The 72089-nt window shown below is 39.1% G+C and overlaps 2 protein-coding genes and 3 long non-coding RNA genes across 18 annotated transcripts; 4 read left to right on the top strand and 1 right to left on the bottom strand.

Moving 5' to 3' along the window:
* Positions 1–26581: 26581 nt before the first annotated feature.
* On the bottom strand, positions 26582–29818 carry LOC135650375 (uncharacterized). 6 transcript variants are annotated; one of them, XR_010501516.1, is made up of 5 exons: positions 29671–29818; positions 28150–28334; positions 27645–27900; positions 26910–27021; positions 26582–26806 (listed from the first exon to the last, which is right to left on the bottom strand). It is a non-coding gene; the product is annotated as an uncharacterized LOC135650375 (long non-coding RNA). The 6 variants fall into 6 exon arrangements; XR_010501513.1 differs by lacking the exons at positions 28150–28334; positions 29671–29818 and having other exon boundaries at positions 26910–27085; positions 27645–28084; XR_010501515.1 differs by lacking the exons at positions 28150–28334; positions 29671–29818 and having other exon boundaries at positions 26924–27085; positions 27645–28084.
* Positions 29819–30582: 764 nt separating this feature from the next.
* On the top strand, positions 30583–46408 carry LOC135650366 (E3 ubiquitin-protein ligase RGLG4-like). Of its 3 annotated transcripts, XM_065169601.1 has the most exons (12): positions 30583–30647; positions 30741–31071; positions 44394–44478; positions 44546–44686; positions 44758–44871; positions 44956–45053; positions 45138–45217; positions 45300–45405; positions 45510–45637; positions 45705–45828; positions 45911–45967; positions 46075–46408. In XM_065169601.1, the coding sequence occupies exons 2-12, from the start codon at positions 30745–30747 to the stop codon at positions 46156–46158; spliced, it is 1344 nt and encodes a 447-aa protein (XP_065025673.1). In that variant the 5' UTR covers positions 30583–30647; positions 30741–30744; the 3' UTR covers positions 46159–46408. The 3 variants fall into 3 exon arrangements, with proteins under 3 accessions (XP_065025673.1, XP_065025681.1, XP_065025687.1); XM_065169609.1 differs by lacking the exon at positions 30583–30647 and having other exon boundaries at positions 30676–31071; XM_065169615.1 differs by lacking the exons at positions 30583–30647; positions 30741–31071 and adding an exon at positions 43704–44323.
* Positions 46409–47581: 1173 nt separating this feature from the next.
* LOC135650363 (uncharacterized) lies at positions 47582–53159 on the top strand. Its single transcript, XR_010501510.1, has 3 exons — positions 47582–47732; positions 52432–52626; positions 52843–53159. It is a non-coding gene; the product is annotated as an uncharacterized LOC135650363 (long non-coding RNA).
* A 4962-nt stretch (positions 53160–58121) lies between these two features.
* Positions 58122–68160, top strand: LOC103974676 (metal transporter Nramp3). 7 transcript variants are annotated; one of them, XM_009389548.3, is made up of 15 exons: positions 58122–58386; positions 58543–58628; positions 58835–58959; positions 60113–60191; positions 60289–60329; positions 60452–60530; positions 60611–60715; positions 61779–61888; positions 62377–62558; positions 62636–62705; positions 62920–63093; positions 64019–64123; positions 66335–66466; positions 67174–67269; positions 67529–68160. In XM_009389548.3, the coding sequence occupies exons 3-15, from the start codon at positions 58837–58839 to the stop codon at positions 67862–67864; spliced, it is 1632 nt and encodes a 543-aa protein (XP_009387823.2). In that variant the 5' UTR covers positions 58122–58386; positions 58543–58628; positions 58835–58836; the 3' UTR covers positions 67865–68160. The 7 variants fall into 7 exon arrangements, with proteins under 7 accessions (XP_009387823.2, XP_018677440.2, XP_009387822.2 ...); XM_018821895.2 differs by having other exon boundaries at positions 58543–58716; XM_009389547.3 differs by having other exon boundaries at positions 58543–58726.
* Positions 68161–68830: 670 nt separating this feature from the next.
* On the top strand, positions 68831–71004 carry LOC135650289 (uncharacterized). Its single transcript, XR_010501495.1, has 2 exons — positions 68831–68918; positions 70723–71004. It is a non-coding gene; the product is annotated as an uncharacterized LOC135650289 (long non-coding RNA).
* The last annotated feature ends 1085 nt before the right edge of the window (positions 71005–72089 follow it).

The following is a 72089-nucleotide window of genomic DNA, read 5'->3' as shown; positions in this document are numbered from 1 at the left end:
GTTCTTCGAGTGAAAAATAGTTTAAGTTTTTTTATTCTTAAATTGCCATTACTTTTGAATCCCAAGTTTTAGAAAGTGAGCATAAAACTTTGTTTACAAGTTCAAAATCCGAAAAGCTTTTACCAAGTGCTTTTAAACCATTGACGACATTGGTAAAACAGGTGTACTTGTTAACAACGGTTTCGCTTAGTTCCATTCGAAATAACTCAAAATCATGCATCAAAATATTAACTTTAGAATCCTTAACCCTACTTGTGCCTTCGTGTGTGATTTCAAGAGTGTGCCATATATCGAAAGTCGTTTTGCAAGTAGAAACCCGATTAAATTCGTTTTTATCTAAGGCGCAAAATAAACCGTTCAAAGCTCTAGCATTTAAGGAAAAAGTTTTCTTCTCCAAATCATTCCATTCGTTTATTAGAGTAAAAGACTTTTGAAAATCAAATTCGATTAAATTTCATAAATTGAGATTCAACGAAAGCAAGAAAACTGTCAATCGAGTTTTCTAATAAGTGTAGTCCGTCCCATTAAACAAGGGAGGACGAATGAGAGAGTAACCCTCTTGAAAGCCAAAAAGAGCCATTTCTATTGGGTGTTAAACCAAATGAGGAATATGAGGCTCTGATACCAATTGTTAGGATTAAGAACGAAACTAAGAGGGGGGGGGGTGAATTAGTGCAGCAATAAAATAACGTCGGTTTAAAAAACCTTCTTACAATAAAAATTGTTTCCGACAAAAAACCATTTCGTAAAGGTAATAACTTTGAAAGCATACATAAGAGAGCAGTGGATGTAAAGAGCAAGTAAGGAGGTTTGCAATTAAAGTAAATTGCTCAAAGAAATGCAAACTAGATTTTAGAGTGGTTCGATCATCGTGACCTACATCCACTTCGTCGATTCCTCTTCCGTCGAGACCACCGGCATCCACTATCGATCTTCCTTTAATAGGCGAAGATCAACCTCCTTCTTACACCCCTCGTCTCCTTTTACTAGGTTTAGGAGACAACCATTACAAGCACACACTCCTCCTAAACATAATTCTAAACTTAGACTATAGGAGGGGATTTCTCTAGTGATTGCAATAGCATTTTCTCACTTTTAAATACTATATGCTTATATCTGTTAACCAGGGATAAGAGGGGTATTTATAAGCTTCAAGTTAATTCAAACTTGGAGCCTAAAAATATCTCATCCGGGGTTTCTTGGGTCTGAACAGTACCACCGCCTGTGTTGGCTGGTACCAACGCCATTGTCAATCTGACGCTAACACTGCACTAGGCAGTACCACCACCTAGTCTGGTGGTACCATCGCTTGACACTAGGTGGTACCACCACCCAGACTGGCAGTACCACCGCCTACAACCTCTCGGAGGCTGTGTTTGGGCGGTACCACCGCCTGACACAGTCTCGAAGACTATGCCATGACGGTGTCACCTCTTGGGGCACTGTTGGGGCCTTTTCATTGGGCCAAACATAGTTCTTACATGGGCCCAACTGGCCCCTAATTGGGTTGGTCCAAATCCAATCCCAATTACATGCTAACTATAATTCCTAAGATATATTCTAAGCTAAACAATTCTGTAAGTCTTGGTTTCTTCCGGCAAGCTTTCAACGATCTTCCGGTGAACTTCCGACGATCTCTCGGCAATGTTCCAATGGACTCCCAGCAAGCTCCTGGACTTCACGATGATCTTCTTGGTGAGTTCCGATGAGCTTCTCTGGCAAGCTCTGAGACTTCTCGGCTGGTTCCGACTGAACTTTCGATGAATGTCCGGACTTCCGACGAACTCTCGAACTCCCAACGAAATCGCATCCTTGACTCCGAGACTTCATTTTACTTCATGCCTTGTTATCATAGTTAATCCTGCACATGTAAAACATACTTCGATCTTGACAATTAATACTAAGCATTGAATCATGTTGTCCGGCATGTCATTGGTCCCTCGACGCTTCGTCTGATTCTTCGGCACATCGTCCTCTCTTGCTGCCTATTGCCAAATCGGTCAGTTAACTCCGCAACTCTGATATCCTTGGCACAATATCTGCTCTTCTTAGCCCGATGCCCGAATCAATGGCATGAAGCCTTCTGTCGATACGTCGACCGATCCTTCGGCTCGACGTCCAATCTTCTGACATGTTCCTCCGGCCTAACATGATTCTTCCTGCTTTAATTGTCTCATCCTGATCGAAGCATCCTGCGTCACTAAAAATGTAGATCAAATCTTAAATAATTATCAATTGGTTTCATCATCAAAATATGAGATTCAACATAGGTTTCGTGCCCTTTCATGCGAAAAAGGGTAGGGTTTTTATAGGCCCCAAAGGCTTCAAAATTGGAGCCAAAAAGTGACTAATCTCGGATTTCCGGGGTTCTAGAGGTACCACCACAATTACTGGGCGATACCACCTCCTGACTCCTGACACTGGGTGGTACCATCACCTAGTCTGGGTAGTATGATCGCTTGACAGAGCTCGAAGACCGAGCTCTAGCGGTACCACCACCTGATAAGGGTGGTACCACCGCTTGCAGCATTAATTGCCGGTGGTACCACCACCTAACAAGGGTAGTACCATCGCCTAGAATTCTTGGGAGACCGAGTCTTCTTGGCAGTGCCACCGTCGACCAGGAATTCAAGGGCTGAATGGGCTACTCAATTCGGCCCAATTCAACCTTGTCAAGGGCCCAATTGGCCCTCTAATTAAGTTAGTGGGATTACCTCACAATCCTAACTTAATTTACTCTTTAACTATGATACTTAAGATATGATCATAGTACTTCTTATTCCGGTGCGTCAACTGCTCTTCCGGTGAGCTTCCGACGTACTTTCGGTGAATATCCAACGAACTCTCGGCAATGCTCCGGCGGACTCCCGGCAAGCTCCTGGACTTTACGATGATCTTCTTGGCAAATTTTGACGAGCTTCTTTAGCAAGCTCCTGGACTTCTTAGTTGGTTCCAGCAGAACATCCGACGAACGTCTGGACTTCCGACGAACTCTCAAACTCCCAATGAAATCTCGATCTTGACTCCGGCAACATCTGCTTTATGTCTTACTACTATTGTAGTTAATCTTGCATACTTTTCTCAACATATAAATTAGATTAAATAATTTACAATTGACTTCATCATCAAAATCTAAGATCCAACAATCTCCCCCTTTTTTATGATGACAATCAATTGATGACGGAGTTAAACTTAACTCCCCCTATCTATATGTTATACTTGAGAAAAGACATTCTTGAAGTCAAGACCTTTGAATTCAAGAATCAAACCGATAAGTTAAATTCATTAAACTTATCAATATGCACATCATGATTCCTATCATGATCTAACATTCTCAAAATATGATGCCAAGGCATGACATCCATTTTCAAGTATGATATTTCAAATATGAAAGATGACAAAGATAGCAATTCATCATTCTCTAGCAAGATATCTAATATAAAATTACAAGTTAAGATCTAGATATCTTATCATAATGAAAGGAATTTATCAAGCAAACATTTCAAGTATATATGATGAAATACATTGTATACATTTGTCAACAATTTACCACATTTTGATATTATTTCTCCCCCTTTGTCATCAACAAAAAGGAGAAGAATTCAACAATGCAAGTGTGGTAAAAATTCATGCCACATTTCAATTAATAAAAATTCATACCAATTATATTTCAAGCATTGATGGTATCATTCAAAAGTTCTTAATATTTAAAAGTTAAAGAGATAGCTTCCATCAACTTCTCCCCTTTTTTTCATCAAAACTATGCATGAAGAAGGAAAGAAGGAGGAATTCCATTAAGAACCATCTTTGTGAAATGATTTGAATCAAGTTAAAAAATGATAAAAAGAGTTTCATTTAATCATGCTTCAATTTTCATAACGATCAAGATATTCATGTGAAATCAAATCCTCACTCTTGCAAATGTTCATCTCATAAAAAAAATCATAAAAATTCTTCCTTCATTAAGAAAGAATTCATGTGAAAAAATTATCATATAAAGGATAAAAGAAATTCCGTGAATAAGCCTTCACAATGAGAGATGCATCACATCAAATCCATTTTTTAATAAAAATTCACAAGAGATAAATCCGAGAGATGCATTTGTCAATGAAATCCATGAAGTGATTGAGTGTATCAAAAATCATAAGTGATGGAGCAAGGGTATGAAGTGAACTTGATATGGCATAAACTCATGAAAGCTCCATTTAAGAAATACAAAAGATAGTCCGGAAAAGATATACATCAAATTCATGCATTTGGACAAATTAACATTCGTAATTCTCTTCTAATAAAATTATATTGTTCTTCACTTAAAGGTTTTGTAAAGATATTGGCTAATTGATATTTTGTATCAATAAACTATAGGATTACATCATGATTAGTGACATGATCTCATATAAAGTGATGCCTAATATCAATATGTTTAATTCTAAAGTGTTGAATGAGATTTTTTGTTAAACATATTACACTTGTGTTATCATATTTTATGAGAATATTTTTAAAATGAATCTTATAATCATCTAAAGTGTTTTTCATCCACACAACTTGTGCACAATATGCACTAGCTGCTATATACTTAGCTTCGGTTGTAGATAGTGTAACCAAGTTTTGTTTCTTAGAAGACAAAGAAACAAGTGTGTCCTAAAAATTGACATGTTTCGAATGTGCTTTTTCTATCTAATCTACATCCAGCAAAATTCGTATTAGCATATGCAATTAGTTCAAAGTTCTCTGATTTTGGATACCATAATCCTAGATTAGTAGTGCCTTTAAGATATCTAAGAATTCTCTTAACTACTTTAAGATAAGATATCTTAGGATTAGAATGAAACCTAGCACAAAGACCTACACTAAACATGATATCCGGTCTAGTTGCGGTGAGGTATAGTAAACTTCCTATCATACCCCTATAAGTTTTTTGATCAAAGCTTTCTCCACTTTCATCAATGTCTAACTTAGTGGAGGTACTCATAGGAGTATTGATAGCCTTTGAGCTATCTATATTAAACTTTTTTAGAAAATCTAAAGCATATTTTGTTTGACTAAGAAAAATGTCATTACTTAGTTAATTGATTTGTAAGCCTAAAAAGAAAGTTAATTCCCCCATCAAACTCATTTCAAATTCAAGACGCATACTTTTAGCAAATGATTCACAAAGAGATTCATTCATGGAACCGAAAATAATATCATCAACATAAATTTGAACAATAAGAAAATTATTTTTAAAATTTTCGATAAATAATATAGTATCAACCTTGCCTTTAGAGAAATTATTTTCAATAAGAAATAAACTAAGTCTCTCATACTAAGCCCTTGGGGCTTGTTTTAAACCATAGAGAGTTTTAGTCAATTTAAACACATGATCAGGGAGACTATCATTCTCAAATCTAGGAGGTTGTTCAACATAAACTTCTTCGAAAATAAAGCCATTAAGAAAAGTACTTTTAACATCCATTTGAAATAACTTATAATTATTACTTCTAGCATAGGCAAGGAGCATCCTTATGGCTTCTAATCGAGCCACAGGAGTGAAGGTATCTTTATAATCAATACCTTCTTCTTGGTTGAAACCTTTGGCCACTAATCTAGCCTTGTTTCGAACCACGATACTAAATTCACCTTGCTTGTTTCTAAAGACCCATTTAGTACTAATAACTAAATGATCATTTGGTCTAGGAATAAGCTTACACACCTCATTTCTCTCAAATTGATTTAACTCTTCTTGCATCGCAATGACCCATGAATCATCTTTCATGGCCTCGTCAATGCATTTAGGTTCAATTTGAGAGAGAAAAGCAACTTTGGCACAAAAATTTTTAAGAGAAGAATGAGTCTGAACCCCTTTCGATGTTTCTCCTATAATTAGCTCCTTAGGATGAGCATCTACGTACTTACATTCCTTCGGTAAAGAAGGTTTGGAAGAAGATGCATCCAAATTATTATTTTGAGAAGGAGTTTCATTTAAATTCAAAGCGTCAAAATCAACATCATCATCAAGTTCATTTTTCTTAACTTCGAAAATTTTATTAAAAATAACATGAATGGATTCTTTTTTAATCAAAGTACTTTTGTTAAAGATACGAAATGCTTTAGAAACAAAAGAATAGCCAAGAAAAATTCCTTCATCGGATTTTGCATCAAATTTACCTAAGGCATCTTTTTCATTCAAAATAAAATATTTACATCCGAAAACTTTAAAGTATGAAACGTTGGGTTTTTTATTGTTTCACAACTCATAAGGAGTCTTGGAAAGTAGTGATCTTACTAGAACCCTATTCATATTATAGCATGTCGTATTTACGGCTTCAGCTCAAAAATATTTTGGTAGGCTATGTTCATTTAACATGGTTCTTGTTATTTCTTGTAAGTTTCTATTCTTTCTTTCTACTACTCTATTTTATTGAGAATTTCTTAGAGTAGAGAAGTTGTGGTTATATCCATTAGATTCATAAAATTCTTGGAAATCACGGTTTTGAAATTCACCACCGTGATCACTTCGAATTGACGAAATCATAAAACCCTTTTTATTTTGAACAAGTTTACAAAACTTAGAGAAATACCTAAAGCATTCACTTTTGTATGCCAAAAAATAAGTCAATGTGTATCTACTATAATCATCCACGATAACAAATACGTATTTACTATCTCCTAGGCTTGATGTAGCAATTGGTCCGAACAAGTCCATATGGATTAATTGCAAAGGTCTAGAGGTGCTTATTTAGTTCTTAGGTTTGAAGCTACCTTTTATTTGTTTTCCTAGTTGACATGCATCACACACATTATCTTTGATGAACTTGATATGAGGAATTCCTCTTACAAGTTCTTTAGATGAAATTTGAGAGATTAGTTTCATGCTAGCATAACCTAATCTCCTATGCCAAAGCCAAGCATCGTCATTCAAAATCGAAAAACACACTTCATTACAAAGATCATTAATCTCAATAGTGTATACATTATTTTGTTTTAGGGCAATCATAGATGTGTTTTTGTATAGTTTTTCAATAACACAAATATTAGATTCAAATCTAACGATATATTCTTTATCACATATTTGACTCAAAAGGTTATGCTTTAAACCATCAACTAACAATACATCTTTAATAAGAAGGTTGGATTTGTTACCTATGGTTCCTTTGTCAATGATTTTACCCTTATTGTTGTCTCTGAAGGTGATATATCCTTCGTCTAAGCTAGTGAGCTTAGAGAAATGAGATGGATCTCCGGTCATATGCCTTGAGCATCCACTATTAAGATACCATCTCTTGCTCCGGTCATATGCCTTGATCAATATGATAAGCTATGTAGAAAAATGTATCATATGCTTGTGATGATACATTTTTCTACAAAAAGAGATAATTTTTAGGTACCTATTTGACCTTGGGTGCCTCAAAAATCGATCTACATAGCTTATCATATCGCATTGAGTCACTTGAGGTTCTTTTAGGAACCCAAATCAATCTACGTGGACTACATTTTTTAAGTGGACATTTATAGGCAATATGTCCGAGTTTGTAACGAAAGTTGTATTTGATGTGAGGTGAAATATGCAAGGTCGGGCCTTTAACAAAGATGGTTAGATTTTAGTGAGAGCTACTCAAATCCGATTTCACCTCTCCTATGAATGTGACCCTTATTGGCAAGGATCATACTCAAGGACTTGCTACCAACCTCAAACTTTTTCAAGGTTTCCTTGAGTAGCAAGTTGTCCTTTCTAAGTATTTCTAGTTCATCACATTTCGTACATAAAGCTAAACTATCATTGTGCTCAACTTTTAAACTATCGAAATCATTAATAAGAGAAGCATGCTCCTTTTTTAACAATTTATATTTTTTACTAATTAATTTGCATTCATCAAATAAGTCATGAAAAGGATTTAATAGTTCATCAAAGGATAAATTTGCATCAAATGAACTTGTTACCTCATCTTTAATGGCCATTAGTGCATAGTGAGCAACGTGCTCGGTGATGGTAGGCTCCTCTTCTTCGGATGCACTTGAGTCATCCCATGTAGTTTTGAGAGCCTTCTTCTTTGGTTGCCTCCTCTTTGTTTGGGGACATTCACTCTTGAAGTATCCCGGCTTCTTGCATTCATAGCATATCACTTGTTCATTCTTGGGTTCAAATTTATTTTTAGTATTGTTTTTAAATTTATTTTCTTTATGAATTTTTTGAATTTTCTTATTAATAGTGCCAAGTCTTCATCAAAGTCCTCATCACTTGAGTTTTCTTTCAAGTAGTCGTCTTGTGTTTTCATGCCATATCCTTCATGTTCTTTAGAAGAGTGTCCTTAAGTTCTTCATGAGCTTTATGTGTCATTTCATAGGTCATTAGTGACCCAATTAGTTCTTCAAGAGGAAAATTATTTAGGTCTTTGATCTCTTAAATGGCCGTGACTTTAGGGTCCCAACTCTTTGGAAGGGATCTTAAAATTTTATTAACAAGTTTAAAATCTGAGAAACTTTTACCAAGTCCTTTTAGATCATTGATGACATCCGTAAATCGGGTGTACATGTATACAATGGTCTTACTCGGTTTCATTCGAAACAACTTATAAGAATGCACTAAAAGATTAATTTTTGACTCCGTCAATCTACTAGTGTCTTCATGAGTCACTTTGAGTATGTGCCAAATATCAAAAGTCATTTCACAAATTGATACTCAATTAAACTCGTTTTTATCTAATGCACAAAACAAGGCATTCATAGCCTTTGTGTTTAAAGTAAAAGTCTTCTTCTCCAACTTATTTCAATCGTTCATTGGAAGAGAAGACTTTTGAAACTTATTTTCTATAATATTTCATAATTCAAAATCTATTGAAATTAGGAAGATCCTCATTCTAGTCTTTGAATATGTGTAATCTGTCCCATTGAACATGGACGGACATGTAATTGAATGGCCCTCTAGGTTGTCAGCAAATACCATCTCTCTTGGGTTTAAAACCAAATGAGAGTGAACCTTGCTCTGATACCAATTGTTAGGATCAAGAGCGGCACTAAGAGGGGGGTGAATTAGTGCAGCGAAAAATTCTTCGATTTTCATATAAAATATTTCATACGTTCGATGAAAACCGAATCGGAAAGATAGCAACTTGAAATGTATGTGAGCATAAGCAAGATGAGGAGGAGAAGCAGTTTGCTATGAAATGATTTGCAATTAAAGTAAATTGCACGAATGAAAAGCAAACCAAAATTTAGAGTAGTTCGGTCAACGTGACCTACATCCACTTTCGGATTCCTCCTCTAATGAGGTCTCTGGCATCCACTAAAGGCCTTCCTTCAATAGGTGAATGCCAACCACCTTTTACAGCTCTTTCTCCTTTTGCTAGGCTCAGGAGACAACCCTTACAAATCTCACTCCTCTTTCTTGGATGGTTACAAGGCTAAGAGATGAAGGATGAGAACTTTTTACTTTTACAACACTTTAAGGCTAAAAAACTCAAGATTATGTCAATAGGTTTCGTGCCCTTTCATGCAGAAAAGGGTGAGATTTTTATAGGCCTCAAAGGCTTCAAAATTAGAGCCAAAAAGTGTCTAATCCCAGATTTTCGAGGTTCTGGCAGTACCACCACCATTACCGGGTGGTACCACCTCCTGACTCTTGACACTGGGCGGTACCACCGCTGGCAGCATTAACTGCCGGTGGTATCACCGCCTGACAGGGTCGGTACCACTGCCCAGAATTCCTAGGAGACCGAGTCTCCTTGGCGGTGCCACCATCGGCCAGGAATTCAGGGGCTAAATGGGCTGCTCAGTTCAACCCAATTCAGCCCTATCAAGGGCCTAGTTGGCCCCCTAATTAAGTTAGTGGGATTACCTCTCAATCCTAACTTAATTTACTCTCTAACTATGATACTTAAGACATGATCACAGTACTTCTTGTTTCGTTGCGTCAACTGCTCTTTCGGTGAGCTTTCGGCGTACTTCCGGCGAACATCCGACGAACTCTCAACAATGCTCCGACGGACTCCCGGCAAGGTCATGGACTTTACGACGATCTTCTTAGCAAGTTTCAATGAGCTTCTTTGGCAAGCTCCTGGACTTCTCAATTGGTTCCGGTAGAACTTCCAACGAACTATCACGGACAAACTTCTAAACAAGATGTTTGATGTAATGCTTATGTATGTCCGTGTCTTTAGGCTTGTAAATAAAGGTTGTGTCATGTGGACACGTGCGAGAGATTTTTGGTCTATAATGGACCATTTTACCCTTTGTTGTGCAACTGTTCAGAGCTTGTAAAGTTTGTTTATAATTTGCATTGTCTATGAAGTATTTTTCGGATATGTTTGCTTGTGGATCCCGATTGAGGCATTATCTCTAACCCGTTCTCTCTTTTGTTGGTCCTAAGGGACAATGGGAGGCTTCGGGGAGGCTGACCTTTGCGGACAGACACGCAAGGGTGCCGCATGACTTAGGCAAAACCAGCTAAGTCTGTGACAAATGGTATCAGAGCGGGACAAGCACTCATAGAAACACTTAGCATGCAAACATGGGGAACCTAGCGGGGCTGCGTTGAGGGCAGTCAGCACACGCGCGACCGTTTGGGGGAAAACGGGCATGGAGATGTAGGGAAAAGGAGTCGCTCAGAGGAGCGGGCATCTGAGATTGGCATTCAGAGGAATGGCCAACCCTTCGCGCAAGAGGCACCACGAGAACAGACAAGCTTGGAAGAATGCGGAGCGCACAAAGGTTGGGATGGCTGAGTTTGAGCTACGGCTCAACGTTGACAACTATACTTGATGGTGCTCAAGGCAAGCGAGGCGCTTGGTAAAGGATGAGACCATCCAAGGTGGAATGAGTTGCTCAACGACCAAAAGAGTTATGCAAAGCTCACAGAGGTGAGGGGAATTGCTAACTCGAAGAATTTGGTACTCATGCATGGGCTTGTATGCGGATGATGGAATGTTCGTGGCCATCCCAAGGCGATCGAAACTCGGCGCCATGGAGCATTGAAACTTTCTCTTCAGCATGGGAAGGATACATCCGTAGGAGGCTGAAGTGTGCAACGAGTTCAGCATGTTGCTAGGCCTTGAGTGGTGCAGCGGGGGCTGTATTGACGTGGAGTCGTAATCTAGCAAGTGTGTTTGCAGGAGGCAGAACAATGCACAGTTTGTTCAGCAGATCGGAGTAGTCCAAGGGGATGGTGATCTCCAAAACGAAGAGAGATGTTGCTCCAATGGGACAGTTATCCAGGAGAGATAAGTCCCGGCTCTCCAGAGGGAGAATCATGTGAGACGGACCTCACATGTTAAAGAGGAGTGCCTCGACAAACAACAACTCCACGAAGCTCAATGGACTGAGCAAGCGGCGAGGAGTTATCGCATGATCTCGCTCGAGAGAAAGCATTAGTGGATGCATTGCGAGATCAAGTGGGGGAGCGACCTAAAGCAACTTAAATGAAGGTACACTTGGAGTCGATGTGGAGATCAGACTCAAGGGAGGGCTGACCTGTGGAATGGTGGGCACGAGGGCCACCATCAACTCAATGCAAAAACGAGGAGCGGAGCAACTTGGGTGTAACTTGGCGAAGTACCCAAGCCGTATGAAGGGAGCCAGCATAGAAGTTGGAACATGGAGCGGAGGCACAGTGCTTTCCTTAGACAAAGGTCAAGGACATGAACTCTTGCAGAGGCAAGAGTAGAATCATGTTGTTCCATGGGTCCTTCATTCTGACGGAGCGGACTCATCTTGCATGATGCCAAAGACGAAGGGAGCTTCTAGGCACATGCACCTTATCTCGGAGGAGCATTTGATGGAGGAACTAAGGTGACTCAATTTGCGGAGGCGAAGTTGAGTTCAGAAGGCCTTAGCACGGGGCAAGAGGACTCAGAGGTGGGTACTCTTGAAGAATATGCCATAGTGTTGCCATTCAAGTTGCCATGAAGGAAGCGATGCGTAGCGGAGATTGTGCTGGTAGGGGCAAAGGCCCAGGATCCAGACAATGGTGCACAAATTACAATGAAGTCGGTGGACTTCGGGAGCTACTAGGCGACGGACTGTCCTAGAGCGGTGCTTCATCTAGGTGTGACCCAAGAGTGGGTGGATGAAGGTCGATTGCCAAAGGAGCGAACAAAATCGAAGGTGGAAGAGACCCGACGATGTATTGGCAGAGGCCACACATAGAGGGTTCACAATTCAAGTTTATTCCACAAGGATCATAATGCAATGGAGATGTCACTAGGAGGCAACATGGTGCAGCGGATCGTGGTGGAACAGTTCGTGGCAATACGATACACACGACATAGTCCCGTGAGGAACTAGATCATACGGAGGTATGATCGGGAGCTACTAGAAGCTCCACTTCGATGAACAACACGACGGCAAGAAGGGCTATGGATTCAAGGAGTGAAGGCCATGGTACCGCAGAGGCGGGTCTTCCGAGCGTGCATCAAATTTTGCATCGGATGAAAACCTTGGTCATCAGCATATGGGGGCTGTGTTCCACCAAGGGAAAAGTTCGAATGCAAGTACCAGTGAGTCCCATGGGAGGGACTTGATCATACAGAGGTATGATCAAAGTAGTTGGAGAGTTGGACTGCTCCAGAGCTCAAATTCGCTTAAGGGAGCCCGGCAAGTCAGAGGACAAGGTCGAGTAAGCGAACGTTGCTACCAAGGAAGCTAAGGAAAACAGAATCGGTGCAAACCCTACAACGTGATGGCAGAGGCCATGCATGGGAGTTGCAGTCTGTCTTTCCATCGACTAGAGGGAGCTGCTTGGAGAACACAGAGGTGTTGAAGCAGGGGGTCGAAAGGGGCGAGGAAGCGACGACAAGTCCAGAGGGACTTAGCTACCCAAAACCAAGTATCAGTTAGAATGTAGGTGGACTCGGAGGAGTGCCATGGAGACATATCTACTGATCGTGAAGAAAAGAGATACAGATGCGAGGCGACGGATAGTAGGGCCATGGGCATGGCAGCGCCATGGTACCGTAGAGGCGGGACTTCCGTGAAAGTCATTGATCCCTTGCTCTCATGGAGGGAGAGCGCTTGGTCGTGAAAGGGGCCGAGGAGGTAGAGCATGCAGAGGCAATCTCCAAGTACCGAGACAAGGCTGAAGGGTAGAGGCTGAGGAACTTCGTAAGACCGGTGTCAATGAGCTTCTCATCAAGATAGCCGAAAGTGAAGGACTTCGGGTCATGCAAGAGTGCATAACCAAGGAACGAAGTAGGCAGTACGCGGTGTTGTACCTTTGCTACTCAGTGGAGTAGGCGGCAGGGTTGATGGAGAAGACGGTACAATCCCAGAGGCGACCAAACCTATGAGAGAATTACTCCAAGTTGGGGTGAAAACTTCCTACATTCCAGAAGTTCGATGGCATTGAGAAGGTGAATCACAGTAACTAACTCAACACAAGGAGTGCAAACACTTCAAGTGCTTCAGAAGTGTGAGCAAAGAGCAGGCGAAGGCCAGTAACCAGCTCGATGCATGGAGTACAACCTCAAGGAGGCGGGTGAAGTCAAGTAACCTTTGCCTTCTCAACTCTTAAGAGAATGGGCGAAACCGAGTACCCCAATTCTCTTATCTATCCAGGAGAGGAGCTCTGCACAAGTTCAAAGACCCTTCGAAGATAATGGAAGACAATAGTTATCAAATCCTCACCAACGGTGATCAGTGCTACTGAGAGTAGATTGTCAAAGGAGCGAACAAAATCAAAGGTGGAAGAGACCTTGCGATGTATTGGTAGAGGCCACACATGGAGGGTTCACAATTCAAGTTTATTCCACAACGATCAAAATGCAATGGAGATGTCACCAGGAGGCGACATGGTGCAGCGGATCGTGGTGGAACAGTTCGTGGCAATACGATACACACGATCTAGTCCCGCGAGGGATTAGATCATATGGAGGTATGATCGGGAGCTACTAGGAGCTCCACTTCGGTGAACAACACAACGGCAAGAAGGGCTATGGATTCAAGGAGTGAAGGCCATGGTACCGCAGAGGCGGGTCTTCCGAGCATGCATCGAATTTTGCATCGGATGAAAACCTTGGTCATCAGCATATGGGGGCTGGGTTCCACCAAGGGAAAAGTTTGAATGCAAGTACCAGTGAGTCCCATGGGAGGGACTTGATCATGTAGAGGTATGATCGAAGCAGCTGGAGAGTTGGACTGCTCCAGAGCTCATATTCGCTTAAGGGAGCCCGACAAGTCAGAGGACAAGATCGAGTAAGCGAACGTTGCTACCAAGGAAGCTAAGGAGAATAGAATCGGTGCAAACCCTACTAGCAGAGGCCATGCATGGGAGTTGCAGTCTGTCTTTCCATTGACCAAACGGACTGCTTGGAGAACACAGAGGTGTTGAAGCAGGGGGTCGAAAGGGGCGAGGAAGCAACGATAAGTCTAGAGGGACTTAGCTACCCAAAATCAAGCATCAGTTAGAATGGAGGTGGACTTAAAGGAGTGCCATGGAGACATATCTACTGATCGTGAAGAAAAGGGATACAGATGTGAGGCGACGGATAGTAGGGCCATGGGCATGGCAGCGCCATGGTACCGCAGAGGCGGGACTTCCGTGAAAGTCATTGATCCCTTGCTCTCATGGAGGGAGAGCGCTTGGTCTTGAAAGGGGCCGAGGAGGTGGAGCATGCAGAGGCAATCTCCAAGTACCGAGACAAGGCTAAAGGGTATAGGCCGAGGAACTTCGTAAGACCGGTGTCAATGAGCTTCTCATCAAGATAGCCAAAAGTGAAGGACTTCGGGTCATGCAAGAGTGCATAACCAAGGAACGAAGCAGGCAGTACGTGGTGTTGTACCTTTGCTAATCAGTGGAGTAGGCGGCAGGGTTGATGGAGAAGACGGTACAATCCCAGAGGCGACCAAACCTATGAGAGAATTACTCCAAGTTGGGGTGAAAACTTCTTGCATTCCAGAAGTTCGATGGCATTTAGAAGGTGAATCACAGTAACTAACTCAATGCAAGGAGTGCAAACACTTCAAGTGCTTCAGAAGTGTGAGCAAAGAGCAGGCGAATGCTAGTAACCAGCTCGATGCATGGAGTACAACCTCGCGGAGGCGGGCAAAGTCAAGTAACCTTTGCCTTCTCAACTCTTAAGAGAATGGGCGAAATCGAGTACCCCAATTCTCTTATCTATCCAGGAGAGGAGCTCTGCACAAGTTCAAAGACCCTTCGAAGATAATGGAAGACAATAGTTGTCAAATCCTCACCAACAGTGATCAGTGCTACTGAGAGTAGATTGTCCGCTTCATTTCCCAACGAAATGCCAATCGAAAGCGGAAGTAATGCGAACCTACTTGGATGTGACAACTAAGTGAAAGAAGAGTCAATGAGCAAATTTTGTATAGGAAGGACCCAAATCTTCATAAGTTTACGAGACGACGCTCGTTAAAGCTCCAACAAGCATCCACCCAGTTCAAGCAGCATGAGGAATTTGAGAGACTAGCGCAGTAAGGATGGTCTTTTCCTTCATTTGGAGGATCCACAGGAATCAACAAGGATCAACACAACTCAGCCAACCCCACACCAGAGTCAGAGTCATTGGTGAGTTGAAGCAGCATGGCGGATCAAAGGTTCGGCTACTCAAAAACAGCAGCGGAGAGCAGTTGGGAGCCAAGAGGTGCATTGTAGCTAGAGCAGAAGATTGAAGACTCAGCAAGGGCGAGGAGTTACAGTGTCGACAAAGGCTTCAACGAGGACGTCGAAGGAATAAGTGGGGGAGAATGTCACGGACAAACTTCTAAACAAGATGTTTGATGTAATGCTTATGTATGTCCATGTCTTTTGGCATATTCATGCCTTGTACATCATATAGAGGGGCGGCCGAAGGCTTAATAGTCCCATTTTAGTTGGGTTGGTGGCCTTTTAGGCTTGTAAATAAAGGTTGTGTCATGTGGACACATGCGAGAGATTTTCGGTCTATAATGAACCATTTTACCCTTTGTTGTGCAATTGTTCAGAGCTTGTAAAGTCTGTTTGTAATTTGCATTGTCTATGAAGTATTTTTCGGATATGTTTGCTTGTGGATCCCAATTGAGGCGTTCTCTCTAACCCATTCTCTCTTTTGTTGGTCCTAAGGGACAATGGGAGGCTTCGGGGAGGCTAACCTTTGCGGACGGACACGCAAGGGTGCCGCACGACTTAGGCAAAACCAGCTAAGTCCGTGACAAAACGTCCAAACTTCCGACAAACTCTCGAACTCCCAATGAGATCTCGATCTTGACTCCAGCAACACCTGCTTTATGTCTTACTACTATCATAGTTAATCCTGCACACTTTTCTCAATATATAAATTAGATCAAACAATTTACAATTGACTTCATCATTAAAATCTGAGATTCAACATAGATCAAACAATATACAATTGACTTCATCATCAAAATCCGAGATTCAACAACCCCGATAAGTTTGAATCAAGGACGGAGTGGTACATGTTCATGGGATACCCCAACGAAACTTGTGGGTATTATTTCTATCATCTCGAGGACCAAAAGGTCTTTGTAGCCAAGATAGCGGTGTTCCTTGAGAAGGAACACATTCTTAGTGGAGACAATGGGAGCATGATAGAGTTGAATGAGGTTGGAGAATCTAACTCAAGCACTACTCCACGGCCCTAGTCTGTTCAGGTACCTAGCACACAAGTTCTGACTTTACGTAGGTCCGATAGAGTATCTCATCCTCCTGAGAGATCTGTGGGATATATTAGAGGAGAGGATATTGAGGATATTGATCCTCGGACCTACGAGGAGGCTATTACGAGCATAGACTCTAGGAACTGGCAAGAAGCCATGAATTCTGAGATGGATTTCATATACTCCAATAAGGTTTAGAACCTAGTAGATGCACCCGAGGCTATTGTACCCATCGGTTGCAAGTGGATCTTGAAGAAGAAGATCGGAGTAGATGGAAAGGTATAGACTTATAAAGCAAGGCTAGTAGCTAACGGGTATCGTCAAAGGTAAGGTGTTGACTATGACGAAACATTCTCACCCGTAGCTATGCTAAAATAAATATGAATACTATTGGCTATTGCAACACACTATGATTATGAGATCTGGCAAATGGACATGAAAACCATGTTCCTCAATGGCAATCTCGAGGAGGAGGTGTATATGATATAGTCTGAGCTATTTGTGTCCAAGGACTACTCAGATAAGGTATATAGGTTGCTTAGGTCCATTTATGGATTAAATAAAGCTTCCCAAGGTTAGAACATAAGATTTAATGAGATAATTAGATCTTATAACTTCGTTAAGAATGAAAATAAGTCTTCTATGTACATGAAGGTAAGTGGGATTGCTATCACCTTTTTGGTGTTATATGTGGATGATATCCTGATCATTGGGAATGATGTAGAAATATTATCTACAATAAAGGCTTGATTTTCTAGACACTTCTGTAAAAAGAACTTAGGGGAAGCATTATATATCTTGGGGATTCAGATCTATAGAGATAGATTTAAGAGGATACTTGGCTTGTCCTAGTCTAGGTACATAGACACTATTATCAAAAGGTTTAGCATAGAAAATTTCAAGAGATATCTTATACCGATAAGACATGGATATCGCTTTCTAAGAGTATATCCCAAAAGACTCCTGAAGAAAGGGCAAACATGGATAGGATACCCTATGCCTCAGCGCTAGAGTCTATCATGTATGTCATGCTATGTATCAGGCCTGATATAGCGAATGCTTTGAGTGTCACGAGTAGATATCAAGCGGATCCAAGCTTGGAACACTAGAAAGTAGTAAAATATATCCTTAAGTACTTGAGAAGGACTAAGGATCTTTTACTAGTATATTGAGGTAATAACCTCAAGGTTGAAGGCTACACGGACTCGAATTTCCAGTCTGATATTGATAATAGCAAGTCAAATTCACGGTATGTGTACACCCTGAATGGAGGAGTAGTATACTGGAAGAGTTTCAAGCGAGATACTACTACTGACTCGATCATAGAGGCGGAGTACATTACTGCAACGGAGGTAGCAAAGGAGGGAGTCTAGATGAAGAAGTTCATCACAGATCTAGGAGTCGTGCCGGGCAACGAGGGGTTGATTTCTTTATATGACGACAACAATGGGGTGATTGCTCAAGCAAAGGAACCCAGGTCTCATCCGAAGTCTAAGCACATTCTGAGGAGGTTCCACCTGATCAAAGAGATCATGACCCAAGGAGATATAGTAGTCGAAAGAGTTCCATTTGAAGATAACATCGTTAATCCACTAACAAAGTTGTTATCTCATATTGTCTTTAAGCGTCAAAGGGGTCTGATAGGGATCAAACACAGAGGTGATTAGATTTAGGTCAAGTGAGAGATTACTAGTCATAGGTACTCTACAAGCCAATCACGTGAGTGATGGCACATGTGACTTGATTATTATTATTTGATATTTTATCACTTTATAGGGCAGGATCCATTATGGTTAATTTGATAAGAGGCCTCTATAAATAGGAGGGAACCAAAGGTTCATAGGCTAGAGCTTCTCTTGGTTGTCATTTCCTATTCTCCTCTCCCCTTCTCCTCAGATAGCAAGCTTGGAGATTTAAGGAGCGTCATCGCAACCCTATTGTGTGGATCACCGCTAGAGAGAAGGACGCTTGACCTCCTTCACCCTCTCCTATAGATCTACAGGGATTCAAGGATATACAATTTTCCTATGTAACACAATCTTTCATATATGCAGTTTTTAATTTTACGAATTTTTCGCATCAATCTTCGCACGATGATGAACATAATTTATGGGAAATTTAGGGATTTTTGTTTTATGTTCTTTCGTTGCACATGTGATGTCGCCCCCAGAATTCCCTACAGCCTCGACAAAAGAGGAATCGGGAGTAGACATAGGTCGCGACGACCGAACCACTATAAAACTCAGTTTGCATTTCTATTTTACATTTTACCTTTATTGCAAACTTCTTTACTTGCTCATTACATTCTTACGAACATTTTCAAGTTAAACATATTTTTGATACTATTTTATCGAGCGAGATTTTCGAATCGACGTAACCTTTATGAAAGCACTAATTTACCTCTTAGTGCCGACTTGGTCCTAACATAATCAAAGCCGAGAAACCTAGCTAAAAAAATATCGCATGATAATGAGTGACATTATCAATAGCCTATCAACTAAAACATCATGTCCCGACCCGTTTGAAGCTCGATGGCAAATCATATTGATTTGGTCGACTCATTAAAAGGGCTCGATCCCATGGGGTTAACATCGTGACACCGATAGAGATGTTGACTATACGCTAACAGGGCAGCTCGTTCAATCAAAGATGACAATTTTGATATCAGGATGAGTGTCATCCCATAACAATAGTTACAATAATTTGATGCACCATCGCATGACTCATTAATGATCAGAGAATCCGTGCAATTGTTCTCGGTATTTACTATGTCACTTAGTGACGTTCAAAACTTTCGTTTGTGACAAATGCGAAAGTGTCTCTTGATTGGGTCTGACCCACTTTGACAACCTAAATACTATAAAACAAGACCTATTTCAATATAAAAGAAAAAGAAACAAATGAACAACCTTAATTATCTTTGCCTTGTTATGTTGTGACTATCATTAAGTCATCAATTTTTATTTTTTTTTGGACTCCCGCACTTAGAAAAATTCTTTTTTTTTCCTTTCTCTTTTCTTGATCGGAGCTCTCTATTTTCTTTTCTTTTTTTTTTTTTGCTATTCCTTGCACAGTAAACCATATTTCAGTATGTATACGTTGACTACCGCGAAGTCAACGGCTGCAACAAGCAATCTCCAACCCAAACCCGAATCACGGAGAGGTTCAAACATCGGTATCGACCACAAGCTCTCTGCGAGCGAGGTCGAGCAGGAGGGGCCGGAGGGCGGCTCCCGCGGCCGCCAGGGCGAGGTCGCGGGCGCGGCAGCGGCGGTTATCGGGGTCGACGGCGATCCACGCGTGTAGCATCACGAGGACGACGCCGGTGAGGAAAAGCGCGAAGACGGCGAGGCCCAGGTCGGCAGACACGGAGCCCTCATCCTCGAAGGCGACGGCGTGGATAGCGAACCAGATGAGGCAGATCCCGAAGAATCCCAGCATCGGCGGCAGGTCGATGGTCTCCTCCTCCTCCGCGACCGCCGCAGTGCGATTCCCTTTCACTAATGTTATTTTCGGGGATTTTGGGAAGCTTAATGACTCGATTTGGGGGAGGAGACTAAATAGGACGACGACGTTGGTCATACTGTGCTTTATGATTCGAGAAATCTGGATTGTTTGTCACACACCGGCACCTCGACGTCGCAATCGTGTCGTCGGTCAACGCATGTTGTCTACTGTCAGACGTTGATAATGTCGTCGGTGCCCTGAATTTCCACGCGACTCCTCTACGGATGAGATGTATTCTAGCAAGATTACGGCTAGCAGCGGATCCCCGTCCACTTGGAATGCTGGTTCCACACGTAACTCGGGGACGAAGCACCGGCTTAGGTGATGGAAGACCCTCAATCAATTGTCCTTTCCTCCACGACGAGGTCCAAATTTTCATGTTCTTATAGATAAGATTGGAGTCCGCCTCCTAATTAATGGCGCATTAAAATTAATTTAGATGATTACACACCTAAAGCATAGATAGGTTTGATTCGAACCGAATATATAATCAATCAACAGTCATGTTTAGGGGGCTCCAATTCTATCCATCTAGAATCGAAATCGATAATTTTAATTTTGTTTCGAAATGATTAGAAAAAAAAAAAAGATAAGGATCGTGACAATGTCTCTCACTTTCTCCTTGTCGATATATTCATGAAAAGCCAATCATTAATCATTAAAAAATTAATATACTTTTTCTTTTTATCATCATGACTGTATTCTTTTCTGTCTCCTTTCGTCGAAGATCATCCAGATCTATGACTTTATTTTAGTTCATTTATCCTGCTCCCCTCCCTCCCCCAACCCACTCTCCATCACAATTACGGGCCCCATTGATGCTATCCTATCCTCTCACAACGAGTCTATCATTGCTTCTATTACCATGAGCCCGGATCTCATTATCCTCGTCCACAAGTGTCGTGAGCACCTATCTCTGTACACTTGGCCATAGTTCTAAAACTAGATTCGACGATTTCAGAACTGAAATCAAAATCATCAAAAACCAATCCAATTCCAGTTGATTTCAGAACTGCAATTAATCCTACGGAAGCTTTGCTATGGTATGCCATCTACTTAGGCTTTGTCATAGTATGCCATCAGGGCTAATTTTAAGCATTGCTATGTATGCCAATCCTCCGCAACCCACGAACGGCAGCTTATTCATGAGGTGTAGACTGTTTGGATAATCTGTCAAGGTTGCACAAGACATTGTTTTCTGTAGCTTCTAGAAAATGTTTATCATACTTGTTAAGTGACGAGATTGTCTGGCTTGGTCTTGTCACGTCCTATTGAGACAGAGATCGAAAAGTGTTTCCTAAATTTGTGAATTGAATATAGTTAGCCAGATGAGTTCGTGTCAGTCTCAACGTCATCTTGATTGGAACCGATACATACGCAAAAATTTAAATTTGAAAAGGAAATAAGAATAAATAAGGATGAATTCCTGAAAAGAAAAATCCTAATTTTAGATTTTGTAACAGTGCCTCAAAAATTTTCAAAACCTTTGTTTCACACATTTTGCTCGTTACACTTGACTGAGGGCTCACCGCACACACCCGCTCATCAACCCTCGTCATCCCACCACCACCACCCACAGCCCTCGCATGAGGGCTCACCGCCCCTCTCCAACTCTGACCCTCATGCGAGGCCTCACTCGTCAGGTCTCGTTGTCTCGTCATCACCCACAACCCTCGTGAGAGAATCAACTGCGCAAGGTTTCTTCCCTTCGCTTGCAATCCTCGTGCGAGGGTTGGTCGCCTCCCTTGCAATCCCATCGTCGCCCGTGATAGAATGAGAGAATGAAGAATGAAATTATAAGGATAAAGCAAAAAGGCACACTTCAAGTAGTATCATGTGAAGTCTATTTATAGACAGTGAAAGAGGATATTTCTTTAACTGAGCAGAGAGATTTCCTCATGCAGTTGAGGAAATCTCATCTGCTATGCAGTTGAGAATATCTCTCTTTTATTAGAGAAAATCTCTCTGTTATCATGTCCCCGCAAGATCAAGCTCCTGTCAAGGATATCGATCTTGGATCGATGAAACAAAAATAGTTTGGAGGCTTCGTGAGTGAGTCTGCAAGTTGATCAGCCGTAAGGACATGAGAGACACGAAGTTGATGTCTGACAACTTGATCTCGCACGAAGTGAAAGTCGATGGTGATGTGTTTCATGCGCGAGTGGAACACTGGATTGACACATAAGTAGGTAGCTCCAACATTGTCACAATATATTGTGGGAGTATGAGTAAAGCTAACTTTGAGTTCCTTGAGGAGATTTGTGATCCAGTTGAGTTCAGCAGCAGTGGTAGCAATAGCACGATATTCAGCTTCAGTTGTAGACCGGGCCACTGTCTTTTGCTTCTTAGAACTCCAGCTGATTGGATTAGACCCAAGAAAGATGACATACCCTGACGTGGAGGTTCTATCATCAAAGTTTCCCACCCAATCAGCATCAACAAAGGCATGGAGATGAAGTTGAGTGGTTTTGCGAATAAAGAGACCATGATTAAGGGTCCCTTTAAGATATCGCAAAATTCGTTTAACCGTAGACCAATGTATAGCAGAAGGTTGGTGCATGTATTGAGATAATTTATTGACTGCAAATGAGATATCTGGACGGGTGAGAGCCAAGTATTGTAAGGAGCCAAGTACTTGCCGGTATTGAGTTGAGTCCGTGGTAGGGCTGCCATCACATAATTTGAGTGATTCACCAGTAGAGAGAGGAGTAGCAACTACTTTCGCATCCTGCATATTTGTCTTTGATAATAAGTCTTGAATATACTTTCTTTGAGAGAGGAAGAGACCGGAGGATGTCAATGTTGCTTCTCCCAGAAAGTAGCTCAATGGTCCTAAGTCTTTGAGAGAGAATCGATCAGCCAATTGATTTAAAAATGTCTGAACCTCCAAGGGATCATTGTCTGTAACAATAATATCATCTACATAAACTAGAAGATATATTGAATTGCCATGATGTTGTCGGAGGAATAAAGAGGTGTCAGACTTGGAGTTGATGAAGCCAATTGATATCAGAAACGATCCAAGTTCAGTATACCAAGCTCTGGGAGCTTGACGGAGACCATAAATGGCTTTTTGTAATTTACAAACATGTCTCGGATACTGGTGATGAACAAAGCCAGGGGGTTGCTGCATAAAGACATCTTCAGTTAGAGTCCCCTGTAAAAAGGCATTGTTAACGTCCAGTTGTCGTAAGTTCCAACCTCTAGAGATGGCCAAACTTAGAATAAGCCGAATTGTTGTGGGTTTAACTACAGGACTAAAAGTCTCTGTAAAATCAACTCCAGGTCATTGATGAAACCCTTTGGCTACTAATCGTGCTTTATATCGAGCAACGGACCCGTCGGGGTTTCGCTTAATTCGGAATACCCATTTACACCCGATGATATTTTGTGCAGGATGAGAAGGTACAAGAGTCCATGTGGAGTTATGTAGAAGAGCATCATATTCTTCACACATAGCTTGACGCCAATGTGAAGATTTTTGTGCTTGAGTAATTGTGGTGGGTTCACTGGTCTCAAGAGAAGAATTGGTGATAGTATGGAGGTCGAGAACCTGACGTGGTTTAAAGATACCACTTTTTGAGCGTGTTGTCATTGGATGGCTAGGAACTGCAGGTTGTGTTATTGGTAAGAGTGGTGGAGAGGCATCGACAGGATGCAAGAGAGGTTGAGATACATCGATGGCACTAGGTAAAGAAAGTTGTTGTGTTTCTGAGGATACGACTTCAATGGTAGGGGAGACTTGTGAAGAAGGAAGGGGAGAAGGAATGGGGGGAGTGGAGAGTTGTTGAACCGGGAGAACAAAAGAGTGTGGATCTTCAACAATAGGACTGGATGGTGTGGGAGGAGGTTCGTTTGAGGGGATCGAATGTATACTCCAGGAATGAATATTTGTCGGAGTGGTATGAATGGTAGGAGATTCATGGTTTTGAAATGGAAAGGCAGATTCAACAAAAACAACATGCCGTGAAATAAAGACTTTTTGAGATTATGGTTCGTAGCACCGAAAGGCATTATGCTCAAGAGAATATCCTATGAAGATGCAAGCTTTAGATCTTGGCACTAACTTATGTGGGGCATAGGGACGTAGCCACGGATAACATAAACAACCAAATATTCTGAGTTTTTGAATGTTTGGGGATTTGGAAAATAGTTTTTCAAATGGAGACTGGTATTGAAGAATTGGAGTGAGCAAACGATTAATAAGGTAGACAACAGTTTGAAAGGCGGCAGACCAAAAAGTTGGTGGCATGGAGGCTTGATGTAGAAGTGTGAGACCAGTTTCTACGATATGTTGATGTTTACGTTCAGCAGAGCCAACTAGTTGAGGAGTGTGTGGGGGTGACTTAAGGTGTTGGATGCCACAGGTTGAGAGGTAGGATGTGAGGGCTTGAAATTCACCTCCACCATCAGAGTAGACTGTTTTAATTGTAAACTGAAAGAAGTTTTCAACCAGCTTTTTAAAGTTGGTGAAGACTTTTGAAACTTCTAATTTATGATGAAGAGGATATAGCCATGTGTATTTAGTAAAATAGTCGACAAAAATAACATAAAAGCTAAACTTGTCAAAAGAAGTAACAGGAGCAGGGCCCCAAACATCAGTATAAATAATTTCAAATGGTTTAGAACATAATATAGAGAAAACACTGAAAGGAAGTCTATGACTTTTATTATGAAGACAAGCATCACAATAAGTGACAACCCTATTATTTGTAAGAGTAGGAAGAGAATAACGAGAAAGTAATTTATTTTGGATAGGGAGAGAGGGATGACCGAGACGACGATGCCACACATCGATTGAAGCTGCAACGGAGGAGTAAGCAGTGGGTTGTTTTATTTGTGGAAGTGACGGCCATTCATAAACATTGTCCTTACTCTGGCCTTGGACCAATGATGCCCCCGTGCTCAAATCCTTAATAAGAAAAGAGTTAGGAAAGAATTCAATGGAGGTATTATTTTGTTTGCAAAATTGAAAAACGGAAATGAGATTTCGTTTAATGTAAGGTGCACATAAAACATCATCGAGTGTAAAGATTGTGGTAAGTGAATTAAGCAGTGTAGAACCCGTATGAGTAATAGGAATTCCTTTACCGTCACCGATGATGATGTCCTCAGTGCCACCATAGTTGTTGTGGATGGACAAGTTCTGGAGATCTGAGGTGATGTGGTGGGATGCGCTAGAGTCCACAATCCAATTATGATCACTGGTCGTTGGAGTAGTCGTGAGATTTGCTTGAGGCCAATGTGATTGAGCAGGAAGTTTGGGTCGAGATCGACAGACCTTTGCAGAGTGACCGACTTTATCACATAGTTGGCAAACAATTCTTTGTTGGTTTGTGTAGTGAGGGCGCCAGGACTGCGGATGATTGAAGAAGCCACCTTGGTTGTTGTGATTGGAATGTTGAGGATGAGGAGGAGGAATAGTTGGTTTAGAGCTCATAGGTTCAGAAGGTGTCTTGGTCAAACCTTTGTTGACAATCTTGTTATACGAATTGCCCCTCCTTTTTTGAGTGACTTGAGCTGTGATGGATGGTCCTAGCGATTTGTCCTCGCGCTTGAGATATATCTCAAAGTCAATCAGCTTGTCGAAAAGTTCTTCGAATGTGATTGGTGAATCACGTGCCCGTATTGCTGCTGCCAATTCCTTGTACTCATCTCCGAGGCCATTGAGGATATGAACAGTAACTTCTTCATCACTGAGGGAATGACCTACCAAGGCCAAGTTATCGATGATAAACTTTATGTTATGTAGATAATCAGCAATATTACTTCCCTCTTGTTTTATCTTCATGAGGCTGGATAGAAGACTAAGCATGCGAGTGCGAGAACGATTGGCCAAGGTGGTTTGCAACTTGCATCAAGCTTCGGCAGCAGTGTCACATGAAGAAATGAGTCGGGCAAGGGATCCAGCGACCGAGGCTTGAATTGCTTGAAGGATGAGGCGATCCTGGCGTAACCATAGTTTGTGATCCGGATTTGGTACTGGATCAGATGCGCCTGGGATGTTGAGCATCGCCGGTGGACAACGAAGAGAGCCATCGACATAGCCTAGAAGATCATAGCCAAATAGTATATTAGAGAATTGAGCACGCCATGGTGCGTAGTTACCACCATTGGATAATTTGAAGGGGATGAGGGTTGCTGCATTTATGGAGATAAGGTTTGTATGTGGGAAGATACTATGGTTCCCTGCGGGAACAGTAATGGGAGCATCAGAGGTAGATGATGATGACATATGGAAGATATGATACAGCAGCTTCCATGGCCTGATGTGAAGCTGATGGGTGAGGTTGAAAGACTCAAAGAGGAGAACGCCGCTCTGATACCATGATAGAATGAGAGAATGAAGAATGAAATTGAGCAGAGAGATTTCCTCGCTCGCCAAGGATAAATTGATAAATTTTTTTTAATATCACAAGGATAAAATGATCTTTTCACACAGCCAAAAACGCTTTGTGAAAATCTTTTAAACTTGGTGCACTCTACTGCAAAATCACAAAGTTATGATTTTTTTTCAAAAATTTGTCCAATAAATAATCCAAAAAGCTAGTACAATTTTTCATTGTTGCAGTAAAGAAAATATCCCCGTAGCTAAATTTCCGATTGAATTTGACGACTTGTGCGGTTAGGTGAGGTGCTCAAAGGTTTCCCAGATGTCCCTGCTGTCTCTCATCCTCGATGACCAACGATTAGATGACGTCCTCTATCATAGCATCTGCAAGAAAATGGGGAAAAAAGGAATTAAAACCCAAATCTGAGAAAGCCGGTGGAAATCTTAGAAATGTTCTTAATATTACAGAGAAACAACATATACTCACGAGGAACAATTTACCACTTTTCTTAACGGTCATATCTATGTAGACATGCCACACGTCTAGAAGTGCCTATGCGATTGCAGGATTCTTTTGACGACCGGCAAACCAAAATTTCCTTTGAAGAAACATCAAAATGCCCATCATCATCAAAGAACATACAAGACTTCTGAAATAATGACCTACGCGGGATTAGCATAGAACACACAACAAGAAGCTGTAAGGTCCTATGATAGGTAAGCAAAGAACTTGATATCGCTCAAATACACAGTAGGCCAAAAAATAACTAATTGTACACTTAAGATTGATGAAAAAAACAAAGTGCAACCAGACTACGATACAACGACAAAGAACAACGATTTATATAAAACAAGATGCAAACAGAGCACAAGTTAAAAAATAAAGAATTTTAGGAAAACTCACTTGGTGCATAAGTAGAATATCCTTTGGAAAAATCAGCTAAATTCATTGACGTGGAAATCTAACAAATGAAATTACAATAAGTAAAGAAATGTTTTTATTAGAAAGAAAGGAAAACTGTTTCAAAGTGTTCAGAAGAAAAGGCAAGAGACTTTATTTTTACTCGGATTAATAATTCCATACAAGTACAGTATATTTTTTAGAATGATTTCTTTTAAAAGCAGGCACATATATTGTATCTACAGAAAAACTAGCTCAAAGCCTGTGTGCTGACATGAACGAGTTCCGACTAAGACATGCATTCCAGTGATAAAAATTTACCTCATCAACACTAGTTTCCAATATTCTTGCCCTTTCTTCTCTCTCTCTTGTTTGAGATGCCCAAGTTATCATTGCTCAATATGGTAACTCAACAAAGTTCCTGATGAGCCACGTGCTCCAATAGCTGCACTCTGTGGTTAGTGGTTCATGTTGTGTCCACTTTCTAATTCCTCCAGGTAGCAATTTGGGCAAACTTATTCGGCTTGCAATGCCTTCCGTTAAAAATAGCACAGATCTGATGTTGCCCAGCTTTGCACTTATCACATTGGATCCACCGGAGAACACATTCATGAATAAAGGAAATTTTCATGGTAGAGAAAAGAAAATTTGTAGAAACATAAAATCAAAAGGTCCTTAACCCTTCAGTTCAGCATCTGTTTCAGCATAAGTCAACCTCCTCTCTAAATCAGACATAAAAATCTCTTTTCCTGCAACCTAGATACTCTCACCACTTACCCCATAGCACTTGCTACAGATTACAGAATGAATTATTTGCATCACATACCTACTTAATAGTTTCAGAACTTCTCATTGTATAATAAACTTCCATTGGATTGATGTGGTTATATAACATAATGAATAGTATCCTGGTGGTGCCTCAAAAAGCAGCTTCTCCATCCTGCACAAACAGCATGATTTCTAATCTATCAAGTTTTCCATGTCCCGAGATTTCTCCATGTTTGTTTCGTCCTAAGTGACAAGGAAAATTTGCAGAATAAGACAACTAAATTTCTCTAGAGCACAAAGGGAAACTATCTAGAGTGTAACAAAAACCATGTGTAGGACAAAATCAATGAAAATAACTCAAAATCTTCAATGAAAAATACACAAGTTCTCAAGACCAATTTGAAATAATTTATACAAAAAAAATGTAAAGTGCAGTGCCAATTAATTAGACTTACAGCAGGCTGTATTCATAAAGTGTCTATGTTTCCATTCTCGTTTTTTAAACTGCTATGATTGCATTTGCAAAATTGTAACAAATCTATATATAACTCATAAAACAAGCAGAAACCATAAGACTTTCATCATTCTAGTAGCACCAGAAGACTCTGTATCCCAAATTTTGATTCTTGCTTTTGACTTGTTTAGCTTAAACCATGAGATGGACTCATACTATGACCTTACTACGGCAAAGAGTCATGATAACCAGAAGACAAATGGGTTGCCTGCATTCTTCAACATATATGAGTATCACCGGAGAAGAAGCGGCAACAGTAACTACTAAGGGTGTTCTAAAGGTTTCTAAAGGCGTTTTATTCCTTTTTCTCCCAATTGAGTTAAGGACTTTTAAGCTGACAAAAGTTGATGAGCACCCAATGTTGGACCCATATGCATATATTAACTGACAAAGACAATGTCGTATCAAAAGTTATACTCATGGAAAATGAATTTAACACACAAACGACGCATAATTTTACAACACACAGATTATAGACCATAACATATCATTTATTGTTAAGTGAGAGACAGCTTTACAATGTCACACCAGCATTTACTAGCAAATGATGTTGAGTTCTATCATAGCCAACCAACAGTATGTATCATAGTTTGGATGACCTTACAAGAATTTACAGATCCAATTGCTTTTATAGAGCTGATTTCTGGGAATTTATCAGCACACCCAAAATTTGAATTGTTAGAGCAAATAAACTGCACATGATAGCCACCTAAATTTTGAATTGTTGAAGCAAATAAACTGTGCATGATCCCCAAAGTTGGAATTAATAATTCCAAAATAGACATCAATTTGCTATGTTGAGGCGAGTTTCTGGCCAAATGTGTGATCATGTATAAAATCATATGAACATTCAGAATAGATACGCGCAGATCATGCCTTCTGTGGGTCCTTTCATTAAGGTGGCGGCGGTGGCTGAGGAAGGGAGAAGAGAGGGGACGGGGGCTGCCTGAGGCGGAGAGGGAAGGGAGACAAGGAGATGCGGAGAAGATGGAGGGCGATGGCTATTGGGAAACGGAGAAGAGCGAGAGAGAGAGAGAGAGAGAGAGAGAGAAGAGAGACAGGTACCGCCGGAGGAGAAGGGCTGCCGGTAGCCAGTCGTTGACAGGGAGATGTCGCCCACCGATGGAAGTTTGCGAAGCCACGTGATGGAGGCCATACTAACTCTGATAGCAAACCCTATAAGAGCAACGTTTCCCGAATACTCATTTGGCTCTCCAAGTTTTGATGCCTCAGAGATTACAACGCTTCTTATATTATCACTTGTTTTTCTAAACTATGTTAGACTCGAAGTGGTTGATCAATTTGAATTACTTTTGATCCGACTTGCACCAGAAGCCTTCCTACTCATCCGATGCGTATCCGAATGCTCGACGTTGCACATCAATATCGATATTAGATGGGTTACCGATATGATCCTTTGGAGCAGAATATTTTTCTTATCACATTTATTTTATTTTTATTATATTCACTACAAACTAAAATTTCATTCCTTATCAACAAGATAAGATGGTAAAACTATAAATTGAGTTCATTTGGCATTTAAGGACAGATGACCTCAAATCCAGTTGCAATGATTGATAGTAGAACAGAGTTAGAATCATGAATTAAGACGATAGTGAAAACATTGCTTCGGTTCTCTTTGCCTATATGCAGGGATAATCCAAATGTTTTACAGACATCAAGAGTACCTGCTGTTTCTCATGCATGCCCACTTCAGGACAGTAACTGAGGCACTCAAGGTGGCATTCTTATTCCCCAACCACATGTTTTAATGGTTTCGAGGAGAAAGAGGAGGCTTAATTACCGAATGATCGTTTCCCATGGAGACATCTTCAGCCAACTCTTGTAGGAAAAGTTGAGCTTTTGAGAAAAGCCATGGTGCATCGGATGCCGTGGCCCTCGCCGAGGTGGGAAGAGCACCGCGGGCTAAAGGCGCCTCGGGGAGAGGGATAGGGGAATGAAAAGGCTCCCAAACGAAGCGGCACCAAAGAGGAGCATCCACCGCCAGATTCATCACGCCTCTCTTCTCCAACAAATGAACGGTACTGTCACATGAACTCCTATCTCTCGCTCTCTCTCTCTCTCTCTCTCTCTCTCTCTAGATATCTCACGCTTCTCTCCGGTTCACTGGTCAGTAGCATGGGCAACGAGATCCCATGTGCCGGGCGATCTAGTCTTCGAGTTACGGACATCAACAGAGAGATTTCGTCGACGACTACTTTTCCGCCTCGGCATAGGCAAAGTTTCCAGGGTCAGGAAGCCGAGATGCATCTGAGATCCACAACCAGACCTTCTTCTCAGCCACCCACCAGGCAAAACCACCCGGAACACCGAGTTGAGAGGCTGCCACCCTCGACGAATTTAGCTTCGCAACCTTCTTTGAGGCAGCGCAGCGTCGAAGACGAGAGGAGACACCGGATGAAGAAGTACTCGTACATCCCCGACTACTACACCTCACTCGAACAGGTTCCGTCTTTTCACCTAACACTTCGTGGCATTCCTCTCGTTCAATTATGCAATATATTTATCATAATTAACCAAACCTTAGATTATTTATCATCATATATTTCAAATATTTATAATATAATATAATAGACAAAAAATATTATTTTAGAATTTTCGTTAACACTTCCAAGCATATAAAATTATCATCATATGATAATAATTATAAGAAGAGTTAAGTATAAGTCTTATATCGAACCATCCATACTCAATTTCGAATAGACGAATCATCTATACTATTTTGATTTTTGGTTTCAATTTGATTTGATTTGAATCGACATACTTAGAGCTAATTATATATTATCCCATATAGTTAGACATCCTTAGTATCTTCATCCATAGACTTCAAAAATTTATATTAAAATTTCTATAGTTATGAAAGTTAAATATTTAGCTTCATTTAAACTGATAAAAGCATGAAAATAATAGACAAAAAAATAATTTTAATATTTCAATTTATGGTGATAGACTGCAATACTATTGAGAGGTAAGGGTCGCTTTGCATCTGCGTCGACATCGACGTAGTTATCAAGCGACCCTTTTATCATTCTGTAACCGCGTTAGCATCAACGCAGATGTCGAGTGGCTCTTTGGTTGCTCGGTAACTGTGTTAACACTAATACAAATGCAAAGCGACAAAAGGGCTGCTCGACAACTACATTGATGTTAAGATCGATACAATTGTCGAGCGACGCAAATGTAGAGCGTCGACATCTGCGTTTTTTTTTTCCTTCTCTCTTTGCCTTATCTCTCATTGTCTACCATTTTTATCTTCTATCCTCTTCTAACAAGTATCAGACCACGTCATCGTCGAGACTCTACCGTCGACCATCGACTCAGTGATAAAGATAAGATTTACCCTATGAGGAAATCTCTTACTCTGTTGAGGGAAATCCTCTATTCTGTTGAGGAAAATCCTCTCTCCTAATCTGTATAAATATGAGAGGAATATGTTAATTCAAGCTAAAGTTACTTCAATAAAACTTCTTTACTTCTTCAATAAAGTTTCTTCAATAATTGTTCTTATCTTCTATTATTTTCATTCTGGTATCAGAGCCACTTGCCTAGAGCAAGCTCTCTTTTCGTTGTCGACTCATTTGTTGCTTCTCCACCTCCGACGGCAAAAGATCGATGCGATAAATCTTTCCTCCTCAGCGAACGACAATTATCTTCTCCACTGTCACTCTGCACCAACGTCCGTTCCCTTCCGCTGTGGCATCTCTAGTGCTACGCTCACCAGCACTGCCCCACCTTTCCTCATTTGTTGTAGCCTTCTTCTCTATTGTAGCATCTTTTGCAGCTTTCTCCTTTGTTGTACCTCTATTGCAGCTTTCTCCTCTCTCCTCTGCTGCACCTCTGTTGTAGCTTCCTCTTTTACTATAGTATCGCTGCAACATCACTGCAACTTCCTCCTTTGCTGCAACTTCCTCCTCTACTGTAGCTTATTCCTCTACTACAGCATTGCTATAGCTTTTTCTATTATTGCAGCTTTCTCCTCTACTGCAGTCGTCGTTGTCGCAACCGCAACAACAACAACAACAGCAGTAGTGATTTGCTCTTGTCCTACTCACGAAGCCTCTGGCTCGTAAATCATTCTTTGCGAGCACTATCTTGCAGGGGCATGGTAGAAGATAAGATTTCCCCAACTATATGAGGAAATCTCTTTACTCTATTGAGGGAAATCCTCTATTCTGTTAAGGAAAATCCTCTCTCCTAATCTGTATAAATAGGAGAGGAATATGTTAATGTATTCAAGCTAAAGTTACTTCAATAAAGCTTCTTTACTTCTTCAATAAAGTTTCTTCAATAATTATTCTTATCTTCTATTATTTTCATTACTCAGCACCCTGACCACTGAGACACTCGTCGTCTTCGTACAGTGACTCACCCTGCTCCATGAGTCAGTTTCTGTCTACTTTCTCATCGATCTCTATGCTTGTTCCGCCACGCCATCGCCGGCTGATCTCCATCGCTCGCGACCCTGCCTTCCGGTCTCTACCGCACCACCCCGCCCTCCCCGCGAACGCTATTGCCTCGCTGTGCCCCAAGACGGTGCCATCGATCATGATCTAATTCACGATCTTGCTGCTCTGCCCGCTTCCCGCCATCCCTATCCATGTCGCCCTCCCGAGCGCCTCGAATAACGACGACAGTGTTAGAACCCTTGCAGATTCTAAACTTGGGGTTGATCTCTTTAGGGGATCGGCCTCCTTGGAACTCTATAGGGGTTCCTCCCTCCAAGTTGCTGCTCAAAGGCTGCATAAAAGATTCATCTATTGCTTGAGAAAAGAGGAGGAATACATGGCTATTTATAGGGCTTCTAAACCCTAACTCCTAATAGGACTCCTACTTAAGACTCTTACTTCTAACCAACTCCTAATAGGACTCCTACTCAAGACTCCTATTCTCTTACAACTCCTAATTCTTCTCTAAGAAAAAACCTTTTACATGAATGTCCCTCTCAATTAGGACTCTCCTAGCTAGAGTCCTAACATTTTTACATGAATGTCCCTCTCAATTAGGACTCTCCAAGCTAGAGTCCTAACAGACCCGCCCTCTTCAAATCAGCCTTGTCCTCGAGGCTGATGATTCATGAATTCTGGGAATTTGATCTTCAAGTTGTCATAGTTCTCCCAAGTGGCATCTTCTTTTGGTAGGTTCGCCCACTGTATTAGCACTTCATTAGTGGGTCGTCGTCGTCGAGTCACGATCCGTCGATTAATAATGGCACTTGGCTGGGTCTGGAGTTCTCTTTGGGTAGTCATATTTGGTGGGTGGCTTTGGGCTGTCTCCAAGCACCTGTTTAAAACTTTCGGTTGGCTGTTGGTTTGTGGGTGATATGTCATACTCCTTTTCAATTTAGTACCCTGCATATAGAATAACTTTGTCCAAAATCTGCTATTGAAGATGCAAGTAGAATTTGTCACAAGCACAATGCGTCCCTTATAGTGTAATTCTTTTGAGTCCCAATTGTAATGAGCCATGGGGTTTGGTGCTTCCTCTAATTTTTTTATAATCTTACTAGTATCTGAATCTTCTTGCCATTCCATCTTAATATCCTCAAGAAAGTCGCTGGTCGGAAGTGAAACGGTCGAAACTTCAACTTGCTCGGGTAGCTGCGAAAGCGCATCTGCAAGAACATTCTCTTTCCCCTTTTTGTAAGTTATTTCAAAATCAAATCCAAGAAGTTTTGTTACCCATTTTTGCTGCTCGGGGGAAGATATCTTCTGTTCCAAGAGATATTTTAGGCTTTTATGGTCGGTCTTGATTTGAAAGTATCGCCTGATCAAGTACAATCTCCACCTCGTTGCTGCGCGCACAATGGCGAGCATCTCCTTATCATATGTTGACATATTTTGATCAGAGGGAGATAATGTCTTGCTAGTGTATGCGAGTGGTCGACCATCTTGCATGAGAATGGCTCCAATTCTGACTCCAGATGTGTCGGCCTCAATAATGAAGGGTCGGTTGAAATCTGGTAGTGTTAGCACCGGCGTCGTCGTCATGGCTGCCTTAAGTTTGTCGAAGGCAGCGGAGGCTCTGTCCAACCATTGGAAGACATTTTTTTCTAGTAAGGAAGTAAGTGGTGCACTGATCTTTCCATAGTTTTTCACGAACTTGCGGTAGTAGCCTGTTAAACCCAGAAAGCCATGTAGCAATTTTATGTTTCTCGAGGTCGGCCAGTTTTGCATTGCTCCAATTTTGAAGGGGTCCACTGCCACACCTTCCTCTGATATGATATGCCCAAGATATTCTACCTTTTGTTGAAGAAAGCAAAAATTTGTGGTTGTTGTGTGTTCAAAAGGTGGTTTTCCGTATGTCTTCTTTGCATGCTCGTATTTGATGATACCCGGATCAAAGGTCCAGTTTTGTAAAGATTTGTGCTCCCTTTCATCTAGCAATTCATCTACTATTGGAATAAAGTATTTGTCCTTGATGATTATGCCATTGAGAGCTCGGTAATCAACACATATTCGCCTTGTTCCGTCCTTCTTGCATACAAGTAGCACCGGCGAAGAGTAGAGGTTAAAACTTGGCCGAATAACTCCTGTTTCGAGCATCTCTTTTATAATCCTTTCTATTTCATCCTTCTGGAGATGTGGATACTGATATGGCTGAGCATTTGCTGAAGATTTGCCTGGAAGAATTATTATACAATGATCATGCCGACAGGTAAGAGGTAGGTTGCGCGGTTCGTCAAATATATTTGAAAATTCAGCAAGCAAAGGAAGTAGATTTGGATCTTCAAATTCTGTTAGCTCTCCCTTAGTTTGCTGCTCAAGTTGTACCAAAAAGCCGCTGCATGCTTTATGCAAAACATTCTCCATTTGTTGTGTGCAAATCGTTGTTATGTCGCCCCCACGTTTCCCGTGCAATGTCACCTGTTTCTCCTTACTGTAAAATTTCATAATTAGTTTCATAAAATTCCAGGAAATATCACCTAATGTCGTCAACCATTTAATTCTGAGCATGGCCTCATGATTGTTAAGAGGGAGAAGGAAGAAATCTGTAATTATCTCTTGGTCCTGCAGCAATAGTTTCTCCTGTAAGCGCCTATGATCACAATTCAAAATCCGTCCGTCGGCGACCTTAACATCAAACCTGCAGCGATTCTCGATAGGTAATGATATCCGAACAGCAAGCTTACTATTTAGGAAGTTAGTAGTACTGCCCGTGTCGATGAGAACAGTGATTGGTTGTTGTTTGAGAAGGCCTCCAATTTTCATCGTTTGCGGGTTTGAGTAGCTAGCTAGTGTATGTACCGTAACTTCGGTCGGTTGTGGCTCTTCTTCTGCATCTTCTTCTTCATATTCAAAGCTCTCTTTTGGATGTTCAATGACCTCTTCTTCTATCGGTTCAATCATAAGAAGTCCTCCTTTACTGCAGCGATGCTCACGGCTCCACGGCTCGTCACAATGCCAACATAACCCCTTCGCATATCGCTCCCGAAGCTCTTCTCCTGTTAACCTCTTTGGTGCAGGGACTTGGTCAACAGTAGGGGGGGCTGAGGGCTTCAATATTACTGGTTGAGGAGTGACCCTAGTCCTCCGAGCTTCATGGTTCAATTGCTCCTCTTGATGTCGTGCGAAAGAGATGGCTGTCATAAGCGTATACGGTTGTCGCGCTTTAACTTCTCCTCGGATCTCCGGCTTCAAGCCCTCAATGAAGGTCCTCAATAGCTGTTTTTGAGAGCAATCATGATTTTGATTAGATAACCTTTCAAACCTGGTTTGGTACTCCTGAATGGTGGAGGTTTGTCGGATCTTTGCTAGTTGTTCGTCAATATTCTCGTAATTGGTTGGTCTGAAGCGAATCAGCAGTTCTTCTTTGAATTGTCGCCATGAAAGGACTCCATAAGTATGTTCAAACCAGTCAAACCATTGAATAGCATCCCCTTCAAGATGTATAGCTACAATTTTCACCATAGATACATCCGCGGTTTTGTGGTACCGAAAATATCGCTCCGCGTGCGAAATCCAACCAATCGGGTCTCCTTCTTCCCATCTAGGGAAGTCCACTCTCATGCATGGATAGTTGGGGTTGGTCATAGAGCTTCCCCTCTCTTGGAAGTCATCTCTTCGGGCTTGGTGTGATTGGGCAAAGCTCTCTCCTTGATATGATTTCTTCGGGCTTAGTGGTCGGCCCAATCTGAGTTCGGTAAAGAGCGTCCGAATCTTATCCTCCATTCGCGCCTCCAAGGCTTCGAATTTAGCATTGATTGCCTCCTTAGATGCCATAGTATATGGCCCCAAATCAATGATGTTAAGATCTCTCTTTTGCTGTTGGGTTAAAGGCATGTATAGGTTGAGAGAAGTTGATGGTCGAAAGTGTTGGTGGATTGGTGGATGTAGGCTACGGTTTAGGCTTGTTTTGTGGCTGTTTTGGGTGCAGTTTAAGGGTGTGGTTTGGTAGAGTTTTAGGGCTCTGGATGAAAGTTTTGGATCTGTGGTAGATGGTAGCAAAGGTTTGACAGAAATCCGTGGAAGTTGCAGCAAGTATGTGCTGTCTTGTAAGAGTAGAATTGTCGTCGAAGAAACAACGGTTTCTCGACGTAATTTCCACCAAAAACTTAAGAGAATTGAGGAGGGAATTGATAGCAAAATCACAGTTTATATGACAGCAAGGATATCTAATTTAATCAAGAAAATTTCGGCAGTATAACAGCAAAGAAATTGGTGCAAGTTGCAATTGCAGAATTATCGTCGAAAAATTTCAGCGGGTTACGATGAAAATTTGCAGCAACATAAAATCGTTTTTAGAGATGAATTTCTTAATAGATCAATCTTAGATGGAAGCCAAGATGATATATGAAGTCTATAAGAAATTTCATTCAAAAAAGATTGCAAATAGATGGGTTAAGGCAACGATATGCAGCTGAAATTTTCTGCAGCATAGATTTTCAAGTGCAGCAGATTGGACATAAAAGATCAGTAGTTTATATTGAGAATTTTTCGATGAAACTAAAGGGAAATCTACTGTTAGGAAGTGTCAAAGATGTCATAAAAATTTCGTAGAAATTTGGAAAGAAAAAGCACAGTAGCAAGATCAAACAGATGGTGCTATGCGGCTTGAATTCTGCAATTCAAGTGCAGCAGATTGGACATAAAAGATCAGTAGTTTATATTGAGAATTTTTTGATGAAACCAAAGGGAAATCCACTATTAGGAAGTGTCAAAGATGTCATAAAAATTTCGTAGAAATTTGGATAGAAAAAGCACAGTAGCAAGATCAAACAGATGGTGCTATGCGGCTGGAATTCTGCAATGTATCTTTCGTCGTAGAGATGAAAACTTTGTGACGAAAAGTTTATGCAGCAATATAAGAACGATTTTGTTTTTTTTTTATTTTCGAATAAGGATAACTAAATTGCAGCAGCAGTAAGGTAGGAAACCAGAACCTGTTGCAATTCACGGGGAGATCAAAGGATGATCCGCGGTGATGGAGATGATGGCGGAATTCGGTGACGATCTTTTAAGCAATTGTGGGAATTGCTTTGGATGGTTGTAGAGGGTTGATGGATGGCTGTGGAAGGGCAGCGAGACGCCAAGAACGCTGCTCTGATACCAGGTGTTAGAACCCTTGCAGATTCTAAACTTGGGGTTGATCTCTTTAGGGGATCGGCCTCCTTGGAACTCTATAGGGGTTCCTCCCTCCAAGTTACTGCTCAAAGGCTGCATAAAAGATTCATCTATTGCTTGAGAAAAGAGGAGGAATACATGGCTATTTATAGGGCTTCTAAACCCTAACTCCTAATAGGACTCCTACTTAAGACTCTTACTTCTAACCAACTCCTAATAGGACTCCTACTCAAGACTCCTATTCTCTTACAACTCCTAATTCTTCTCTAAGAAAAAACCTTTTACATGAATGTCCCTCTCAATTAGGACTCTCCTAGCTAGAGTCCTAACATTTTTACATGAATGTCCCTCTCAATTAGGACTCTCCAAGCTAGAGTCCTAACAGACAGCCAGTGAACCACCCCCTCGTCGCCCCCGACCAAGATCGCCAGAAACAATTGTTGGCACAAGGCCACCCCGGGCAACACCATGCCCTTCCCTGTCTCCTCTTCCCCACCATCCTCGCCTCCTCTTAACCCCATCCCCAAATCCTTCACCCGCTGCTACAGTTGGCCTAGAGTACGTTGTGCTCTGTTCTCTACTGACCTCCATAACTGCACTGCCTTCTGCCATCTTGACCTTCTGCCTTCTTGTGGGGCTCCCTAGCCCACCTCACTGGGCTCCAAGTGCTCAGCCTCGGCGATAACTCGTTCGACCCTAGTCCCTTCCCGAAGGTGGTGGTGAGCTTGACCAAGCTCAACTAGTCAGCTGCTAACTCCGCCCGTTGCTATAGTTGGCCCAAAGCCGCAGTAGCCTTCTCTGCCGTAGCAGCCTCCTCTACCGCAGCCGTAGCAGCCTCCTCTACCGCAGCCTCTAAAATTCCAAGGACGTTGCGACATCTCCGCGGCCGCTTCCCGGCCTGCAGTAGCTATCAGTAGCTTCCTCTGTTGTGGTCGCTTCCAAGCTCCCTGATAATGCCTCCTTTGCCGCAGCAACCGCAGCAACTTCCTCTATCGCAGTAGCCTTTTCTGCCGGAATAGTTGCTGTAGCAACAACGATCTGCTCTTCTCACAAGTCTTCTCCATCCCTCCTTCTCCATCTTCCGTGAAGATCACTACTAAAAAAAAAAACATAAAATAAATTATCTTCTTCTAATATTCCAGTTACTATTTCTGTAGGGACTCATAATACTTCTCCTATAGGGCTTATCTCCATCAATGCTGTCACGCTAATCCTTTTCAAGTTATCAAAGGGTGGCAACTATGCATCCTGGATGGCTCAATTTTCTAATCTCTTATTTAGATACGACTTGCTAGGCTACATCGACGACTCTTTCAGTTGTCCGCCAGCTATGATCAACATCCCCGAAGAACCTAGTCCAGTACCAAATCCAGCTCACAAACTGTGGCTGCGTCAAGATCGTCTCATCCTCTAAGTTATTCAAGCCTCAGTTGTTGGATCAGTCGCTCCATTGATATTTTTATGTGTGATTGCTACCGAAGTGTGGTCTAAACTATAAACAACCTTGGCGAATCATTTGCGTACTCGCTAGCTCAGTCTTCTATCCAAGCTAATGGTGACAAAACAAAAAGGAAGTACTATCACTGATTATCTACAAAATATCAGAGTTATCATCGATGACTTGGCTTTGATAGGTCATTCCCTATGTGACGAAGAGATCATTATCTATACCCTTAATGGTCTCGGAGATGACTACAATGAATTGGCAACTGCAATTTGGGCACACGACTCGCCAGTATCATTTGAAGAACTCTATGACAAGTTGACTGACTATGAGACGTATTTGAAGCATAAGGACAAACTACCCAGACCGACTATCACAGCTCAAGTTAGTCACAAGTCTAAGAGGAAGGGCACTCGGTACCCTACGAACACCACCAAAGGTTTGGCCAATACACATCTTGATCTTATGGGTCCCATGCAAACCCCCCCCCTTATCCTCCTAATCATAACTTCTTATAAAGTGGCAACTCCAATAATCGTCCGCCTTGGCATCCTACCCCACCAAGCCAACAAAGACGGGTCGTCTGCTAGTTGTGTAATAAAATTGGACACTCTGCTAAAGTTTGTCGGTCTCGACCCTGCCTCCCTGCTCCGTCACACTAGCCTCAAGCAAATCTCTTAACTACTCCGACGACTAGCCAGCCCAATTGGATTATCGATTATGGTGCCTCCCATCACATCACCTATGATCTTCAGAATTTGTCTCTCCATAACACTTATGGTGGTGATGAAGATATCATCATCGATGACGGTAAAAGACTTCCTATAACTTATACTGGTTCCACAACGCTTAATTATGATACTACAACCTTTACACTCGATATGTTTTATATGCCCCTCATATTAAACGAAACCTCATTTCTATTTCTTAATTTTATAAACATAACAATACTTCAATTGAATTCTTTCCTGATTCCTTTCTTGTCAAGGACTTGAGCATGGGAGTATCCTTGGTCCAGGGCCCGAATAGAGGTAACATTTACGAATGATCGTCAGCTCCACAAATAACCGAGCCCATTGTTTACTCTTCCATTGCGGCTTTAGTTGATGTGTGGTATCGTTGTCTTGGTCATCTCTCGTCCCTTATTCAGTAGAAATTAGTTTCTCGTTACTCTTTTCCTATTTTTAAATCATATAATTCTATTACGCATTATGATTTATATCTTAGTAATAAAAGTCATCGATAGCCCATTGGCTCATCTTCCATATCCTCCTCTAAATCATTTGAAATTATTTATACCAATGTTTGGGGCCCTGCTCCATTCTTGTCTTTTGATAAATTCAGCTTTATGTCATTTTTGTAGATCACTTCACTAAGTACACATGGTTATATCCTCTTCACCATAAATCTGATGTTTCCACTATCTTTCCTACATTTTGAAAGTTGGTTGAAAACTACTTTCAATCTACAATCAAGACGGTTTACTCTGACGGTGGTGGTGAATATCAAGCCCTGGCATCCTATCTCTTAGCTTGTGGTATCCAACACTTCAAGTCTCCCCTGCATACTCCTCAACTAGTTAGCTCTGCCAAACATAAACATCGGCATATAGTAGAAACTGGGCTCACACTTCTACATCAGGCCTCTATGTCTTCAAACTTTTGGACAACAATCTTTCAAACTATCGTCTACCTTATTAATAGAATACCTACACTAGTCCTACATTACCAGTCCCCCTTTGACACACTCTTACACAAACCTCTAAACTTTTATAAACTCTGAGTATTCGGTTGTCTATATTATCCATGGTTACGTCCCTATGCCTCTCATAAGTTAACATCAAGATCTAATCCTTATGTCTTTATAGGTTATTCTCTTAACCATAATGCTTTCCGCTGCTATAATCTCCACGCTCACAAAGTCTTTATATCACGTCACGTTATTTTTATTGAGTCTATCTTTCCTTTCCAAAATCATACATATCCTTCCATGCGGACCGCTTCACTAATCATTCCTCGCTGGAGTATACCTCCGATCCAACCAGACGAGCCTCCTATGTCATCGTCCAGTTCCTCCCCTCCAGATCCACACTTTACTACTCCTCCAGTCCAGTAATTTCCCATTCCCTCCATTCCTACTCCACTCCTTCCTTCTCAAATTGATGGGGTCATAAGTTCAGAAACGCAATCATTATCTTTACCTCCTTCTCGATCAAGTGATACTGACATGCTTCCACTTGACCCGACTTGTGTAAATGATTCTCCACTGTTTATTCCAACAACACAACCTCACAATCTCGTAATCTTCAACCATCCTATGACCACATACTCTAAGAGTGATATTTTTAAACCACGTCAAATCCTTGACCTACATGCTATCATGGATTCCTCATCCACCACTGTTGAACCCACCACCTTCACTCAAGCCCAAAAATCTCCGCATTGGCGTACCTCCATGTGTGAGGAATATAATGCTCTCCTCCATAACTCAACATAGGATCTAGTACCTTTTTATCCTACAGAAAATATTATCGGGTGTAAGTGGGTCTTTCGAATTAAGTGGAACCCAGATGGCTCTGTTGCCCGATATAAGGCACGCCTCGTCGCCAAAGGATTTTATCAAAGACCTAGAGTTGATTTCACTGAGATGTTTAGTCTCATTATTAAGCCCACTACAATCTGACTTATCTTGAGTCTGGCCACCACTAAGGGCTGGCAATTATGATAATTGGATGTTAATAATGTCTTTTTACAGGGGACTCTAACTGAAGATGTTTTTATACAACAACCTCCTGGTTTCACTCATCCTCAATGTCCAAGGCATGTTTGCAAACTTCGAAAAGCTATTTATAGACTTTGTTAGGCTCCACGAGCTTGGTACACTGAACTTGGCTCCTTTTTTACTTTAGTTGGCTTTATCAACTCCAAATCTGATATCTCGTTATTTCTACGGCAACACCATGGAGACACAATATATATTCTGGTATATGTGGATGATATTATTGTTATAGGCAACAATTCCATAGAAATCCAAGTATTTATCAAACAATTAGCAGAATGATTCTCGCTTAAAGATCTTGGACCCTTGAACTACTTTCAAGGCATAGAAGCTACATTCACATCTTTCGGTCTCTTTCTATCACAAAGAAAGTGCATTCAAGATTTGTCATCAAAGACAAACATGTAGGACGCAAATATGGTTACAACCCCTCTCTGCTAGTGGCTCTCTCAAATTATCTAATAGAAGTCCTACTACGGAATCCACTCAATACCGACAAGTCGTTAGCTCTTTACAGTACTTAGCTCTTACCCGTCCAAACATCTCCTTTGTAGTTAATAAATTATCATAGTTTACATAGAGGTCATCTACTATGCACTAGTCTGCGGTCAAACGAATCCTGCGATATCTTAAAGGGACACTCCTTTCTTCGTAAAAACTCTTCACTTCATCTTTATGCCTTTGCCGGTGCCGATTGGGCAGACAACTTTGATGATAGAATATCCACATCGGGTATATTGTCTTTCTTGACACAAATCCAATCAATTAGAGTTCTCAGAAGTAAAAGATAGTCGCACGGTCTACAATTGAAGCTGAATACCATGTCATCGTCATTGCTACTGTAAAACTCAATTGGGTCACAAATATGCTCAAGGAACTTAACATCAATTTTACTCCTACAATATATTGTGATACTGTCAGAGCTACCTATCTATGCGTTAATCCGATGTTCCACTCTCATATAAAACATATTGCTATCGACTTCCACTTTGTACGCGATCAAGTTGTCCGTCGTCAACTTCGTGTTTCTCATGTATATATGACTGATCAATTAGCCGACTCACTCACGAAGCCTCTCGCTCGTAAACATTTTGCATTGCATCGATCCAAGATTGGTATCCTTGATGGGAGCATCATCTTACGGGAGCATGATAGTAGATAAGATTTCTCTAACAAAATAAAAAAAAAATTTATTTTATTAAGAAAAATCCTTCCTCCTGTATGAATAGGGAGAGAATGTTAATGCAAATAGCTTCTTCCATAACTGTTATCTCCTATCCTCTGTTTTTAAATCTAAATAACAGGACCGTAAGAAAGTCTTATAACTAGCCCACATGCTTACGTGGACCGTGCCAGAAGTTTCTAAAGCCTCGACCGTGTCATTCCTTAATCCACATACACCGAACAGGTATAACTTAGATCGGAGATAAGGTATCAGATGCCATACGGCTCGTTGAAAGGAAGAAGCATCACACTACTAACATTTATTCTCCCTAAAGATCAAAAGCGCACCACCTAGAAGGATCCAAGAAACTTCCTCTGCCTCTCCTTTATAAGAAGACAAACATCCAACTTCTTAGTTGGAACATGGTTTATCCAGTGGAATGAACCATGTCCCAGTCAAGTCTTAACGAAGCAAACCCCCATCCCACCTCCTCCCTCTTCCTCTCTCCCAAATGCTGACATGGGCAATGTGTTGACCCGAGCTCGAGTTATACTTCGCCGCCGGTCGCCTGTGCAACGTCAGAGTCAGCCCAGTATGAGGCGAAGTTCCCGGGACCCATCGGAGAGGCAGGGGACCACCACGAGACCTGCTGCCTCCGGGCCATCCACCGACCACCGAAGCCTCGATCGTAGAAGTCAACTTATCCAGAAGTACGCCTTCATCCCTGACAACTACACCTCGGTCGACCAGGTTCAGCCTTGCAATGGACAGTTGCTGCGGTACCGGTGAGATGTAAGTTTAATGGATGCTGAATTCGCAGGTCACCGCTGCCTTGAGAGAAGCAGGTCTGGAGTCGTCGAATCTGATACTTGGGATCGATTTCACCAAAAGCAACGAGTGGACAGGTTTGTAGCAGAAAGAAGCATTGTGTTTTCTGTGTTCTTGCTGCTGACGCTGCATGATTCTTCCAAGGGAAACTTTCTTTCGACGGCCAGAGCTTGCACAAGATCGGCGGCAGGTCGAATCCTTACGAGCAAGCGATCACCATAATCGGGAAGGTGTTGGCTCCGTTCGACGAAGACAATTTGATTCCTTGCTTCGGGTTCGGCGACCGTAAGGCCTCGTATGCTCTGCTGCTACCGAATGCATGCGTGTTCTTCTTCTGACATTTTTGCTCATGACAGACACCACTCATGATCGGGAGGTGTTCAGCTTCCATCCCGATCAATCTCCTTGCCATGGATTCAACGAAGTGTTGGCTTGCTACAGGAAGATAGTTCCACACTTGAGACTCGCAGGTGCCTCTTCAACCTACCGCTTCATCTTCTACGTCGCAGAGACCGAAACCTACTCTGACAGCTTTGTGTCTGTGTTTCCCGTAGGACCGACCTCCTTTGCGCCCATCGTGGAAGCCGCCGTCGACATCGTGGAGCGAAGTCGAGGACAATACCATGTGTTGGTCATCATTGCAGACGGCCAGGTTCTGCTCTTTGCTGCTTCTTCTCCCCCCATGTTTCCTCGATCAAGCAAGCATTGAGTACTGGTCGCATGATCTGTTGTGAAGGTCACCAGAAGCGTCGGCATAAACGACGGGGATCTCAGCCCACAAGAGAAGAAAACCATCGACTCAATTGTGATGGCAAGGTAAATGTTCATCGCTCATGGTTCTGCCCAAATATGTAAGCAAGCTTTCGAGCTAATCACATCCATCGTCAAAATCCTGTAGCGCTTATCCATTATCCATTGTGCTTGTTGGAGTTGGCGATGGACCTTGGGATGACATGAAGAAGTTCGATGACAGGATTCCGGCACGCGATTTCGACAACTTTCAGGTCCTGAAACATCGAGATCTCTTCTTCATCTTCTTCCAGCTAGCTGATTCAAAGATGACTTGGTTCAAGTCGTATTGGTTTTTAGCTTCCATTCCACGATGCAGTTTGTTAACTTCACTGCTATCATGGGCAAAAATGCAAACGCAGCAGAGAAGGAAGCAGCCTTTGCTCTTGCTGCTCTGATGGAGGTTCCCATTCAATACAAAGCAACGCTAGAGCTTGGCATTCTTGGGTGGGTACGCCATTGCTGATTCCGAACCTCCTCTAACGATCGCTGCCTCTAATCCTCCTGTGTACAGGCGGGTGACAGGGAAGGCCAAGCGAGTTGTGCCACGGCCTCCTCCATTACCAGTCGCCCAAAGACAGAGTTCCTCGAGGCCTGCACGAAGCAGCTCAGAAAGAAACAGCGATGACCAGAACCAGGTAACACCACCACATTTACCGCATTCGAACCCTTGGAGATTGGAGCCATGTGATCGATCATTTCGGTTTGTTTTCTTGGCAGATTTGCCCGATCTGCTTGGCCAATAAGAAGGACTTGGCCTTTGGTTGTGGCCACATGGTAAATCCCACCCCATCACATGCATCAATCAATCTTCTGATGCCCGATTGCTGTAACATCCGATCATTTCATCTCTCTCTCTTTCTCTCTCTCTCTCTCTCTTGCAGTGTTGCAGAGAGTGTGGTGAGAACTTGAGCAGATGCCCGATCTGCAGAGCAACCATAACGTCGCGCCTGAGGTTGTACTCCTGAAGGTTTGACCGACAAGAACTCGTGATCGCCGAAGGGTTGAACGCCAATAAAGTTTCATGTTATGCGTCTCCAAGTTATGTTTGCAGATTTCATGGATGTGATTTGTCTCTTTGTTGTGTACTTTTATTCTCAGTAAGTACTCTTCTGTACAAATGTGTTCTGTATTAGTAAGATTAACTGCTGTACCACAAAGAACTATGTCTGTCAGTCTTGGTTCTCAAATTTGTACTAATGAAGTAGTTTATATGTATATTATATGAACAGTCTTCATGCACTAAAGATATCCTTTTTTAATTTATTTATTTTTTGGTAGAATAGAAGGTTATTGTGGGTTATAACATGATATTATGGAAGGATTTCTATTATTTGATGACCCTAATTTGTATGCTCGTCATTTTTGGCACTAACTAATTGTGAGAGTTAAATAAGTATTTTAATAGGTTTTAACTACTTCCAAAGAGTCATAATTAAATTCAAATTCTTCGTTGGATTAAGATCTGGATTTAATTAAGGATTCTAACAAGAATATTCATTAAAGAATCAAGGTTCATCCCTATAAATACATCGAATATCAAGATTTAGAATGCTTTGATCTAAAGAGAATTGAGAAATTTTTTTTTTTTCAAATTTATGCGAAAGAATATACAAAGAAAGTTATGTTTTGCATAACGATAACTAAAGAATCGTGTAATTAATATCGTATATTAAAGAATTTAGTCTTTAAAAATAGATAGATAGAGTCGCACATAACATTTTATATTGATTTTATGATATATTTCTTATTTATTGATCTTTGAATTTATTTTTTAATTTTTAATTTTTTTTTCTACTTTCCCTCTACAACACTAATTGGTACAGATATTGAGCTGAGGTGGCATGTTATTTATAAACTAGAAATATTATCATTAAATTGAATGGATATAATGTAAAAAATTATGAAAGAAATGAAGGTCAATAGAAGGTGACAAAATATGACTGAATTAAAGTATATCATATTCAACCATTTCTATTTCATTTTAAGATCCATTTACGAGGAACTCTAAATGTAATTACTATTAAGAATCGAATTCAGCGGTAATTTACGTCGTGCCGCAAGTTGGAGGCGAGAAGCATCTATCGGAATCAGTAACGGAGCTGCACGCAACCACGCGCGGATCCAACGGCTGACAGGCATGCGGTGGAGGCAACAAAGACAACCGCGCCGTTGTTTGTCCACGGCGGACACAAACGGATGACCGGTACCCGCAGTTGTCGTATTCGGGTTTGGAAATTGGCACAATTTTCTATTTCCACGTTATGACGACTGCTCGATTGGTTTAGCTGTCTGGTGATTGGAGAAACAACATGACATGATATGGGTCCCGCTGTTGGTGAGGTGGTATGCTGACGTTAAGAGTACTAAATATATTTGGTTTTGGTGGAATGATGGGGATGGAATATTAATACTGACTTGTATCAGTCGTCCGGACAAAGGCGGGCGTCGCTCTCGTTCCCAAATCCGACCTTAGCCTCTTTCCTCGTCGTCTCCGATCTCTTGGGCTTCCCAGCGTCCGATCTCGTCGATCATGTCGTCGGTGAGCGATCCTGCTCTTCTCCAGCTTTCCTTTGCGATTTGGATCCCTTTTCTGCCGGTTAGCCGTCAAAGCTTGCGTCTTTCTAGCAACCGGTAGGTCACATGGTGGTCATCTTTGTTTGTCTGTTCGAAACCGATGATTAGGATTTTGATTCAGCACAAAGCATTGGAAATTTTCCTTGGAGTTTCGGAATCGGCGGAAATTTGGGAAATGAGTGGGTTTGGGTTTGTCTGGGGTCCTGGGACGGATAGGTTCGGCATACTGGTTTTCACTACGTTTGGGGATGGGAAGATTGTTGCCGGAGGAACTTGATTATTGTTGACAGTGAGATCCAGTATAAAGCACTTGCCATATGGTTTCTTTGCGATTTATGCTTCTTGTTGGCTCCCACACAAGATTTATGCTTCTTGTTGGCTCCCACACAAGATTTTTGCGATTTATGCTTCTTGTTGGCTCCCACTTGCCATAGAACACTTAGATTTTTTTCTCGTTTGTGGTTTATAATGCCATTTGGGTCATTGTCATATTGCTTCTTGATGGCTTAGGAATTCTGATGAATTTAATGGTTCTAATTACGTAACATATGGTGATTCAGGTAATAGGCTTTATGTTTGGAGTTTGAAATACGGACATGCTTGACCTGTTTGTGTAAGGTAGATTATTGTTATGACTTCCAAGTCGGAGTGTCCGGAGAGATTATGTGACCTCTAAGTGCTTAAGCAAATAATGTTACGTAGAAAAATTTATGTGTCCACTGAATTTTGGTTAATACTTGATCTAATTCGAGAACATAAGTAATCACCTACTGTTAGGTCCAGTGTGCTTGTTGTTCTTTTCAGCATTAAGGCATATTTTCAAGCTTAATGTTGGAATGCCAAGATGCGGTGAAGATTTGTTTACCAGACATACCATCCTTTCTTCTTTGAGTGAAATAAATTAATAAATTTTGCATGATGTTTCTTATTAAACATTTATCTTATGTTTGAGACATTCTAAGTGTGATCTAGTGCTAATCTCACGTAAAGCATATCCAACACTACAGAGACAATGATGAAGTAATAACAATCTTTAGAATGTGCAAAAGAATAGGTTCATTCAGATTTTGGACTACATTTGCAAGGGTCTCATCTTTATTGAAACAATCATGCAAGACTTTTTTGAGATTGTAATTAAAGAGAAAACAAAACATTCCACTTTCAAAGCAAATCCTGATTCAAATGGAAATTAAGAGAATGACGTATGAGCAATCAGTCTGAAAGGTTGCTAGGTTAGTTATGAAACTCGGAGAAGCCTGCTTGTTCGACCAAAATAACTGGAACCGGAAACTTGTCCAGTCTGGTTCATTAATTGGATAGCTTTTAATCCATAATGATTGAAATGCCCTTGATTATAATTATCTTTTTATTTCCTTTTGAGGGTATTTTTGGTCTTTTTTAGAAGAGAAAAATTGAATATTTTTTTAACGCATTATACTTGGTGCTTCTCCACCACTCTCTAGTTGTTGCTGTCCTCACTTTCTTGTTATAATCTCTCTCATTGTGTTTTCTTTTTATCTCTAATCTCTACCCTCTATTAGTCACTTTTACCATCTCCTTTATCTTCCTTTTATGCTATCACTCTCTTTGGTAGCTATCCCTTTTCACCACCATCCTCTTTTCGATTCTGTTGTAATTCCACGTTGTGTATGGTCATCATATTTTTTTGGTCATCCAACTGATTGGAGTTTGAATCTTTTCCTTTTATTCCAACCATTAAGTTTCTTGATTGAGAGACACTTCAAATGTATATTTATCTACAATGTCTTTTACATATTTTGTCTATTAAAAAGATCATTTAATATATTGGTCCGACTAGTAAACCAGTGACCTAGGGTCTGGCCAGATTGATGCCTAGTCTGCATCTGATATTTATGGTTTCTAGTGCCGCCAATTGTGAAAATCTATTAACCATATTACCATAATGACCAATCCAGGAGCTTCACTTAAAACTGGACTAACATATGGGATCTGCCAAATATTTGCACCAATTTTAATTTTAATTACTTTCTTTCTTTCTCTCTCTAACACTCACTCTCTCTGTCTTTGCTCCTCTGTTCTATCTTTTTACTCCTGCTGGATTTATAGGGAGGATTATCTCTCCTTGTTTCTACATTTCGGTACTGGATAATCCAATATTGCTTATACTAGCAGCAATTAGCTGCCATGCTACATCGTTTTCCACATTAACTTTAATTCTTCTTCTCTCTCTCTCTCTCTCTCTCTCTCTCTCTCTCTCTCTGTATCTCTCTCTCTCTGTGTTTGCTCCTGTCTTCTATCTTTATACTAACTCTCGCTGGACTTAAAGTGAGGATCATCTCTCCCCAATTTCTCTACTTTTAGGTATTCAAAAGTCCAACACTTCTTATTGCTAGTAGCAATTGGCTGCCATGTACATCATTTTCCACCTTATGATTCTGTGTGAAGACAGCTAAAATAAGCTGTAATCGTTGTCTCTTCTTATATGACACACTTCTCATGGGCATCTACGAACCTAGCTCCTTGATCTGGATTCAAGACTTACCACTCACCATTGCTAGAACTATGATTCCTTGGAGATCATCCTCCAGCTCTCATATATGTCTCTATTATGATGAAACTTGTCTTGTGGGAACTCCTGTTCATAACAAAATAATCCAGGTTTCCTTTCACAACATTGTTTACAGGAACTCTTCCAGTTAGTCAGCCAATATATATTCCTCTACTCAACTTCCATCTTAGCTCTCTTGTTTTCAACAACATTGCCAGGTGATACATTTCTCTAATAAGTCGTGTGTGTGTCCAAGTTATGCTATGGGTTCTACAGTTATTTAGTTTCCTGCTGAACTGCAGTATGAAATACATCAAGTTGTATATCATTTAAAATAAATCTTTCACATGCATGGAAATAATGGGCTCAATGCACATTGATGCATAAAGAAGAATCATTAGTTATGAATCATTACTTTTTACATGCATTGGTGCTTAATCTAGGGGAAAAATTAGAAGATACCTTGAAATGTTAGTTATGAGGTTTATAGATGCAATAACTGATCAAACTTTTTACTAACACAAAGTTAACATGTAAAACAGTAGAAGATATTTAGTATTTAACTGTCGACAATGACACTCTTCTCAAGCTCACTATGTATACAATTGAAATAAAAAAGTTGACAGCTTCGTATCTGTTTCTTTCTTTACATTTTTTGGTTGTAATTAAAAGTTGTTGTGGTTAGTAATGTTATGTCATCCACAAAGTGCTTTCCAGCAGTCCAGGACCATGCTACAATTTCTACATGCTTTAACCATGCATGCTATCTCTACATCTTTGGACATCTGTGACACTAGTCAGTCTACATAATGGCTTCTGTACATAAAGGCAAATTTTTTGTAGTATGAATTGAAAGATGTAAGTAACTAAACCACTTTAGATGTAACTAGCCTCATGATCTGACACATAAGACCATGAACTGGAACCCATTTTTGCCTTGGACAGCTAAAACATCACTATATATATATATATATATGTAATGATTTAGCCTGAGCCTACAATATTTTCAGAAATTCTTTTCCTCGATCATATGGTTGGTTAAAAACGACAATCGAATAAGAAAACTCATTGTCAATACCCAATAATTGGGTACATTTTAGGTTCTAGAAATTGAATTTTAGTATTCTCAGTTAGGTAGGCTTGACGAAAGTTTTGGATTTATATTAGAGAATGTACTGTCTTATCTTTTGAAATGATAAGTAAAGTCTAATCATATTTAGTTAAATTAGTAGGTCCTCTTTTTTTTGCAAATGCTATAATAATTATCAAAACTGATGATATGGGTTGGTAGACCACCCGGTGTACTGGTGTAATAATGGTTTGGTAGATTATTGAAATCCGTATCAGATTGAGATTCTAAATTCTTTGTTGAGATAATATACCGGGTTACAATAAGTAAGTTTCTAAATCTCAACCACACTGGTTGCCAGTCCAATCAAGTAGGTACTAAAAAAATATAGCCTGATATTGGTACAATTATATTTATTTCTTTTTTTATTATATTCAATGGCATTGGCCTTATACTGCTTAGCTTAGTAATATCATACTGGATAGGTAGGCTATTAAGATCAGTCCTGGACCAAAATTTAAATCCTTGATTACAAAGATGGAAAAGAAATGTTTAAATTTGTGAATGATGGAAGGACGATTTTGGTGTCATGAAAAGATTGTTACCATCTAATCTAGATGACTAAGGTTGAAATTGTAGAATTTTCCTGACTTCTTACAAGAGCAAAGCTAGGTACATTGGCTTGCCTTAGACAATGAATTGGCTGGTGCCTTATCGATGAAGCCATCCTTCAATTTCATACTCGTGAACAATTAGAAGTTCTAATAATATGAGAGAAGATATATATATGCACTGGTTTATTGGAGGAAGGTTGAAGAAACATTTTTAAAAAGCATAGGAATAAGTTTGAGAGCGTTTAGATTGACTAGCAACAATGACTTTAGTTCTTTGCTGCCATTTCATACATTTTATTCTACAACATTGTGCAGAGATTTAACTAGAAATTGACTGCTCAATTGTTGCTACTGTTTTTAGTTTGTCTTGGTACCCACAGTTCTGGTATCTCATTCTGTCTTTTATACCTCATCATCTCCAACATTTTATTTTTGGCATCCAAATCATCAGGAGAAGGGTCAACCATTGCCCAAGTTTGGAGAATGGGATGTCAATAACCCTGCCTCAGCTGAAGGGTTCACCGTTATATTTAATAAGGCTCGAGATGAAAAGAAGACAGGTGGTAACTCAGGTGCATCATCAACACCACCGAGAAACATAGGTGGTTTGCGACCAGATGATACTTACCACTATCCAAGGAAAAGTGTATGCACCTATCTTTTTATATTTTAATTATATCTGATGTTTGAAAATTTTGTTGAAAAAAGAAATAAGAGAAAGCTTAATTTGGAATTTGCTTATGCAATTATTAGAGCTCCTGCGCTCTTATCCATGATCATATTGATACCATGTCAAACTAGCTTGAGATTTGCACTCTAATTCTTTCCGAAATTTACTAATCACTTGAGTAATTTGTTACAGCGAAAGTGGTTCTGCTGTGGTTGAATTCTGCTGCTGGAGCAATGGGTACTTGGTGATCTTAGTTTGGGGTTGCAAGGTGTTAAAGAAAGGTTTGTTTTAGCGAACAGATGCTGTCCTTGAATATTCATCATGTCCGGTGATCCGTATGTATCGATGTTATATCGATCGTAAATAGACATAAAAGGAGGACAGATGGATGCTAAAACTCTTTCTATTTGTTCAGTTTTGCTATATGGTTGCTGGAAAGAGCAGTGTCATATAATGTGTCTCTGTCATTTGATTCTGAGAGTAATTAGAAGAATAGTCTTCCCTCTGTAGATCTGCAAACAATGGCACACTTTCCCTTCATCTTTTTCTGAATCATTGTGAGCACTCTACCACCAGTAATTAGAATTAAGGCTGTTAGCTCTTCCTCCGTAATCTCTTTCATCTTTGATCACTACACAGCATGTTCCATTTACAAAATCTGATTTGACCTTATTAGTATTTGATAGCCAACCTATTGAATTTAAGGGAAAAAAAAAGCGGAAAAATATATTGGATTCTCACTATTTTTGCGTCTTATGGATTCGAGAATAATTTGGAATTTGTGGTTCTACCGTACTCCATTTTCTCACTTGTTTTCATATGGAAAAAATTTTGAAAAAGAAAATAGTATGACTCAATTAAAGTCCGGCTTTTAGCATTAACTTAGCATTAACTTCGATTGTTCTCGATCATTCCTTCGAGTGGTGTTTGAGACTATAAAATCGGTCTATCAATCATCGACATGTAGTTTCATTTCCAACTTTTAGAAATGGGAACCAAATTGTTCAACTTCTCTTTTGGTTCATTTCATTAACTTTTAAACCGTTGACTCAATGCAATTTTGATTCTGATTCGAATCGAACAGAGATCATGGCTAGCCATGGGAGTAGCAATTTAGATTCTGATTCGAATCCAACTGAGATCATGACTAGCCATGCGAATAGCAATTTTGATTCTGATTCGAATCAAACTGAGATTATGTCAAGTCACCATTTTAGATAAAAAGGATGGATGTGGATGTTACATCACCATTTAACGCTAGCGTGAGATATTCTTCCACATCAAATACAATATTATATTAAACGAGATAGATTATGTCAAGTCAAACGTGAACTCAATTGGAACTATTCATGAATACGAAGATTTTAGATAGATCGACTCAAGAACCGTGATTACAACTTTCCTTGCAATCTAACACTTGGACACGCTTCCTAGATAAATTTTTCGTTATGGTTCTGAACAACTTTATTATTATTATTATTATTATTATTATTATTATTATTATTATTATTATTATTATATATATATATATATATATTAATAAATGATTGATTTATTAATCTTCTATTAAGCACACGGAGAGCTTTCTTTATTACTTGATTGTAATGGGCTTTGCATGGGCCAAAATGTTTGAGCCGAATGACTAGCAAACCAACCCATTGTTATCGAATATATAAAATCGCTTCATTATTGGAATCGATCCATAATTTTATCTCACATGTAACTCGAATACGAATATTTATTTTTATGCATTAATAATGCAACTAAATGAATGTTCAACGAATCTTCAAGAGACGTGGACGATATTAATTCTGCACGTAAACCTCTCCTTCTTTCTAACACGAGCGAGCTTATCATATATATATATATATATATATATATATATATATATATATATATATATATATATATATATATATATATATATATATATATATATATATATATAACTCTAATTCAAGTGAGCTGCAGCAAAAGCAGGCATCCAAAGTTGACTTCAAGACTGGGCGATAGTTGACGATTCCACAACACGTGCATGGAACTTGCAGTCATCTTTTGCCACCCCCATTTCCTTCGGTTGACCGCGTGGATTGGACGTGAAACTATTGCGTTTAACATAAGAAGATACCCGACGCACTAATTCTGAGCCGTCGAATCGGTCTGCTCCCTCAGCCTCACAAAGTGCACACCTTCTTTGCATTGCAAACCTCCACCACCACCTCCCAAAATCTTTATAATTAGCTTTCATCAATCTTTTTATTTGATCATGCTTCTACCCATTCTACTATTTTGTTATTCCAAAAGACGATGATAGTTTTTTTATTGATTCGGTGCAAAATGATTTCAAATTCAATGAAAGTTACGAAGATACTCCTAAGAGTTGATCTACGAGAGCCTCATATATTCATTCTTCTATGTATATACTTTCACCTATTTGTGTTTAAACATTTCGGATCACATTATACGAGATTAGGTAGACGCATTATCATTTATTTAAGTTTCAATATTTTAAATCATATGACTGACTCTATATCTAGCAAATTAATTGATCGATTATCTCATCCAAGGTAGAAATAACTTGGAGATCTTGATCGTTGAATGATTATCTTGATTTTCGTGAAACTTTAAAAAATGGCCTCTTTGATCTTCTTATCGACGCACCCCTTCCCTAACTAAAATGTTGTATTCTTTTCAAGTCTAAAGTTGGGTCACCCACTTCGGCACACATATCTTATCAAAATGGATGCTTTGGATCACATTTAAATGAGTTATTCCTAGCTTTTGGAAAGTGTCCAAATAGTTTATGCCGACACATTTAACTTTATTGTACCACCCATTATTACACCATATTTGAACATAAGATGTGTTTCGCTAACCTATTTGTCACTATAGCTTTCCGTAAAACCATATTAATTATTACGTGAAAACAAAGAAACCTATCTATTAAGGTGGTTAACGTAAGGTATATATGACATGTAAGCAATATGATGAAATGCCATATGATTAACGCGTTAGTTTGATTTTTATTTACGAGGATGATAACATGGTGCTGATAGAGACGGTGATTCGATGTCGACATGATGATCTACTCGATCCGAATGATAATCGATAGTTTTTGGTATTAAAGTGAGTCGTTATTTAATAATCACATCGTCAATGATTTAAAGTAAGATCTTAAGGTTGTATGATAGTCGGATGACTTAAGTAATCATTCTTGATATTATGCACCCTATCACACCATAAAATCTCTAGTTATTTTTATTTTCTAAATCATTAAAATCAATCATTAACTTAAAAGCATCATAGCACCTTATCAATACCTACTCTTCTCGACACATCGATAAACATGAAAATGAATTCTGACTAAATCTTAACGCCTCCGAATGTCAAACAATAAAAATCTATTTTAATTAGTACCTATATTCTCTCGCATTGCATCATTAGCATCTCACCGTGTAATATCTAAGCAAAAGCAAAATGGATATTTTGAATAAACAAATGCCTTGGTAAAGAAAGTAGTCATCAACTAAATTCCGATTAAATGTAGGGTTCATTTAACTATGATTTCTTCAAGATGGAGTGTCTCATTCAAGGTGAACAATTAGGAATCTTCAACCTTTTTGACTTTTGATGATCATTACGGACGCAAGAAATAGTATTTTATCCTAAACTTTTTCTTTTTCGGAAATCTTTTATTTTGTTCATATCCATCAATTCCTATCCAATTAATATAATCTAATCCATGCACTACATAGACTCAGATCGTCCTCAGACTTAATTAGTACCGACAACGGCGTCAAGTGCTCTAAACATTATTGGATGCATCCGATATGTTAATCTGTAATATCAATGGTTGCCTTCTCTCTCCTTCACCCACAAGTGTTCGTCCTCATCATGTGCACCCCTCCCACAGAAGCACAAGTGAATACAGCTCTACTAGATGGAGTTGCACCGTCCACCATTGACCATCGATGTCTTCACCACGGTTCTCTCTTGAATGCTCTCTCGTTGGATTACGTGTTGCTACTTAATTATAAATATAATTAGATATTAATTTAATTATTAATTAATAAAAATTTAATTATAATAGGATTCTGAAGGAATTTTTCTAATTACCCTTTCAAATCCTTTGCTCTCGTGTATAAAACGATAGTATCTCTATCTCATAGGACGAAACAATTAGTTATTGAAAGATTATAGATCTTTTTTTTTTTTTTTTTCTAATTCATTGCACATAGTGATTCCTATGAATAATAAAAAGAAAGAAGAAGAAAAATTTAATTTTACTTGTAGATCGATATTATTTTACGATTTTCGAATATGAGGACGATATGATTGTAGATTAGATAAATTTTTTTTGAATTACATTGTATATATTGTAAATTTATTTCATCGTTATTTGATCTTAGTTTTTGACATTAAAATAATTTTTCACAATAACATATTGTGATTTGTATATTTATACCGGTGTGATTTCACCCGCCACGTTGATGGCAAAGACACACCGACATCGATCGTCTACTTGTTAGATTCCAAAGGCGAGAGCAAAGTTTTAGCGTCTGCATTGCAAGTGCAAGTTGTTTGAGCCAATAAAAGTTGCTTGAGCATCTCATTATTTGTAGTCCTTCATGTGTCTCGTGGTCGTAAGCACTATTGGCAGTGCGACTGATGCGGTGCAGATTCTATATATAATTAAATTATATGCTGCTTTTTAGCACGAGTAGGAAACAGTCCTTAATTCGAATGGTAGGAGACGATGTGACGGCGGATGATTCTTACTCCCGTTAATGTTACGGTGTTCCAAAGTCAGGACTTTATATATAGGTCATGAAATTGACTTCAAAGGCATAAAATAAAATTTTCCCATATTTGGTAAACAGATTGCTCAGCGGAGGATTATATTATATATATATATATATATATCGTGATAACTCGGTTCGAGCTTATATGCACAAAAAGTTGGAAGGAAATGGTTGGATGCTTTCTCGGGGGTTGATATGTTTATTCACAGTGAAATAATTATGATTAAAACCAATAGATTCATATTCAATAGTGCTGCTATTTCATTCTCGGCTATTTGATAAAAAAAAAAAAAATTTAATTTATAGATATTTTGTATTTATCCCTCTAAATTTTAGATGCCAATGATAAATTGAAGGTTGATTAAAATTCTAATGTTAAAAGCATTAATGATTATTATTATTATTTTTGATGGATATAAAGCTTGGTATTTGAAGGATAATTAATGTTGCATTAAAATCTATACAATTTCTAATAAAAATATACATTATATATATATTTTTTTTATACTTATAATGGGATTTGATAGGATTACCTTAGAAAGAAATATGATCATACTAAAAGGCTTAAATGACGTGGGAGAAAGACATACGATAAAGGGAAGAAAGACATTTGATAGGATTTGGTTCATCCGGTCCGGTCGAAGTGGACCGGAGTAAACAGGCGGCCTCCGCCGATGTTCCCGGTTTTCGTTTTCCTGCGTTTAAAGGAGCTCTGCTTCTCGCTCAGCGACCCAAATCCCTCCTCCTCCTCGTCCTCCTATAAAGGCTGGATTTTGATAACTCTTTCTCCGATTTCCTTCACCCTCACGCCTTCGCGAATCCAAAGGTTTCTTTATACTCCAATCTCGCGCGTCATTTCTTGATATTTCGTTAAAAAAAGTGCTTCTTTTAGCCTGCTTCTCCAATTGATTCCTAATGGCGGCGATCTTGACCGGTACCTCACTTCGTCTATCCAATTGATTTTTGCTGCTTCTTCCATACGTGTTGATTCGTTGTGATTGAATTTAGGAGAAAATTGTGCCCTATGGTTCTCTTGTTTAGCTTCTGTCATCTTTCTTGGCGTTAATAATCACTATCTTTTTGTTCTTAGATCTCGCTTTGTGCAAAAAGCTTTCTTTTGCGAAGTTGAAGTACGAGTCTGCCGCTTAAAGGAATAGCCTTCCGCCACAAGATCGTGTTCGATTCCTTTAATCCTGGAACTTAGTGTTTCGATCGAGATTCGATTCGTTATTCTGTCTTCCCTGCCGTTCGTTTGGAAAAAGGAGTTAGGACTTGTAATATAATTGAATTGGCTCTCAGAAATTATTCCTTTAAATGGCTTGAGAGCTGGCCTATTTCTTGATGCATCGCATTCTCAAAGGATTTGTTGGTGGTATTGGCAGAGATGGAGATGAGTGGCTCTCAGCCGTCGCAGTTTATCACGAGCAATGGGACTCGTGGTATTTCTCGCGGTAGTGGAACTCCTCTGATTGACGATATTGAGATGGGGCAGATCATTGTCCCTGAGGTAAATTTTCGTATGCTGAGAGACATTATTATTATCATCATCATCATCATCATCATGTACTTCTGTTTGTGCACAAATGTCAGTGGTATGTAGGGATGACATTTACTGCCCTTTTCAGTGCTTCCACCATTGATGTTTCTTGGTCCTTTTTTGTGGGGTGCTTATGTGCCAGTGTCTACTGATAATTTTGCTTAGACATGCAAACATAAATAACTATAGCCTTTTTTTAGGATTTGGTTTTAGACTAATTCATGATAGTTAACAGCTCACTGAATGTGTAAAAGATTTAAGAAAATGTTTGGACTTTAGAAAGATTGAGAAAGAATGAGCTTTGTCATTGGTAGAATATCCTCATTTGTTAATGGCTGATATTAGTGACGGAGCATACTATAAATAAAACTGACTGGGATAGTTCTAGATCTGACTCATTCTTGTCTGATTTGAAAACGAAAGATGATTATAGTCCAGTCTGATTAAGAATTGGACTCCAATCTCACTATATTCCAATGCTACTTGTGAGTTGCAGTTCTATCAAGTTTTGATGGATTAATGAAGAATATATTAGTTAAAACTTAATACTAATATATGTATTATTTAGTCAGTTCAAATCCTTGATTGGATCAACACCGATCCATGTTGTATCAGGTGTCTGATCAGGGTTACTAGATCTGCGTGTCAGTCCATGCCTGATTTGAAATAGATCAGTTGTCAGATTGTATCAGATCACATTGAAGCTTTTCATAAGCCTAGTCAGTATAGTGCTATCTGGATATGTAATAAATATATGATACAGAGATTTTTAAAAGTACGATAAAACTTGTTAATTGAACACTATGTAATGCTTTAATCATGTTTAATACTAACAAGAGTGTATTAAGTATATAAATAATCACTTCGACATATTATGTTGTTTTTGTTGTTAAGCAACATGACTAATCAGAGGTGGTCCTGCACATATATTTGTGTGCTAAACTGTGCTTCACTGACTCTCCTAACTAGATGTATGTGATGTATGTATTATGTTGAGATTGTTGCATAGTATTCATAAGGGACAACTTCACCAAGTTGTGTTTAAACTGTTTATAGGTCCACTCTTTTTTATTCTGGAAAGATGATGATCTTTTTATTATTAACATAATTTGTGAATTTGTAGAGAAAAAGTTGGAAAAATTTGTTTGCATATATGGGCCCAGGGTTCCTTGTCTCCATTGCGTATATCGATCCTGGAAACTGTAAGTTGCTTTTATTTCTTTTATTCTGAATTCCATCATCTTACAAGGCTGAGTTACATTCATAATCAATAGTTGTTTCACATGTTGTAATATACAGTTGAAACTGACTTGCAGGCAGGTGCACAGTTTACATATGAGGTACATCATTTTTTCCCCATCCTATTACAGATTGTTGCTATCTTATTTAATTATTTGTGCCAAGTCCAAGACCCTATGTGTATTAAGCATAGAATATTTAATATTTTCTTTCTATTGTTCAGTTACTCTGGATAATACTTTTAGCCTCCTGTTCTGCCTTGGTCATTCAATCGCTCGCAGCCAAACTAGGTGTTGTCACAGGTCTGTGCATCTACAAAGAACAGCAATTACCTAGTTATTTCTTAGTCGACATGTCTCTCAAAAAAACTTTCCAATGACAGGAAAGCATTTAGCTGAGCATTGCAGAGCTGAATATCCAAAAATCCCCAACTTTATCTTGTGGGTTCTTGCTGAACTTGCAGTTGTTGCATGTGATATTCCTGAAGGTATCAATTTTTTGAGCTTCATTTTCTTTTTTCTCTTTGTAATAAAATTTATTTAATCTAATTTTATGCTTGTATAGGATGAAAGTTTCAAAAAGTAGAGTGGTATACCAATATTTAGAGAGTCAACTTAATATTCAGAAGTGCTTCGCTTTGCTCGGGCAAGTGCCTAGCACCTCGGGTATTTTGGCACCTTGGTGCCTTTGACTACACTGACTATAAATAATCTTTGATGATCTGAGTTCCAATTTACATAATCCTAATAAAAGAATTATTGGAACGAGTGAGACTAATACCCAATTGTGATAAAGTATAGTAAATTGTTGAACTAATTCACTCTAGGGTGGGCTTTGATGAATTTTCTTGCCAATAATCCTTACGTACATTCTGCTTTAGACTACATTAGGAATTGTTCCTCCATTTGAGATCCATTCTAATATATAACATGAAACATATTGTGTTAATCATATTTCTTTTGTTATAAAGCAATGTTCAGTTCTTTGTAAGATGCTTAATGTTTCCGATATAAATAAAGCATTCTCTAATATTGTCACCTTCTATGTTATAATTGCCCTAGGAAACTGTCTATTGTTTGAATCCTTGACAGATACTAATGCATGCATTATAAATAATTTCTACGATGAAACTTGAGTTGTATTACAACAACAATAACAATAACAACATGCCATAATGTCTTACCTACTTGGGTCAACTACATTGATCTTTTGTCATCATTGAACTATGTAAAAAAATAATATATTTAATTAAATCAAGAGCATTTATATTTTTATTTATAACTTTAGTAAGATCTTCTTAGTTCTCCCTCTACCTGTTCTTGTCCCACCTACTTAACATATGTACATATCATCTGAAATGATTTTTTTTTCTCATTTTATCCTGAAATATGAATTTTATAAGCTCGTCAAGATTTTCTATACCCACCCAAGACAAATGTTCACCATTCATTCTTTTTGCAAACCATGTGCTACCATTCTTTTTTTCAAAAATGTGCCACCTTTCTGTAATTACCAGCGTTCAGGCTTTTATCTTTCTTTGTTCTTTGCAGTTATTGGAACAGCTTTTGCTTTGAACATGCTCTTCAAGATCCCTGTATGGTGTGGTGTTCTTCTTACAGGTCTTAGTACATTGCTGCTGCTATTACTACAGCAGTATGGGGTAATATTTCTTTTTCACTCATCTTTTGATAATTTGTCTGACTCTTTTATATAATATGAACAACTTCAAAGAAAAAGAAAGACAACTTAAAAGGTTGTTTTCTGATTAGGCTGGAAACTGAAGTTGATCTGTAGAAAGTTTCAGCTAACTAGCTATTAAGGAAGACAATTTCAAAAATTCTGCTTATAGTTACCTAATGCTATTAGTAGTAGGGTCTGTCGTCCCGAACCGTACCGTCCGGTATGGGCGGTACGTACTGGTCCGACAGGTTGTCGGTACGCGGACCAACTGTTACCGGTCCGAGTGCACTATAATACTGTAGCACTGTAGTATTGTACTGTAGCACTGCTACAGTACTCGATACACCCAGGTGCACCGCTCGGTATACCGTACCGTACCGGTACCGAGCCCAGGTCGAAATACCGGTACGGTACGGTATTGCGAACCTTTAGTACTATTGCTGACTACATCTATAAAACTTCCTGCAGATTCGGAAACTTGAATTTTTTATAGCTTTTCTGGTGCTTACAATGGCTGGCTGTTTTTTTGCTGAACTTGGCTATGCAAAGCCAAAGTCTTCAGAAGTTCTCAAGGGACTTTTTGTTCCTCAACTTAAAGGAAATGGTGCTACTGGTCTTGCTATCTCTTTGCTTGGTGCCATGGTGATGCCGTAAGTTTCTCATAAACATTATGGTTTATCTCATTTGCTAGATGGAGATTTCAGGCTTATCATGTGAACTAATGCAGGCACAACCTTTTCCTTCATTCAGCACTGGTGCTCTCTAGGAAAATACCACGCTCAATTCATGGAATTAAAGTGAAGTTTAGCTCTTGTTTTTCAGATCCATTTTTTCTTGCTTCTCTTTGACTTTTTCTTTATTCATTGTAATCAAATATAGTTGAAGACTTATTTCTTTGGGAATATGAAATTCAAAATTTTTTATACATGGATTCTTGGTGTTTTGATCTTTTACATTTAATAGAATTCTAAAGTATGCTGTCTGTCACTTATTATATCTTCCTTTTTGCAGGAAGCATGCAGGTTTTATATTATTGAAAGTGCATTCGCTCTTGCAGTGGCTTTTCTCATTAATGTATCTGTTATTTCTGTAAGTGGTGCTGTTTGTAGCTCGGAAGGTCTGAATCCTGAAGATCAGAGAAACTGCAGTGATCTTGACCTTAATAAAGCATCATTTTTGTTGAGAGTATGTACTAGACTACCGCTACTTTATGGAATATATCTGCAATCCAAAATGCATTTGCTATTATCTTATAGTCCTTTTAGGGGGTAGTTTTGAACACGGAGATCTAGTTAGGCATTTAAAGTTCAGGACCTATATGCACAGTCTTCCTGGACTGGCACTCGTAAATAATATATCTTATACTGATGACTGTCAGGCTCATGGATTCATTGGCATTGTCAACTTATATATTTCAAGCCTTCAAAAATGTAATCATCTCTACATTTTTCTTTTTAATTTTTGATGCAAAAGCTATTAAGTATGATTGAAGTAACCCTGAAAATTACCAGTGATGATATGGTTCCCCATAGACCTGATTAATATATGGATGTGGAATACACACATACGGTGCCCATATATTAGGTTTGTCAGAAGCAACACACCCTTGAAATCTTTTAGGAGTGACTCTCTCCACAGAAAATAGCAGATCTCACTTATGGTAGATAAGACAGTTGTTACTGGGCATTTACTGTTTAAAAATGACTACTTCAAGAGGAGGTAAGCACCAAGCATGTTCCATTGGAACATAATCCTATGGTCCATATTGGTGACCCGGTTTTACAGGTTACTAGGTTCAACTACCATCTTTGTAATTAAATAAAATTGTATCTTCTTTTTCTCTCTTAAAAATTCCTTTGTTTCTCACCACCAAAAGAAGCCCATTCTATCACTTAGAAGTTTAGAAATTACTTTTACGATAGCACATTGCAATATACTATGTCTAGATTACTTAGAAACTAATCTTTTACTGCCTAAGGAACCTCTGTCTGTATCTTAAATGGTTATTAGACTTTTTCAACACTTGAAAATACTGGTGATTCTTTATTCATTTTAGCTCTCGTTTCTAAGAACTCACGACACAAGCTCATTTAATGTTCTCTTATTTCAGAATGTCCTTGGGAACTGGAGTTCCAAGTTATTTGCAATTGCCTTATTGGCATCTGGTCAAAGTTCTACAATTACAGGAACATATGCTGGACAATATGTCATGCAGGTTTTTGCTCTCTTAGCATTTCTCTTGTTAAATATTATAGCTGCCTTATTTTTAGTTTGGTTTTCACAAATAGAAAGTAACTCTTAAGAAGTATGTTATAGCAAATGATGGATTGAGTTTCTCATCGCTCTGTAAGTATGGACGATTGTGAAGGCAGATCTAATACGATAACATATATACAGAAAGATCTGTTTTAATGTTATTACAAAGGTGACTAAGAACACATAAATTCAAACATTTAATTTTGGTTGCTAGATAACTAAGTCCTTTTTCTTTCTGCAGTTGAAAATTACGCATCAATATTATAATTGCATGCTCTTGGCAGATCCAAAACTCGAAATATAGTGGCTTGATCTATAAGGAGGATTGCTGTTGATGTGATGATTACAAGAAAAGTTTGTGCCAAAAGAGCATATGATGAGCTTGACAGTAAATAGTATGTGATACATAAAAAAGGTGTAAATTACTCAGAGAGAGGCCAGATAGTTCATATTCAGCATAGAAACTTGTTAATAGAGAAAAAGAGGAGATATTTGATTGTATTATAGATCAAAATTTGAAGACCAAAAAATTCTTCAAGATAGTTACACAAGAAAAATGAAGATACATTTACAAATTATGTTATATATATATATGTATATATATATATATGTATGTATATATATATATATATATATATATATATATACATATATATACATATATATGTATATATACATATATATGTATATATACATATATATGTATATATACATATATATGTATATATACATATATATATATGTATACACACACTTGAAAATGAAAGTGGCTTTATAATTTCACTTTGTGAGAAAATGCGGAACACAAGCTAAACAATTCTATAAGAGCCTTGTAGGAGTCTCAAAAAGGCCTTTGCTAAAGAGGTAGGATATTTCAAAGTTTCAAAATAGGTAAAGGTATAGGATTGGAAGTATTGGCTAGTTACTTATTTTACAAAATCATAATGATTAAGTGGAGATTGATAAATATTGTAAAACTCTGATGAAATACCTATACATAAGAAAAATAAGAGATACATAGTTCCATAGAAAAACTATGGAATCAAAATATTTAAGTCCTACTATTGTTTTAAGAAAAAGGTAGTTTTTCTCAAATATTATTAAAGGGTGAATCTAGTCCACGGGGTTCTCACCAATGAGGCATTTGGGGAGAGACCTCTATATTTAGAGAGACTGTTTCCTGACTTTAACCCTACTCTCCTACTCTTAAAGATCATTCATATATGTAATTACATAAATATATATAAAGAAAAGAAAACATAACTACAAAGATCTTTACCAGTTGTTTTGAAAATATTCCAAGAAGATAGGACCAGCTTATATTTCTGGCTGTCCCCAGATTCTAATGCTATGTTACAACCAACTTACTGTAAGATCTGAAAGTGCATCTAGTTTCTTATTAATTTTATGAACTGATATTATCTTTCTCCAAGATGATAATATTCATTGTACGAAATTTGCCATTAACTAAGCATGTGCCCGTCCTGCAACATATATTTTGGGAAATTTGTATTTTAAGGTTGCCACAAATCTGCAGAACTGATTGGAAGATATTAAGAGCTTTAAATCAGAACTTCCATGATCCAAAAGATAAGAACAATTTAGCATCAGGTGACTAATATCATCTTCACAGATCTTGCAAATGAAATACTTATCTATAGCACCTTAGCCTTGTCCGTTAAGATTCTTGAATTTGTGAGTGAACCCTTAAAGCTCAAGGGAAATATAAAGTTCTGTAGGAGCACTAATATTTCATGGAAGTTTTTTGAATCTTCATCAAGTTTTTCCACTAAATCTAATAAAGAAAGAAGCTGCAATAAAAATACTTCTCTCTCACTATCTCCAAGTCGTGTCTCTCTGAATACTCCATACATTATAAATCTTCAAATTTAGAGATATCAAAATTTTCTTTCCTTGAGAGGAGAGAGTTACCTCTTCATGGATTAATATGTAATTCTAAACTTAATAATGGTGGTCATCCCCCCTCTCCAGATTTTTCCATGTATGTGTGACTCAACTCTTTGCTTTCTCCATGTAGACATTGATTAAATGATTTGGAATTTGATTTGTGTTCTTCAGTTTCCATTAAGTGCTTGCAACTTGCAAGTGAACTGTGTTTCATAATTTGATTATCTAGAAAGTGTAAACTAGAACTTATTTTCCTTTGCAGGGGTTTCTTGATCTACGAATCACACCATGGATAAGGAACCTGTTGACTCGATCCTTGGCGATTGTGCCAAGTCTAATAGTTGCATTAATTGGTGGCTCCACAGCAGCTGGAAAGTTGATTATTATTGCCTCGGTATTAAGACCCCCAATTTTCCTATCATGATCTCTTTATAAATAATATACCGTTACTCAGAATTAAAAGAAAACAATGAAAATCTTTGAGTGGGAATTTTATAAGATAGATGTGATTTTGGGTCAATCACTGTTAAGTAGTATTAATAAGTTCTCTCTTGCCAAACTAATGTCACTTAGATTATCTTCTCAAATATCCAGCATAATTTATGAGTTTTGAATAGTGATAAGACTATTTAAAGATTTTTTGAAGATCAATTAGTTATTTGTTTATATAACATAATTTGTTGATTTTCGGGATTGTCGATAGTCTCTTTTCCGTATATTTCCTGCCTTCTACATCTTTAATCCTAAGTGAAATTGTTTGCGATAAAGTAAAAATTTCGAAATTAACTTTATCATACCACTTCACACGGGTTGATCGACTCGTTGTGATTAGCAGTGCTTTTGAGAATACTACCTCTACTTCTACATGGGATCCAATGCATAGTTCTTGCTGCATTAAAACTAATGTTAAATAGGGTTATATTAGCTATTTAATTGTCCTAATATGATTTGTTTGTGGCATTTCTATTAAAGGCCAAACTTTTGCAGAACGTTTCAAGTTTTTAACTTATTTAAAAAAAAAGAATGATCGTTGTAGTTTTGTTGCAACTGAATGCATTGTCTAGGATCATCTTGATGCTGATATTTATTCATCTTATGCAGATGATTTTATCATTTGAGCTTCCTTTTGCTCTGGTTCCACTTCTCAAGTTTACCAGCAGTAAGACCAAGATGGGTTCACATGCCAATTCTCTCATGGTAAGTCTTTCATTGTCTAGAAATTTTAGTACGTACCAAGATGGCAGCTGTTCTTAAGCCACCCCACTTGTCTGCTGTAGGTTAACTAATTTTTAAAGGTTCAGTTTGTTGCACAAACTATTTCATAATTTGCTTAGTTTTCATTTGGTTGTCATTTACCGTGGAATGATATCCGAGCATTGGAAAATTAATATATTGTTTCTCTTTTTTATTCGATCATCATATTTCATAACAAAGTAATTAGTTGTTGCCGCTGCAGATTGCAGCAACCACATGGATAATAAGCTCGCTGATCGTGATCATCAATACCTACTATCTCGTCACTGGCTTCATCAATTTACTTTTGCACAGCGGGTTGCATACCGTATCCATCGTATTTGCTGGAGTTTTTGGTTTCTCAGGCATGCTGGTATATGTAGCTGCGATTCTTTACTTGGTCTTCAGGACAAATAGGAAATCAACTCAACCATTACTACATGATGATTCTCAATTTGGACAAACCTGTGAAAGTAACAATGGCATCTATGATTTACCAAGAGAGGACATTGCAAGTATGCAACTTCCGCAGGGGAGATCTACATCGGATCTTGACTAAAAGTAAACTGTAGTTCCTTTTAGCGGCGACAGACAAATGGTCTTCTTTGTCTGAAGCAGTCATTTAGCTTCTGATGCTCATAATCAAAAAATAAAACGAGCGTGTAGATAGAGTAGTATGGGACAGAATCCTGAAGCTTTTTGTATGATTGTATGAAGTTTTCTATTTCTCTCAGACTAAAACTGATGGTAGGAGGTCTCAAGGTGTAAATGGAGACACTTTGATGTACATAATCATAGACAGAGCATGCACCTCTATCTCCATTTTTCTAAAGTAAAAGCTAACTCTTATGACCCTGTGTGGTGTGTTGCATTTTTGTTCAATTTGCAAGTACAGGTTGGATCTTTGATTTGATCTGATATTTGTAAAACAAATCTGCCTTGCTTCATTTCTTTAATATCATAATATGGAAACAAATGCAAGTAAAAAAAGGTTAGAATTCCTGCTTTGCAGGTTGATTTGATGGGGGCAATGCAGAAGAAAGTGAAGGAATTGTTGTTGGAACAGTAAAGCTGAGTTTTGCATGGATTGGCAACCAAAAAAAAAAAAGGAAAATGTCCAAACAGCTTTAGCCTTTCATAATATTTTCATAATCAGGAATTTATACAAAATGATAAATAAGTGACAACAATTTGCAAATTAATCTTTTTATATGTTATTTTGCTAACCTAAAAATGTCCATCATTTACCAATCTCAAGTAAAATTACAATTCTTTATTCGAATTAGAATAATTTAATCGTTATAATTGAAAACGACCTGATTGGATTAATTATTTCAGGCATTCGATTTGGTTCCCCATAAATCAAATGTTTCATGGTACTGTGTGGATTAAAAGGATTGTGGCCCAATTATGGCCCAATTAAACGAGTCGAGGCTCGACCCATGTGCCATTCGACCGGGTTCGCACCATGTCCCTTGCGATGACTAGAATACCCTTAGGGTTTGGTTCGGGCTATAAAGGGCGTGGATAAGCCGTCTTTCGCGTCACACGGCGTCGGGGGAGGGGAAGGGGCGAGGGAAGGCGTCGGAAGTACCGCATAGATGAGGGCGAAGGTAGAGATCTGATCTTGTTCTCAGGGTGCTGAAAATTGCAGCTCAATTTGCTTTGATTGGAAGGTTCATTGTTCTTTTGCTTACGATTTCGTTGCTCGGGATGTCGGATCACGCTGTTGTTCTCGATGTCGCGGTGTTAATCGTAATAAAGTAGCATTCTTCTGTGATCTTATAACAAGGTGTTGAGATTTTTCTTTTATAATTAGGGTTTCTTTACGATGATTGTTTCTCCATTTGTTCCCTTTTATTTTTACGGTTGAATCGTATCATTGCTTATATAGACAATCAATTTACTTGAGAAATTTCATCCCAAAATCTTGATCTATTTGGGTGTCCATGCGTCAGCTAGGTTATATTTGGATTCGTAAATACATATTTTCATGCTCATTCAAAGTCGAGTTCGGCCTGAAAGCGTGATTTTTTCTTCGTACTTCCTGACGTGAAGGCCTTATCTCCAATCAGATCATATATTTTGACATCACATCTAGAGAGATGTAATATGCCTCCGTATATCTCCGTTTTATATTTAAATGACTGATCTAACTAGTTCGAGGCAGATGTGGTCTTCCACGGGGAGATTCGTTCTTGAGTAGGGTTCGCTTAGGTTTCTGTTGGGTCATATTAAAGTAAGTCTAGCTTCAGTTGCTCGGAATTTGGTTGAGCTTTGGGTTGAAGAAATTGACTGTGCCATGCAAATTGCATGTCCCTCATCTCCCTCTCCCTCACACTCGTGTTTTGTCATCTTTTAATGTTATATCCATTTATAGTTTTTTATTATTGTGTTTTAGCAAGTTAGGAGTATTTTTGTTTCTTCTAATTTTTGTTAAATAACAACCTAATATTCTCTGATAGGAAAAGTTTTGGTAAGTGTATCTGCCTCAAGCACCAGAACAAACAAGAGTTCTGTCCTGTCGATTCCCTAAAAGGTTATTCTACTTTGGAATTTGACTCCGATTCAGCAAGAACGACATGGCTTGTCCATTCATTAAATTCTAAGTAGGCTTATATTTAGCTTCTTTTTAATTGTAGTTTGGAACGGAAATAAGGATAGTGGTGAAACAATGATCTGCTTATATTATCTTGGTTAAGACATGAAATGGGTTGAGGATTCGTTGAAAAAGTAAAGCTTTATGTGGTTTGATGCTTCTCATCTTTGCTATGGAATATCATGTTTTTACCTGGTTACTTTGCAGTTGAATTTTACGATACAACATTGTTGTTATTGTTATTACTATGGTTCCTGCTAGCTAAAAAAAAAATAAAATTTGAGATGTATAACTATCAACCTTTGTACTAAAAAGTTAAGTCTGATTTCTTTCTTTTATTAATTTGATTAGGACATGCGACTACTGCCCCTTTTCAAACCTTTTTTGCCCCTATGTTGTAATATGTATCATTTTTTCTTAACAACAAATAAGGAATTTCAGGCTTAGATGTCTGGACTGTTCTGTGTATTAGTTCAGGACTTGGTGATCTGTCCCAAGCTATCTAGTAGGTCAGATAATGAGGTTTTTTATGTACATTATACATGTTTTCTGTTTTCTCTTCTGCCCTTTGATGATGATAATAGGTCAGCTAATGAGGTTTCTTATGTACATTATACATGTTTTCTGTTTTCTCTTCTGCCCTTTGATGATGATTGTTCTGAAATGTGTGCTTTTTATCTATTTTTCCCTAAAATTTTTTAGTTTAAGTTTGTGAATCATCTTGATTTGCGTTGATGATTTTGAGCACCCTCTTTCGTACTTATGAAACAACAATTTATTAATGGTATCTCTAACTTTAGCCATACTTTCTCATGCAGTGGAAGAAGAAGCGAATGAGGAGGCTCAAGAGGAAACGCCGAAAGATGCGGCAGAGATCAAAGTAGGTAGCCAGGGTTGAGCTGCATCCATCACATCTCAGTTATGAAGGTGGTCGATTTAGATTAAGTTCTCCACATGATGGTGGGGTGTATCATTGGAAGCTAACTCTTTTCCTGATGATGCCTTCTGATCTTTATGATTCTGCTTTGACTGCAACGATTTTGTTTGAAGACAATATTTCCAATTTAATCGAATGCCTTTGATATCTTTTATTGGTTTTATACTTGGTGCTTTGGTGGATACTCTATACTCCTATGTGGAAGGGGTTATAACACCTCTAGTTAGTCCTAATACTTAGATTGACTGATAAGACATGAGGATGATTGGATAAGCGGATTAGGCTCAACAAGTTGGATCTTGATGACAGATTACTTTGTATGGGGTTTATGTGCTTTATAAGGTTTTTTTTCTCTTATTGGGTGCCCGCCTAGGCATCCTGGCTAGGCAAGGTGAGGCTTGAGCACCTCATGGGTGGATCAGGTGGTGTGTGCTTCAAGGCGCTTGCTACCTTGGCATCGTGTCCCTCAGTCGAGCGCTTGGTTCAAATAAAGCAATTGTAGTAGATTTATAAGTTTGGGCTTGGTGCAAATAAAGCAATTGTAGTAGATTTATAAGTTTGGTTTTGTTCAAGAATTAAATCAACTAATCAATTTTTTACTTTCTTACTCGCAAAAGCTATCCTTATATACCCTTGCGATCTTGAGCCAAACCTAGCATTGCTTTTGCTTTCGTCGCTAATGTCTTTTTGTCATTGTTCCATCGTAGACGTAATAGATCGAGCCTTCTTCCTCTATCCTCATGGACAGGTTTGATTGCTTAGCAAGAGCTCATAACTTCTTTTCGTCATTGCTCATAGATCATTGTTTTCTCCTTCCTCACTTTCCATTATCAGTAATATTTTTCTCCCATTCTATTAGTTAATAGTATTTTTTTCATCCTCCTCTAACTATTGTTAATAATAAATAATATATTATTAATAGTAGATTGTTAACTATTATACAAATCAATTTTTATTTACTAGATTGATAATATATTATTTAGATTTTAATACGGTTAATTCTTATTTATTTAAAATTATTATTATTAGATTGATAATATATTATTTAAATTTTAACATTGTTAATATTTATTTATTTAAAATTATTATTAAGATTTCAGGATAAATGATAAGTGTATAAAATAATTTATTAGATTTATTTAATATCATATTTTTATTTAAATAATTATATTATATATTTTTTATAATTTAATATTTTAGAGTATTTCTTGATTTTTTTAACGTTTTTCGCTTTTTAAATTAGTTCAT

Source organism: Musa acuminata, chromosome BXJ1-4, assembly GCF_036884655.1.
Source record: "Musa acuminata AAA Group cultivar baxijiao chromosome BXJ1-4, Cavendish_Baxijiao_AAA, whole genome shotgun sequence".
Taxonomy (NCBI): domain Eukaryota; kingdom Viridiplantae; phylum Streptophyta; class Magnoliopsida; order Zingiberales; family Musaceae; genus Musa; species Musa acuminata.
This window is presented reverse-complemented; position numbering and strand designations above follow the sequence as displayed.

Bases quoted from the DNA above. Each gene is read 5' to 3' on its own strand.
- LOC135650366 (XM_065169601.1), top strand. From the start codon at position 30,745: ATGGGCAACGAGATCCCATGTGCCGGGCGATCTAGTCTTCGAGTTACG. The intron at 44,687-44,757 runs GTAAGGCCTCGT...TGCTCATGACAG, and splicing joins TTGCTTCGGGTTCGGCGACC to ACACCACTCATGATCGGGAG. The intron at 45,218-45,299 runs GTAAATGTTCAT...AAAATCCTGTAG, and splicing joins GACTCAATTGTGATGGCAAG to CGCTTATCCATTATCCATTG.
- LOC103974676 (XM_009389551.3), top strand. From the start codon at position 58,837: ATGGAGATGAGTGGCTCTCAGCCGTCGCAGTTTATCACGAGCAATGGG. The intron at 60,716-61,778 runs GTATCAATTTTT...TGTTCTTTGCAG, and splicing joins TGCATGTGATATTCCTGAAG to TTATTGGAACAGCTTTTGCT. The intron at 63,094-64,018 runs GTATGTACTAGA...CTCTTATTTCAG, and splicing joins AAGCATCATTTTTGTTGAGA to AATGTCCTTGGGAACTGGAG.